We start from the raw sequence: 72,089 nt of genomic DNA, 5'->3' as shown, positions 1-72,089 counted from the left end.
TTTGTATATGATTATTGATCATCTGTGTATTTTATTTAAGATTTCACCATTCATGTTCTTTTCACATTTTTTATTTGGATGTCATTCCTCTTTTCCTAGTTGATCCATAAGGATTTTTAAAAATATCTAGAGTATTCATTATCTATGATTCATATAAGTTGGAAATGTTTTTAATATGTCCTTTGTGTTTTAACTTGATAATGTAGGAAGTTTTGTTATAAGTTCCACAATTTTGTTTGTATTCACACTTGTTTCTTTTATGATTTTCGGTGTTGGTTGGTAAAAAGAATTTCCCTAACCCTAAAGAGCTGAAAACATGTACCTATATTTTCTTCTAGTATTTTTATGATTTAGATATTTACATTTAAGCTTCTAATTTATCTGGAGTGTATAATTTATGTAAGGTGAGAAGTAAGGCTCTAACTTAATTTTTTTCCAAATATTCCAAATTGACACCATTTGTGAAAAATGGAAATGTCACCTTTATTACATATTAATTTTCATGCATAGTTGGATCTGGTTTTAGATAATCTGTTCTATTCCGATGATCTGCCAGCCTAACCCTCTGCCAGTCACAATGTCAAGCATTTTAATCGAGTAGGGCAATTCTCTGCACATAACCTTCCTTTTTCCAAATTTTCTTGGCTATTCTTAAGCATTTATTCTTCCAAAAGCTCTTTGGAATCATTTGTTAATTTCCCTCCAAATCTCATTGATATCTTTTTTATGTAATTGCCTTAAATTAATAGATTAAACTGTGGGATACTGACATCATTATAATACTTTCAGAAGCATAATATATCTTTCCATTTATTCAAGTCCTCTTTCATGCTGCTCACTGAAGTTTTGTCATTTTCTCCATAGAGGTTCTGTACATTTCTTGTTAAAGTTATTTCTGTATTACATACTCAGTTACTATTGTGATCGAGATCTTTTTTCTATTATATTTTATAGCAAGTTCATGCTGGCATATAGCAAGCCATTGATATGTGTGTGTATAATATATATACATACATATTTATATATTTATGCTATTGGATCTGTCTGGTGGGGCAGGAGCCATGGAAGTAACAAACCTCAACCAGGAATAGCCCCCAAGAAAGACAGAGAATAAGATGTCCTAACTTCTCCTATTTCTCTCCCTGCTGCCATGCCCTCTACTGACCAAACCCAGCTGGAAGCAAAGGAGATGGCAAGGGAGCCTGGGAACTATAGCCTGGAGGATGGGGCATCAGCCCCCAGCCTTATAAAACAGCACAGGGGAAGCCATGGAAGGATCTGAGACAGACCAGGAGTAGATACCTTCTTAGGACTATCAATTCTAAAAATCACATCTGCTCTCAGATAATGAGTGTTTGACTCCGCCATGTTGGAGGCAAGAATGTGCATTGGTTTGAGAACAATATTGAAAGAGGAGGAAAAAGTAGTTTTAATTGGATTACTGAAACAAGTTTATTGCCTGCTGAGGATACTACTCTGAAGGAGAAAACCTACGTGTGGATGTACTGCTATTTTTTTGAAGGAAGCACATTAATGTAGATTTATTTACTATGTAAACTGTGTGTGCTATTCCAACAAGCTCCCAAGGAGTGGAGACGGAAGATGGCTCACTCTCTACAACAACCCAGTCAAATCTTATTTTTCTCCCCTCTGCCTTAGAGCACTGTGCTCGCCTTCCTCGGAGAGAAAAGTGAGGACACGTCTCAGCAGGTGCACCCCTCCTGCCTCCAGGACCAGCCAAATAGGCTAAATAGAATCCCGATAGGAGCAATACTCTAAAAATAAACAAAGACTTGCTAAACACCCACGTGAACTGGTGAACCTGCCATAAGATGTAATTTCAGCTCTGTAACATTAGACTGTCTTAAAATCATCCAGATGTTACCTTGTAAAAAATTCCAAAACTTTTCGAGAAGCTTCTTTAGGGATTTCATGTTCATTTCAGCTTTCCTTAGCATCTAGCAGATGCTAAAAGAATGAAATGAAATTGAACCTACTTTTTTTTTTCTTTTTTGGACTGGCAGTGTGATTTTTGTATTGACACTTAGTTCTTATAATAACATCCAAAACGTGTTCTGTTCTTTTTTTTTTTTTTTAAGATTTTATTTATTTATCAGAGAGAGAGTGCACAAGCAGGGGGAGCAGAGGGAGAGGAAGAGGGAGAAACAGGCTTCCCGCTGAGCAAGGAGCCCAATGTGGGACTTGATCCCAGGACCGTGAGATCGTGACCTGAGCTGAAGGCAGACACTTAACCAACGGAGCCACCCAGGTGTCCCACGTGTTCTGTTCTTATTGCACTGCCACTGGGACTGCATCAGGTCAGGGTCGATGATGTCGGAGTCTCCCTTGAGAAGTGTGGGGAAGCTGGTGGTGAGAGAGACACAGTGGTTTCTCTTTGGGACCTCTGTGCAGCCAGGTGGAGAGCTGCAGCAGGTGCCCTGGCTCTGACAGGGGGTGGGGAGGCAATCCCAGACCGCCTGCAAATACATGGGCACAGTCCCTTGTCCCCAGCCCCAAGGAACACATGAACCTATTTAAATACAAACAACTGGCAGGCTAACTCTTGAAGCCCTTCCACACTTTACCAACCCACCCTGGTGACAAGTCCCCGTCCCACAGCTTATTTCCTTTGCTTAGTCAATAGCATCGTGGAGGACAGAGTCTGTGCTCTTTCCATGTTTGTGTTCCCCACACGATCGAACATAGCCTGGCACCAAGCTCAGCCAACATTCATGAAATCAACAAAGAAGCAGATGGATTGGACCTCAACATCCCCATCTATAAAATGGGAGCCTTGAACATCTGCCTTTTAAACAGTCTGTGTGATGGAGCAGTTCCTCTCGGGCTCTCTGCTCGTGGGAGGTGAGAGTGGGGGTTTTCCTTCCTTTTGTGCCACCCACACGTGTCTGTTCCCCTCCCGATGAGTCATCTGGGAGCCAGACACCATCGCTTTTGGACAGAACATGTCAGGTACTTGCTCAGGAACAGCAGGGCCATAAATCTGTGCTGCGTCCCCTGTGGTTACCTAGGGAACACTGGGGCACAGCCAGGAAGAGGGATGCTGCAGACAGAGAGGGCTCTGGCCACTGTCCCAGCCCTCTCGGCGACAGCCCAGCGGGCACTTCCCAGTCTCTAGTCTGGAACCAATGTCCTGTCCCCAGCAGAGAGTAGAGCTGGCCCCAGCCAAGAGGCCCGGAACAGCACCGAGATCCCCCTACCCAATGGTCAAAGAAGCAGAAGGGATCAGTCAGCAAAACGACTGTGACAGGAATCAGAGCAGCTGGAATCCGGTCCCACATCTCAGTCCTTCACTGTTACCCAAGCAATCACACACAGCAGATCCCCCCTTCCATTCTCTGTGGGTGTGAAGATTAAATGAAACAATATATTAAACTGCTTGGCATAAGTCCTGACCACAGCAAACAATTAACAGAGGCAGCTGTAAATTTAATCATCATTATTGCTACTGGTAGTATTAGTGGTAGTATTTTATCCTCACTGTAGTCTCCCAAGTATTATCCCATTTTACAGAGGCAGAAACTGGGTGCAGAAAGATCAAGTGACTCATTCAAAAGTCCTACTAAGAATTGGATCCACTGATAATAGCCAACTAGCTGCTCGAATGCATGGGAATTATTCTTGCGACTCCCGTGGGAATGTGTGAGGACAGATGACATCACTGAGTTCCATTCATGTCCACACCCAGACGGGCACCCTCCCTGTGGTCACATGATGGATGGAGCACCCCCACACCTTACTTCAAAACCGTATCCCCTCATCTCCAAATCCCTTGCCAGAAGGGTCCTTGAGCTCTCTCTGGCTCTGATGGGGTCAGGATCTCCACCCCTACAGCCACAGGGGATGAGCAGCCTGGATCTGGGAGGTGGGGAACTTGGGGGACAACTGTAGGTATAAGGGGAAGTTGAACAGAGGCCAGGGGCCCAAACAAGATACACTAATATATGTGTGCGGGCGTGCATGGGGGGGGGAGCGTGTGCATGTGTGCATACTTGCACGTGTGTGTGAGTATGTGTGAGTATGAATGTAAAGTCTAGAAAACATTTGCCAAAACATTTACATTGATGTTCTCTCTGGATAATGGAATAAAGGGTTATTTCCTTTTTGTTCTCTGTACCTTTCCATAGCTTTACCAGAGGAACAATTTACTTTGATAATTTTTTTAAAAGCTATTTCCTTCTGTTTAGTGATTAATGCAAATAATATATAGGTATATTAAGTATGTTTCTTTTTAAGAGTCTTGGGCTAGACATGAGAGGACTCAGGCCTGGTTCTGGCTCTGAGTGAGACCATGGTCACATCATTTGTTTGGCCTTGGTTTCCCCATCTGTGAAATGAGGGAAGGGCCACACGACCTCTCCAAGCCCTCAGCTTTGATTCTGAATGCCTCGCTTCTTCTGAATAAGCCCAGCGAGGGAATCAGCTGGGTTCAAGGGGACCAGCTTGAACACAAAGAAAATAATTGTTTCTAAATAGATACCCATTCTGAAAGCAAATGGGTACATTTAGGGAGTTGAAAAAATGTCTTCACAAGTTGAATACACTCCCCAGAGCCCCAAAGAGTGCACCCCTCTTCAGCAGAAACCAGCTAACCTACTCAGCCATGGAAAAGGCTTCCTTCCCCTAGAAGGAAGAATTGACATTACTGAGTGGACCTACTATGTGTCAGACTCAATACAAAGTGCAATGCACACACAGTCTAATTTAAACTCGTAACACTCACTGTTGGTGGGAGTGCAAGTTGGTGCAGCCACTTTGGAGAGCAGTGTGGCAGTTCCTCAGAAAGTTAAAAATAGAGCTACCCTATGACCCAGCAATTGAGCTATTGGGTATTTACTCCAAAATACAGACGTAGGGAAGAAAAGGGCCATATGCATCCCAATGTTCATAGCAGCATTGTCCACAATAGCCAAACTGTGGAAGGAGCCAAGATACCCATCAGCAGACGAATGGATAAAGAAGATGTGGTCCATATATACAATGGAATATTACTCAGCCATCGGAAAGGATAAATACCCAACATTTGCATCAACATGGACGGGACTGGAGGGGATTATGCTAAGTGAAATAAGTCAAGCAGAGAAAGACAATTATCATATGGTCTCACTTATTTGTGAAACAAAAACAATAGCAGGGAGATCGTTAGGAGAAGGAAGGGAAAAATGAAGGGGGGTTGGGGGGGGGAACAGAGGGCGAGATGAACCACAAAAGACTATGAACTCCGGGAAACAAACTGAGGGTTTTAGAAATAAAAAATAAAATAAAATAAAAATAACTCATAACACTTGTGGTTACCATCGTTTGCATGACAAATAACTACATACTGAAGATTCTTAAAGTGTTATTTATTGCCACACTGTTCTTAAAGGCTAGTTTATGACCCACCTCCCTATAAAGATCCTTGAGCGGAAGAAATGCTCTTTATTCATCCTGGACCTCACTTCAGACCTACTGGATCAAAATCTCTGTGGCTGGGACCCAGGAATCTGCCTTGTCTAAGCAAAACTTTGCCTGCTCAGTGGCTCCATACTTCTTCCTTCCTAAATCCCTAGGCTTCCCACAGAGCAGCACCAGGAAGGGGTAAAGTGGGCAGTCCCCTAGACCTAGCAAAAGAACATTCTAAAGTTTTCAGGTGACAATAAACGACTGAACTTTTATACCTGGAGCTGGTCCGGCTGTTTTAAGGATAAGTTCTCCAGCTTAACTTGAGAGAAAACAGCTCTAGACGGAATACCGTTTTTTTTTTTTCTTTTCACTGCTTCATTCAATTGCTGGAATTTAATTGAAAATACGTATTCACTGGAGTTTCTTCCCTGCCCTTTTCCCCACCTTCTCTTCTTCCCCTTCTCATGGATCTGGTCCTTTCCGCAGCATCGGGAGCAGGGGCAGATTCAGATGGGTCCCCCTTCCTGCCCAGCCTTTCTAGGGCACAAATGGTCAGCCCCCGATGTGAGATGTGATGGTTTATAGTCTGTGAGCCTCCTCAGCCCGATACACGAGCAAAATTCCTGTTGAAACTAATTGTACCAGTGGCCAAGAATTACAGGCCAAGAGCCTGTCTCCCTGCCTGCTGGACCAAGCTGGTTCCCTTTCCTTCTGCACAGCAAGCTCATGGTGCCAATGGCCTTCCACACCCCATGCCCTGAGCTTACCAGTACCCACTCCGTCTCTGGCTCCAACATTGCTAAGGGTTCTCTAAGGGTTCTCTGCATGAAGAAATACTTCCAGCAAGCCGTGGGCTCATCACTTTCAGAAGTTGCATCTCAAAGACCAGATAGATATCTCCTCCTACCTGATAGGATTCTTGTGTTAAAATGAGATGGGGCATGTAAAGCCCATAACACAAGCCTAGCACACAGCAATTTCTCAACAAGTGATAGCGACTGTGGTTTATATGATTGTTATTTTTCCAGCCACTGTTTTTTCAGGGCTATTTGTATCAGAAAAAAACCAAAAAGGAGTCAGTTACATCAATTGGCAAGTGAAGAGTTGAAAGTATCACTGAGAGATCAGGTAGGAAAATCTGTGCCGAAATACTCCAGATACTGAGGAATCTGGTGTGTGTTTTTAAGACAATACAAAATATTGACAATAACTAATATTTACTGGGAGCTTTCTAGGTGCCAAAGCCTCACTGAATCCTTATAACGACTTGTTGGGATAAATACTAAATAAAATCCCCATTGTACAGATAAACAGTTGGGAGCTTAAATAAATGAAATAACTTTGCCCAAGGCCACAAAGCTAGGAAGTGGCAGGAACTGGAATTTGATCTGATGTTTAATAAGCTACTTCCTGAGGTCCAGCTGGCATCTCTCATGCTTTTTGGAGGCTATATATATGATTGTGCTCTCTCTCTCTCTCTCTTTCACACACAGTTGGTTGTCATCATGGGATCAGTAACATAACCTCTGCAGTCCTTAAAGACAATTATTGGATCAGGTCTCCCACCCTTCCACTTGGGAGAATTGAGACTCAAGCCTGAGCTCACTTGAGGCTCCAAGGACGAGATAGCATTAGAGATGTAGTGCTTGGATCCAATTCCAGAGAGGGACTCATGTTCGTATTCTGTGTAACACACAGCCCAAAATGACTTCTGCCTCTCTACATCTCTGTCCCCAGCCCACTGAGGTTTGCCCAGAAATTCCTGTAGCTTTGTTGAGTGGTGAGGTCAGCTTGCAGCCAAATTTGGGTCATCTGGGGGATGAAAAGCATCAACTTTGAGTCAAACTGCTTTTGTTCTAATCCCATCTCTGGGCAAACCTAAGCAAGTTTATTGACGTCTCTTATCCTCAGTTTTCTCATCGGTAAATTGGAGCCAACAATGTCTGCCCCAAAAGTTCTGTTTGGAGAATTAAATAAGCTGATGCCTGTGACTTAGCTTGGCACATCTTGGTGCAGAATTGTACTCATAGTTAATTAAAATAGGGCCATCGGAAGAAGCCAATGCTTACCTTTAAACGGAGAGCACTCCAAAGGGCTGGGAGATATTTGGAAACCCCTCTAGAAACTTGCAATTCATACCATGTGGTTAATAGCCATTATAACAGGTGCTCCTGTCTAGAAGTCTCCACAAAATCTTCCCTGTATCCCCTACCCACATGCACTTACCAGAGAAGTCCCACAAAAGTCAAGGAAAAAAACAAAAACAAAAACAAAAACAAACAAGACTCCTCCTCCTTCTCCCTTCATCTTTTCAGGACTCCTGAGGCAACCTTCCAAATTTGTCGGGTTGGCGTCCAATAAATAGCTGAGAAACCCTGGGCATTTCCTGTCCCGGCATCCTTCAGGGCATGGCAGAGATAGGCAAAGAAAACTGCCTCTTTCTCACACTCCTCCCTCCTTTGCCATGCCCACCGGACCCACAGGGATGCCACATTCTTTCCCAAGCATGCCCACCCTCACCCCAGGGCCCTACGCTGTCATCTCTGTCAGAGAATGGAAATGAAAAGGCAGAAATCGTCCTCTGACATCACTTCCTCGCCTTGCTCCCCAGGGGCCCAGTCTGTCCTCTCCAAAGCTGGGCTCTGATACCAGATACAATTTTTAGATGCCCCCAAGGAAAAAGGTTCCCACCACTTCCTTTAGACCTTTCTGAACTTGGCGGCCATCGCAAGTGAAAAGCCCCCCAAAAAGGTTGGATGGTTTGGTTCAGAGAGCACAGAAAAGGAAGAAGAGGAAGGATGGAGAAATTTGAGACCTATGTCATGTATTTATTTGTTTCCTTATTTAAGTCACATTCATGTTCAATGTCAGACACATTTCTCTATGCATCCTCAGATACACATTCCCGTTATTCATCCCAGACCACGAGCTCCGGGAAGACAGGATAAGGCCAGCATCCACTCACTTTACTCAGTTCAAGTGTTGCCCCATGATGAAAGGGAAAACACTGGATTCCATCTGCTGTCCAAGAGTGAAAGAGGTTACACCGAGACAGGGTTAGTGGGAGAGAGGCTCAGCAAACAAAAATAAGAAGTAACAGGCTGGAGATCAATTGGTCAAGGGGCCCTGCCAGGAACTTGGCACTGAGGAAACTCCTGTAAGGAATTCGGAAAAAGCATGGAGTACAGCAATGTGTCCACAGCGTTCAGTAGATCCTCAGCAAGGTCCAGGACCCAAAAAGTTAAAGAACCAGTGGTAAGGGGCAGCCCTTTTCTTTATGAAATGGGGGGGGGGGGGGTAAGATTAATACATGTAAAATCACAGAGGACGTCAATAATAATAACACATGGTTTTGATTGTGTTTTTTATGAGCCAGGTCCCATCCTAAAGGTTACAAACTGTAGGTCCTTTAATTCTCACAACCACCTAGTATGGGCCTTATCTCAAGAAATAGGATGCATGATCCACAGGTCTCAGCTGAAAAAAATGGAGGCTGAAAGAGGTTATGGAGCTCGCCCAAGGTCGCACATCTCATCAGCTATCTCTGGGATTCAAACTCAGAGCTTGCCCAGGCTGCACAAACAGAGGCAAAAAACAAAACAAAAAACAGTGGCAAAAAATAGTCACGGGGATGGGGTCAAATCTCTGGGCCTCTAACCCTGGCTCTGTCTTAAGCAAACTCCTTCTCCATTCTGGGCCTTTGTGTTCCCACATGTAAAATAAGAAGGTTGAACTACATCAAGGGTCAACAGACATTTTCTATAAAGTGTCGGAGAGTAAATATTTTAGGTTTTGCAGGGCAGACCGTCCTATTGCCACTCCTCTGTCATTGTAGTGTGACAGTACCCACAGACCAAACATAAGCGAATGAGCGTGGCTGTGTTCCAATAAAACTTTATTTACAAAAATAGGCACAGGCCGGGTTTGTGTCACCGGCTATAGTTTGCTGACCCCTGAACTAGATGATCTCTAGGGTCCTTCTGACTCTGACATCTCAGAAGTGGGTGATCCTGACTATAACAGAAGAGCCCAGAAGGGCCAGTGACTTGAAAGGCAGCTGTAAGGAGCCAATGGCCATAAATTTTGTTTTGTGATGTTGGGCGTGAACCTTTGATGGTGTCAACAAATGTGGCTGGAAAGTGGCAATACACAGGCACCTTGGGAGAGCTTCAGCCCCAGTAAAACCTGCAACAGCTCCCTGCCCTCGGTCTTTGTTATGGACAATGACATCGGTCTTGGGGAGAGCACGGGGCAAACACAGCCACCCACCTCCAAACCAGTTCACGACTTAAAGGCTCTTTCTAGAGAAATCTTGGGACCACCATGGATTCCTGGGCAAAATGATGGGCAAACCCCACAGCCACAAAGGGACAGGCAGAATCATTTGAGAAAACAGCACACACTCCCCATGGCCCTCGGGTCTGCAACACTGCGAGTTGGTGTTGGCAACCTGTTTACCTTGTCCCACCAGAGCTGCTGCTTGGGGCATAGGAAGAAGAGACCAGTTCCTGGGTTCCAGAGTCAGCAGGTTTTCTCACAGTCCATGCTCTGACACCCTGTGCCCTCCCACCCCAGCCCCCAATTCAGGGTTCCCAGGCTCTCCCTGAGCACACGCTATGAATTCAGCCCCTGGATGACTTGGCAGTTCGTCTTTACCAGTCTGCTGCAAAAAGGAGCGCTACGGAGCTCTCTCTACCTTACCGGGAAATGCTGTGTTACTAGAAGTTCCGGGCCGGGGAACCCGCACCAAAGATTGACAAATTGTAAGTACCAGAGAGGACAAGTGTGCCCAGAGGGAGCTGAACTCTCTCAGTCCTGGGATCCTCTGACCTGCTGCCTTTGGAGGCAGGGGAATTGCCTCTGCTGTAGCCAGCGTCCCCTGCCCGGGAGAAAGGGTGCTTCTCATCTCTCCCATCTGGGCTGCCTCAAGGGCAAAAATTCTCCTTCAAGTCCCCAAGACCTCAGTCTGCCTCATGAAGAAGGTGCCTCGCACGTCCAATTCTTTTTTATTTTTAACCCCATTCCCTACGTGCGTTGTATTCCAGCTCCGCCACCCTGCCGCCTTGGGCAACCACTCTGAGACTCAGTTTCCTCATCTGTAAAATGTCAATCATAGTGGCATCCACCTCACAATATTAATACCAGGATTAAATCAGATAATGTATATAAGGCCTTTTGGGCACGATGCCTAGCACCTAGTAAGCCCTTGATAACTCTTGGCTAATACTATTACTATTACTCTGCACTAGGCACTGGACACACATTATCACATTTAATCATCACTTCAGCCCGATCTGAGTTAAGGACTATCATGAACTTCATTTCACAGATGAGGAAACTGGGGCTGAGTGGTTAAGTGACTTGCTCAAGGACACACAGCCAATAAATTAGTTCAACTGGCACATAACCCGGGTCTGTTTGATGCTAGAGTTCACTTTATTATCTTGCCCAAGGTCACATTAATAGCTATTAAGTGAAGGAAGCAGGGGTGTCTGGGGGGCTCAGTCGGGTAAGCATCTGCCTTTGGCTCAGGTCATGATCCTGGGGTCCTGGGATCGAGCCCCTGCATCACTGGGAGCAGGAAGCCTGCTTCTCCCTCTCCCCATGTTGCTCCCCCTTGCTTGTGCTCTCTCGCACTCTCTCTGTCAAATAAATAAATAAAATCTTTTTTAAAAAAATGAGGGAAGCAGAATTAGAATCCAAGTCGGCTCTCAAACCCCCAGCAGACCGAGTGCTGGCCTGGAAGGCAAGGAAGCCTGGCCTAAGGAGTCCCTCTGCAGAACTCTCTCTCCGGGACAGCTTTGCCTTGCCGTCCCCTCCCTGACCTCTGCTTTGCTCAGGACCCTGATCACATTCTGTTTTCTGCTGTAATTTCCTTCAGGACTAACACTGAACCTTCTGCCACCTTTTTTTTTTTTTTTTTTAATCTCAGTCTGGTACAGAGAGAAGGATGCGAGCTTTGGAGCCAGACAACAATGTTTCGAATACCAATGCTGCTTACTCAGTGAATGAACCTCTCTGGACTTCAGTTTCCTCATTTGTAAAATGAGGAACCTTGCACTGTTGTGAAGATTTGAGTAAGTGCATGGAGTACACAGCACAGGGCGTGGCCCATAGCAGGGATGCTCTGAAGGGCGCTTTACCATCGTCACCCTCTCCCACAGTACCTCGCTCAGCACTAGCTCAGCGCTTGCCTAATTTAACTCATCTTTGACTCACCCACAGCACCTAGCATGGTGCCTTACACAGAGCAGATGTTCCTGTACGTGGCTGGTTGAGAGAGCTAGAGAGGGAATACCGTGCAAAACTGCCTGGTCACAGGTGAGAGCCCTCCTCCCATCAAGTCTCTAAACTGATCTCGGAACCTCTCAGAGCCTTGGTCTCCCCACAGGTCAAACTCAGTGACAGCTTCTCCTAGATGGCTCATGGAAATGGGAGTTTGCAACATCAGAGGTTTCTAATGTAATCAGATGGATAATGAAAAGGTTCTTCATCCCCAAGCCTGTAGTGAGTCAGAGCTCTATGCTTGGCTTTGCCCCAGGGAGTGCCGAGAAAATGAAATATCTTCTGTATCCTCATGACACCTAAACAAATGGTCAATTCCATGGGTCAAATATCAGCCAGAGGGGTTAAGAGGCATCTCCAGCGAAGGGAGGGGAGGAGCAGGAAGGAAAGGACCATTAGCAAAGGTTGCTTAGTGGGTCCTGGTACCTGACTGCTATTAAGGCTAATACCTGTTTGCCTTATGGTGGGATGTTTGTTTTGCCTTTATGAAAGACACCAGTAAATGACAATATGTCTGAAATCTACATGGGTTTTGAACCTTTTGATCCAGCTCAATAATCTCTTCCACATTCTGATACCTGAACCAAGCTATGAGTGGCTATCATGGTGGCTTCCTTCTGGGGCAGAGGAAGAAGCACCGCTCTGTGGTCTGGAGAAACGGAGTTTGATAACCAAATCCACACATGACTATCTATGGGAGTTTACCACTTCCCTCTGCCTCCTAGACCACCTCCAAAATGGGAAGATGGGCAAGTGAAGGTTCTGAAAGCTCTGGAAGAGCTAAATCACTATAAACCAGTGAATCTCTTATTTTTGAATTTTCAGATACAACTTAAGCAAATTTAATTGAAATAGGAAAAAAATCTGTTTTCAGGGCTGTCTCTACCACATGTTTCTTAATCTCAGGGAACCCCTTGAAATTATATATATTTTGGGAATCTCTGCATTTTGGTGGAAGAAGATTAAAGCCTTAGATTAAAACCTTAGATAGGTGTGTGATAACCACCTGCCCCCCAAATACATACATAAATGTATTTATATTTTGTATTGTATGTTTATATAATAAAAAAGAGGTCAAGAACCTACCTCTAGGTTGAGGAGTTTAAATGTCAATCATCCTGAATGACTTCCTGGTTCCCCACCCCTGCATATCAGGTTATAGTGATTATCAAGGGCAGACAGTGGGAAGCCTTAGACACGGGCTTCTGGACGAGAGAAAAAAAGGCGTCAAGCTTTACCTGTCAATCTACAGCTGTCACTAGGTTGCTCTGCCACATATCTACTAGCCACATGACCTCAGGAATGTACTAACTCTCTTGGAACTATGGCTTTCTCATCTGTCAATGGACAATGGCTATGCCCCTCTCAAAGCATTGTTGTGAAGAATAAAAGAAAATCAGTAAAAGCTTGCCTCTCAGTAGGAGCTCAGTAAATGTGAGTTCCCTCCTAGCACTAGTCACTCAGGTCCCAAAATTTACTACTTGGAAGACAGCTCCCTCTTCAACAATCAATCCACTCACTTCCTCAAATGTAAATTGGTAGAGTCACTTTGGAAAACAGTGTGGAGCCTCCCCCAAAAATTAAAAATAGAATTACCATATGATCCAACAATTCCACTTTTGGTTATACAGCCAGAGCCAATGAAAATACGATCTCAAAAAGATACCCGCACATCCATGTTCACTGCAGCATTATTCACAAGAGCCAAGATATGGAAACACGTAAGTGTCCATCAGCTGGTGGACGGATAAAAAAGATATAGTATACATATACAATGGAATATTATTCAGTCAAGAGAAAGAAGGAAATCCGGCCACTTGCTACAACATGGATGAAACTTGAGGGCATTATGCTAAGTGAAGTAAGATAGACAGAGAGAAAGAAATACTATATATTATCGCTTATATGTGGAATCTAAAAGCCAAACTCATAGAAACAGAGTTGAGTGGTGGTTGCCAGGGACTGGGAGCAGTGGAATGGGAAGATGTTTGATCAAAGGGTACAAACTTCCAGTTATAAGATGAGTAAGTTCTGGGGGTCTAATGTACAGCATGGTAATTATAGTTAATAATACTGTGTTATATACTTGAAAGTTGCTAAGAGGATAGATCTTAAATGTTCTCACCACAGAAAAGAAATGATATTTATGTGCCATGACGAAGATGTTTGCTAACACTACGATGGTAATCATTTTGCAATATATATCAGATCAGCACTTCGTATACCTTCAACTCACACACTATTATATGTCAGTTAAATCTCAATAAATCTGGGGGAAAAAATCTACCCCCTCCAGTGCTTCCAGGGGAAAAGTGTGACACAGCTGCTCCATGCTCAACTCTGGATAGACCTGCAGTTGGAGTAAGTTCCTAGCTTCTCTCCATGATGGCTGTGTGGACTTGGGCAAAGAGTTAAATTTCACTGTACCTTGTCCCATTCACAAAATGGAAATAATGATGAGAATAGTCCTTCTTTCTTAGGATTATGAGAAAATGCAAAATGTACTTAGTGCGCTGTTTGGGACATAACAAGTGTTGAATAAATGTCAACTAACATAAGGCTCTCTCTCTGCAGCCCTTATCTTCTCTCCTAAGTACCATATGCCCACCTTTGGGAGTGCGTCCCTGTAACTCAATGTCTGACATGAGTATCAGACAGAAAAGGAAAAAAAACAATAAATAATCCAGATTTCACTAGTCCCTTCCCCAGATGCCTGGGGGTCTCTTCCACGGCCACCACCACTGCCGCCCTCAACCCCAGAGAGCCCAGTAGCTTCTTCCTCATTTCTTTCAGGTCTTGACTCAAACATCACTTCGGTGACCTCGGGAGAACCCATTTAAAATTTCAAATACCCCTCCCCACAACACACACACACACACACACACACACACCATTCCATTTCCCCCCTTGCTTTATCTTCTGTTACACCTGCCAGCATAGGACACACTTCATAATTTGCCTGCTTATTTGTTTGTTGTCTGTCTCCTCCCAGTAGAATGTAAGCCCCTGGAAGGCAGGGGTCTTTGTCTCCTTGGTTCAGTTGCTATGCCCCCAGCGCAGGCAGTGGGGACGTTAACAATTTGGTGAATGAATGAGTGAGTGAGTAAACGAATGAATGAAGAGAAGCCTCTGGACTTTGTTAGAGACCAGAGAGGTTTCATAAAGGCGGGAGGCCGGGGGGAATGTCTCAGATCTGACTCCAATCCCTCTCACCTGCCTAACCTTGAGATCCTACTTTTAGGCGCCACACAAGTTGCATATCCCCCTAAATCTGGGTGCTGACTCAGACGCCCCCCATTAGCGGCAAGCAGCCCACGCCACTTTTGAGACCGAAGGGAGACTAGAAGGCGCAAGAATCCCAGCGAGCCACCTCAGGGTGGGGGACCGGGGTCCCCACGCTCAGGTCGCTCCTCCCCCACCCCAGCCCGAGGCTCGAGTTGGTGGGGGGGGGGGGGGGACGGAGTTGGGGGGGGGCGCGTCCGGCCCCGGGGCTGCCCAGGGTGGCGACGTCGGGGCTGCGGGAGCCTTCGCTGGACCCGCATTGCCCCCTAGTGCCGCGCGGAGTCAGGGCGCCGGGCTCCCCGCCTGATGTCACCGCCGTGCAGTCAGCCCAGAGGCGGCTGGTTGCAAGCAGACCCTCTTCGGCGCTGGCTGGGCTGGGCGCCGCTGCGCGCACCCCAGCAGCGGACCGGCCCGAGCCCGGCGCCCCCCGCCCGCCGCCCCTCCCCCGCCGCTCCCCGCCCGCCCGGCCCGGCGCGCCTGACGTGGACCATTAAACTTGGAGCCGCCGCCTCGGCCCCTCGCTCCGCCGCCTCCCTCTGACAGCCGGCGAGCGGGCGGCTCGGTGCAGGCAGGCAGGAGACGCGCGGCCGGGCCGGGCTGCCCGGGGGAGATGAGTCCGCGCCGGGAGGGCGCCTCTAGGAAGAAGACCGCGGGCGAGGCAAAGTTGCAGGGCAGCTGAGGCGCTCGGCCGCAGCCCTTCCAGCCCGCTCAGCCCAGGCTATGGAGGGCCGACTCTAAAATGAATCCCGACCTGGACGCCGGCCACAACACATCAGCACCTGCCCACTGGGGAGAGTTGAAAAATGCCAACTTCACCGGCCCCAACCAGACCTCGAGCAACTCCACACTGCCCCAGCTGGACATCACCAGGGCCATCTCCGTGGGCCTGGTGCTGGGCGCCTTCATCCTCTTTGCCATCGTGGGCAACATCGTCGTCATCTTGTCGGTGGCCTGCAACCGTCACCTGCGGACGCCCACCAACTACTTCATCGTCAACCTGGCCATTGCCGACCTGCTGCTGAGCTTCACCGTGCTGCCCTTCTCGGCCGCCCTGGAGGTGCTCGGCTACTGGGTGCTGGGACGCATCTTCTGTGACATCTGGGCCGCCGTGGACGTCCTGTGCTGCACGGCCTCCATTCTGAGCCTGTGCGCCATCTCCATCGATCGCTACATTGGGGTGCGCTACTCTCTGCAGTACCCCACGCTGGTCACCCGGAGGAAGGCCATCTTGGCGCTCCTCAGTGTCTGGGTCTTGTCCACGGTCATCTCCATCGGGCCTCTCCTCGGGTGGAAGGAGCCGGCGCCCAACGATGACAAGGAATGTGGGGTCACTGAAGAACCCTTCTATGCCCTCTTCTCTTCGCTGGGCTCCTTCTACATCCCTCTGGCGGTCATTCTGGTCATGTACTGTCGTGTCTACATCGTTGCCAAGAGGACCACCAAGAACCTGGAGGCCGGAGTCATGAAAGAGATGTCCAACTCCAAGGAGCTGACTCTGAGGATCCACTCCAAGAACTTTCATGAGGACACCCTCAGCAGTACCAAGGCCAAGGGCCACAACCCCAGGAGTTCCATAGCTGTCAAACTTTTTAAGTTCTCCAGGGAAAAGAAAGCAGCCAAGACCTTGGGCATTGTGGTCGGTATGTTCATCCTGTGCTGGCTACCGTTCTTCATCGCTCTGCCGCTTGGTAAGTTGGGGACTGGCGGAGGGGAACTGCGTGTTTTCAGATCTCGGGTTTGCTGATGACCCTACTGTAAAGTTTGCTGTGGGTTTTGTGTTTTATGCGGTCTGTGTGTGTTTGGAGACTGGAGAATGTTCTGCAAAGGCTTTGCAGACCGGCTAGCTGGCTAAGAACCCACTCAGGTGTTAGTGGAACACACGAAGTAAGGTGCTAGGCACTTGAAATAGAACCACAGGAGGAAAACCTGGTATGTGGAATGACTCATTCAGCAGCGTCAGTTTAATAATTAAAAAGGACCCTGGACGGGACCATCCCAGCAGCGCTATCTCGGTAGTAACGGTGTGCCGGCTGAGGCAGCGTCACTAATGCAGCATACAAAGTGGTTTGTAGTTACCGCAGACGCGGCATTTGGGAGCAGGCAGGCAGCTCGTACGCAGAAAGGCGGTTTTCATTCAGCATTTCCAGGGCTCTTGCAGAGACCCACGCTCCCCATGAGCTTTGCAGAGGCTGCGTTCTCCCCTCCTCCCTTCACCGCTTGCTCTCACCTCAATGCACTCCCTTCGTTAGGAGTTAATAAGAACATTTTAACAGCCGCACCGCCCCGATCAGCCTTTGAGTTATCTAAAGCTTGAGATTTGAAAGAGAACGAAGACAGAGGGTCACATGTTTTCAATTCTTACCCGAAAATGTTCCTAACTCTGGTGATTCATGGAATACCCAGATTTAAATGACAGTGGTCCCTCACCTGAAGGCTGCCAGACACCAAAGCCTGCGGGATGAAATTGAGTTCTTCCTCTCCTACAAATATGTCCATCTTCTTTTGTTTCGTGGTCTTACTAAGTTGTTCAAAAAGCTTCCTGATTTTTCCTAAGAAGACGAGGTCTGGTTAGGAGGTAAAGCTAGAGGAGGGTACCGTGACATGCTGTCCACATGGCTTGGGAAACACTGGTCCCTTCTCTAAGGCACTGATCTGCTGTGGTTTCCTCTCCCATCCCAGGGGACACTCCAGAAAATGAATGGAGGGAGGTGATCATTGCAAAGTCATGTGCCATGATATCAGAAGAGGTAGCAGCTGCTACATGCCATGGACCATATAAGCCTGCAGTCATACCCGGGGCTCTGGTGGAACCGAACACAACCGGATCCCTCAAATAACTAAAATTCTGTAGACACACTGCTTTCACCAGAAAAGGGTAAATGGAAAGAAAGCAAATTGACATCAGGAATGTCCATTTTAAAAAGATAAAGAAAAAAGGTGTTTAACCTACTGTCCATGTTGTCATTTCGGAGGCAGGCTTGCAAGTTAATGCCTTTTGGAAATATTTTTAGTGTGTTATGTGGGAAGCGTTTGAAGCTATACACCCCCCCCCCCCCACCGCCAAGAGTGGTCACATCTCACTGCAGAGAAGCTTTCTTTTTTTTCCCAAGGTCTTAGGGTCCTTTTGCAGGCTTGTTGGGTTAAAGTGGGTAACAGTTCACACTGCTTTGGGCTATATAAAGATCATGGTTGTATGTCAAAGTGATTTGGTCTTGGTCATGCATTAGCTATGGACCTTGGGCAAATGACCACTGTCTGTGAACCTCAGTTTCTCCATCTGCAAAATAAGGCCAATTACTGTTTGCTCCATTGGGTTTGCACAAATGCGTGGAAAGGACTTAATGCCATGTCTGGTGCAGAGCAAAAGCTCAATGAAAGTTAGCTTCGTACTACAAACCAAATCCCAACCTCCCCTCAGCCATAACTGGGTTTCTCCTTCTCTACTCACTGGCCAATCCCACACCTGTTATTAAAGCTCAGAACTGAGTCTTTCTCCTTTCTTCCTTCTGCCTCTGCCCCTCAGCCTGCAGAGGCTATGACCAGAGCATCCTCAGGAAGCAGGTTGCAGGGAATGGATCAAAGGTGCAAGCTTTCATTTCAGGGGGCAATGGAAACAGGTCCATATAGGTGAAGAGGCACCTACATGCTGAAATGGAAAGAGCACTGCCCTGGGGGGTCAAATGCAATAGAGTTCTCATGTGAGCTTTGCCATCAATGAGCTCTGTTACCCCAGGTGCGTTGCTTTACCTCTCTGGACTTCAGAGCTCACTCCAGGGAACAAGGGGGTTGGACTAAATCAAGGGCTCTCAAACTTTAATAAAGATCAGAATCATCTGTGAAACTTGGTAAACATTCAGCTTCTTAGACATAATCCACAGATTCGGTAAATCGGATGGGTCCCAGGAATCCTCATGTTTAACCAGCCCACCAGGTATTCTGAAGAGGTGGTCCACAGACCAGGCTTCGAGAATCACTGGCCAGAGGATCTCTCGGCTCCCTTCGGGCTCCAGCCTTCTGGACACCAACGTTTTAAATGCCGCAGAGCTTAGCCCTTCCCTAGGCACGTGGGGGTGCAGGATGATGTGGCTCCTCTGTGGGTCCCGCTCTTCAGACTCACCCTCGGTTTCTTCTCCCTCACCCTAGCTCCGCTTTTCCTCCCTTTCTGTTCATGACTTTCTGAGACCGTAACCCCCTAACATCTCAGGTCCTTGGTTTCCATGGCCTGCTCTCAGAGCTTGTTTCTCCTCTGCTTGCCATGAAACCTTTCTCAACACCCCTGCCACTGTCTCCTGGAGATCTCCCGAGGTGCTGTCCCTAAGCTACTCTGCCTGCATCCTCTCCCTTGGCTGCGCAAGCCTTGGCAGGTAAGAAATATGGACTCCAGGCCTTGGGTTTGGGATGGACTTGGTACTCAAGAGTTTCAGACAGAGAAGGTGCTCAATTAGCATGTTCTTGATAACTTAGGAAGACCATCCCAGCAAAATGGGGATGTGGGTTTCTACTTCCCCTGAGTTCGAATAACACCCAAACAGCAGGAGTATGATGTAGAACAGTAAGTCTTTTGGAATCTGAACAAGGTTCCAAATTCGAAATTTTCCATGAAATGCTTTTCGCTCGCAAGGAGAGAAAGCAGATCTAGGGGGAGACAGTCATTGGCAAACAGGGAAGTGCAGGTAGGAGGAACTTGCAATTAGCCACAGACTTGCAGTGCCTAGATGGCATGAGATTTCTGTAGCTGTGTTTGTCTTCTCTGTGGGAGAGGAGGGTTGGGATCCCTCCTGGGAAGGAGGGAAATAGCCAGGCCCTCTGCAGGGTCCTGGTCAGAGGCCCCATTTGTTTTCCTTCCTCCCTTATTTTTATTTTTGGGGAGCAGGGTTGGGCTGCCTGCGGGGCAGGGCCCCTCATCTCCTGTGGAGCTCTCCCCACCTGTAACACCCTCCCTACCTCCTCCCCACCCTTCCCCTGTGGCCTCAGACCAAGTTGGGCCAGGGACCAGCTCTCACTTACTCAGGAGCAGGGATGGACTCCACCAAACAAGGACCTCTTTATTCAGCCCCTGGAATTGGGCCATGGAGGGACAGGAAATAATTGGAATATAATACAGCAGCATTTCTACTCAACGGGCCATATGCAGGATGTCCAAGGAATCCTCAGCTGCCAGGCATTAGAGTGAAGGCTAGCTCCCACCCACCTGGGGAAGACCTGGTCAGGGTCTCGAGGAGTGGCTGGGCTGCTGAGGGATGTGCATTGTATTGCAGGGATAGATTGGGGGGTGGGGGGTAGCAGGAAGTGATGGGCAGCCAACTGGTAGCTGGGTTTAGTGCGTTGTTTAGAAAACACTGGAACCTTGCCTCGCTCCAGATCTTTCTTCCGTCTTTTAAAATGCTGAAAGGCACCAGGAAGCCATTATTGAACTAACTGCTTTCCCCTCCAAATAAATGAAGGTCAATTTCAAAGAAACAGTTGTGTTCTCATAGTACTGGGACCAAACAGGAATCCCTTTCTCCGTTGATTTGTTTCTCTAGTCCTCTCATTGGGGCTGATGAATTCCTGCACAGGGGAGGGCGAGGGTCTCAGAAATGACTCAGGACAGAGCCACCCCCACAAATATACACACTAACCCTTCAGCTCTGAGGTTTTGAAACATGGGGATTTGAGGTGCTCACAAAGAAAACAATTGGTTTGAGTGAAGGAGAAATTTTTATACACAGGAAGTCCTTCCTGGAAAAGGAAAGTCCTTCTGAAGGAAAGAAAAGAACCTTTTATGAAATCATTAATAAAGACTTCCTGACACACCTACTACGTGCTACATGGCCTCTGCCTGCAGGATATTTACAGCCTCGTGAGATCGTATTTTTATGAAGCAGGTACTATGTGCCAGACATTCTTCTAGGCTCTTCAGACATTATCTCATTAATCCTCACAGCTACCCTGACAGGGGAGAGTAATTGCTCCCCCTCTAAAGATGGATATGCAGGAGCTCAGAGAGGTTAGTCTTCTTGCCCCAGGTCACACAGCAAGTCAATGATAGAGCCAAGGGCTGAATCCCAGTCTGTCAGGACAGGCACATACCTGTTCCACTGACTGCGGCTAGATGTCTGGCCTTCTTGCTCCCCGGTCCCAGTCTGCTCTCATAGCAAATGTGCTCCAAAACTCCAGAGCCCCCTTGTCAAAAGCTGGGTATTGTGCTTCTGTTACAAAGCCCTGTCTTTCTTCCACTTCCCGCTTCCCCCTGCAAAAAGACTCACCCAGAAAACATCAGGGAAGGTCATCCACATTCTGGCTCAGGGCTAGATTTGCTCCACGCCTCCGGCACTGTGTAGGATGTGGGTCTCCCGACGCTGGGCCTTCTATCGCCCCAGCCAGAGGAAAAAGTGGAACCTTGTCCTCCATCTGAGAATCTAGCTCTACGTCTCGAATCATGCATTCACTCATTCATTCATTGAATAAGTACGTATTTACTGGATGCCTACTCTGTCCAGGTACTGTGCTGGCGATACAGTGGTGAGCAAAACAGCTGTGTTCCATGTCTTCGTAAGATTTAGTTCTAGTGGGAAACAGATCGTTTGAAAGACACATGCACACGAATAAACACGACCACAAACTGTAAATGTGACCTGAAAGTAAAGGGGTGAGATGCTATTAGAAGTAAATATAACAAGAGGCAGCATGTCACAGGGGTCCCTGAGTGACATGCCGTGGAGGAGTTAACCCAGGGAAGGCGGTCGGTAGAAGGAGACGGTCCGGGCAGAAGGAAGGGCCTGCCCGAGAGTCCTGAGGCAGGAGCTGGTGGGGAAGGAGCAAGGCTGGAGGGTAGGGGAGGCCAGGTGCAGGTCAGGGCTGCAGGTGTGGGCAGAGGCCAGGCCATGCAAGGATTTTAGGCCACGTCAGGGACTTAAGATTTTATCTTAAGCTACACTGGCCCCTACTGAGGCATCTGAAGCAGACAAGAGATACCATCTGAGTTATGTCTTGAAACGATGAATTAGGCCTCTGTGTGGAGCACGAGTCCGAGACATGGCAGTTAGGAAGCCACATGCCCAGGGAGAGCTGATGGTAATTTAGACTCGGCTGGGGCGCTGAAGGCAGAGAGAAACGGACAGATTCAAGGATTTGCGGATGGGTTGGTTATATGATTTAGGAGCGTTGGTGAGAACAAGAAATGTGTCTGGAATAACTCTGAAGTTTCTGGGCAATGCAGGTATCATTCGTTGAGATACCAGCAAAACACAGCCAAGAGGATTCCTCCCAGGACCTTCCTCAGACCGCATTCATCAGGGTTCATAGGACAGCATGCTAGCAGTGGTCTGCCAGACACTCTGATGAGTAGACAGGATGTCCCAACCCAAATGCTGGGCACCGTGACCAACAACTGCCCAGCTATTCATCAGAACTTTCTGGCAGAGGGCTCTTCCCAAAAGCATAGATGCTTGGGCTCCACCACAGACCTGTTGTATCAGAATTTCTCATGAGGGGGTGGAGAACCCTGATTTTTAACAAGTTCCCAGGTGATTCTTATGCTGCCAGCCTAGCCCCAGCCCTCCCCATGCCTGGGAACCCCTGGAATGAACACCCCGTGGAGAGCCAAGAAAACTTGCTTATGCTTCCCCCAGTGTGGCCAGAAGCATCTCCAATCTTTCCCAGTCCCTTGGGCTGGTCCACGTGGAGGAAGGCAGAAAACCCTGGCAGGAAGGAAGGTGAATTCTTTCAACTAGAGCTTCCCCGGAGAAGAGGAAGAGAATGAGCGCTGTAGAAGCCGCTCTTCAATGTACGGGGTCCACTGCTCACCACTGAATGCCACGTATTGCACATAATCCTCACAAACCCCTCTGCAGAGCAAGTGTCATCATCCCTGTGTTTATAGGTGCGGGAGCAAGAGTTCAGAGAGGTTTGGTAACTGGCCCAAGGTCACACAGCTAGTAAATGGTAGAGTCCATCAGACTCCACATTCTGCATTCAGTAAGCATTTGTTATGTCATTCCTGTTGTTACTGCAGGGCTTTCTGAACATTTGTCTGGGGTCTGGTGCCCATGGGCCTAACATTTTTACTGGCTCGTGACCAAATGAGGAAAAAATGAGAAAAAGTCTGTTTTTCCAAATGTATTTTATATAAATGACTGTCCTTTTAATCTAAAGACTATGTCCTTTCTATTTTGGGACACTGAAATAGCATTTCTTTGATGGAATGATGGTAATACGTAGTGATAATAGTCCTGTGTGTACGTGTGTGTTTAATGTCCTACTTGGCAGAATAACAAGTTGTAACCCTATGTGTATCCCCACCAAAAATGTTCTTGAAATTTTGCCGTGAGTCCTGGCATCATAGAAGATCCCACGGTGGTGAGACGCAATAAATATTTGGGAGAGAAAGCAAGAAGTAAAGGAGGGCACAAGGGAGGGAGGGGATAAATAATGAGTTAGCCTCCGCTTTGCAGTGACGTTCAAAGGACTGGGGCAGAAGGGCAGGAGGGAGAGGGATGATGTGTGAAGGGTACGACAGGGTGGGGGGGGCATTTGTGGAGGCACTGAATCCTGCTGGGGCAAAACAGGCCACAGAAATGCCGACGGGTGTGGGTGTAGCTGCAGTGCCGTCACAGATGGGCCCGTTCCGATGTGTAATGCAGGAAATGCCTTTACCTGAGTGTGTGTGTGCGGCTCATAAAAATAACTGATGGCCGCTGGGCCACACTGGGAAATTGCTTTCTCCGGTATCTGCAGGATGTTTCCGCAATCACTGTGCTCCCAGACCATGTCTGATAGTAATAATACTAATAGATCCCATTTATGAGGTCTTGCCGTGAGCCAGGCTCACTGTGCTACCCAGGGCTGGGAGATGCGTCTGTACGTTCTCTCATTGACTCCTCTCCAAAGGCTTACGAAGTACGCACTGTTATTGTCCCCATTTTACAGAAAAGGAGACCAGAAGCTCAGAGAGGTTGAGTGATTTGCCTCAGGCCACCCAGCTGATGAGGGATAAAACCTGGATTCGCCATCTGGGCAATCAAATCGTGCTAAAGGGTTATCACTGGCAGTACCCTAAGTGTGGAGCTCTGAGCTGCGATTTATGGAACGCTGAGAAGGAGTTGGGGGAACCCAGAGTCTAGTCAGAGAAGGAGGAAAGGAAGGGCAAGTGGCAGCCTATCATTCAGTGACCGAGAGGCATCATGTCCTGGCGAGAACATAAAGAAATACAAAAATAATTGGGTCTTTCCCCTAGCAAGGTAACTCAAAATTTCTCTTTTATTATGGATACTTCTGACGTTCTGCAGCCTCTCAACTTATGATTGATGATTTTGCATACTTTTTTAAGACTTTTATAGAATTTGGGGGCACCTGGGTGGCTCCGTGGTTAAGCCTCCGACTCTTGATTTCAGCTCAGGTCATGATCTTGGGGTCAGGAGATTGAGGCCTACGTCAGGCTCCACGCTCAACACGGAGTCTGCTTATCCCTCTCCCTGTGCTCCCCCTAGTGTTCTCCCTCTCTCAAATAAGTAAATTTTTTTAAAAAAAGATTTTTTTTAATCAAATTTGGGAAAAACATAAAACTTGGAAGACTTTTTCGCAGTTTAGTTGGGTTTCTGGCTGGATCTATTTCAGACCGTGATTCACCTGTGCCACCCAGATACATGTGGTCCCCGCACCACAGGACTTACCATATCACGACTCAGCCTCTGGCCCTACCTCTCGATGTCACAAGTCTAGGTGAGTCAGCATCAGGAACAAGAGAGTATTTCTAGAAGTTATTTTCCCACCTTGCAGTAACTGGCTAGTGACGACCAAGCTATAAGGGAAGAAAATTCTGCAAACTGCGCATATATATTGAATAGAACCCAAATGAACTATATCTCAACTCTTAGTAGCTTCCAAAAATGCTCGCGGCCCCTTTACTAACACCCATGTGAGGGGAAGTGTGATAGAGGGAAGTTGACAGTGACCTAATCAATTGCATTTAATAGATCCTGCTTTTGAAAACGTTACAAAATCATACAACTATGAGGAAAATTCCTGGGGTCCCTCCCAGGGCCTTAGAGTTCCCATAACGAGAGGACGCCTAGGTGGCTCCGTTGGCTAAGCAACCAACATTTGATTTCAGCTCAGGTCATGATCTTGGGGTCCTGGGATGGAGCCCCATATGGGGCTCTGTTCTCAGTAGGGAGTCTGCTTCTCTTTCTCTCTCTTTCTCTCTCTCTGTCCCCCCAAAATAAATAAGTAAATTTTAAAAAGAGAGAGAGAGAGAAGGAACGCTGAGACTAGGCAGGTGCCCTTCATCTATGCCCAAGCACGGCAGGGATGGCTCTCCCTAGCAGCCTGGTGACTGATCGACTTACCTCTCTCCTCCACAAACTGTGAATGTCTTATAAGGAGTGACCACATCTTTCCTCTCTGCCTAACACGGGTGTTCACAGAAGCTAACTGAACGAGTACATCAGCAACACTGCGAGTTTAGCAGGAAAATTAGGAGCATACTATCAGTCGGATAGAATTAGTTGTCGTTTCCCAAATACACTTTGCATCTCCCTTCCCCTGTGCATTTGCTCAGACTGTTTCTCTACTGGATATGCTCCTTCTGTACCCTCTGAATATCCCAATCCTGCCTACCTGTAAAACCCCGGTTCTGTGGACGCCTCTCTCACAGAAGCTTTCTTGGTTCCCATGCCTTTCCTGGCAGCGATCCCTCCCTCTATCCTGTGTCTATGATGCCCACGCCGTCTGTCCACAGGCATCAGGATGATGTGCAGCTCGTGGGCAGCACTGTCAGGCTGTGGACCTCTGGAGGACAGGGTCCAGGTTTGACTCATCTCATCCTCCACGCCTAAAGACGTGTACCTAATAGACTCTCAGTGAAAATACCAATTGCAGCTATGATTCAGACAGTGCATTCCAGGCCTTATCTACCATTTTCCCATCACACAGGTATTAGGGTCTTGCCCATTTTATAAATAAGGAAATGGGCTTAGAGCCGTTAAATGACTTCGTTCATTTCCAGAAACGATCACAGGCACATTGAGAGGAGACTGTCATGACTGCTTCTTGTAAAACCAAATACCAAGAGGGGCGGGTCATGGGGCCAATGAAGAGAGATGGGATAAGTGAAAACCAGAGTGGACACAGGCAGAAGCTTGAAAATTGGACAGCATCTTCATTCTTTATTAAAAGTTACCATTCCACCCACTCCAGGGGGAGACCTTGTTCAATCAACCCCATTTTCCCTCACCTTAGCGGCCCTTGTCAAGTTCCTCTCACCTCTTGGGAGGATATGGCCAGACTCGGTCCCCGTGGAAGAAGTGGAGGAGGAAACAATTCTGGGGACTTTATAGCAGGGCCAGATTAAGACCTTTAGAGAGGCCCAAGGTAATGAGTAGTGAACGCTTCTCCCACCTCTAACTGAAATTCTAAATTAAAATACATACATGTACACACACGCACACACATATGAAGCCTTAAAATAAATGTTAGACCCACAACATTCTAGTTTATTCCATGAAGACTAGTTTGATTTCTTTAATATCAAAGTACTTCCCAAAAAAGTGGAGATGTCGCAGGTTTGCTGAAGCTCTAAAGACTCACTGGGTCTGCTTCTCTGGTAATACCACATTGCTTTACGATGAAGTGACCAGACATCCTCGCCTCCATTATGTCTGTTACCAAAACATGATTATAGTTATTATTATTATTATTATTATTATTATTATTATTATTATTATCACAACCTCTGGGGGGCCTGGGGGGCTCAGTCGTTAAGCGTCTGCCTTCGGCTCAGGTCATGATCTCAGGGTCCTGGGATCGAGCCCCACATCGGGCTCCCTGCTTGGTGAGCCTGCTTCTCCCTCTGCCTCTGCCTGCTCCCCCTGCTTGTGCTCTCTCTCTGTCAAATAAATAAAAATAAAATCTTAAAAAATTAATAACCCCTCTTACTCTCAAAATAAATGTATCACTCAAACTTTGCGTGCTACAAGTAGCTCCCCGTTCGAAACCCCAGAGTAAGAGTGTTTGCAGAGAAGTGTGCAACTGTGCCTCCGGATCCCTGGGGAGCCCACGGTGCGGGAGAAGAGAGAACCTGGCGCCCATAGCCTCGCCCGTCTGGAGAGAGATGAAGAATGAGAATGAAGTGAACAATGAGTTCAGGAGGAAAGATGCAACTTCACGTGTCTATTCTTTGCGGGCAAGAGGAGTCACTGTAAATGTTGATTGGAAATGTGTAGATCTTCATTCAGCTAACTTACCCTGGTTACACAAGTGTTGGAGGCAGGGTCTGAAACCGTGGCTGCCTGACCTTAAATACTTAGTAAATGAAGGAATGGATCCATCTCACCCAAGAGAAGTGGTGTGATCTGAAGGGCGTGTGTTCTGGAATGCAGAGACAAGACAAAGGGTAGGCTGAAATAATAAGATTCGGGGAACAGAGGACAGAGTAAGCTGTGTCCGAAGGACTCCTAAGGCTGGAATATCTGTAGGGGGAGCGGCATCTTCACTCCATCCATCACCCCCACTCCTGGCATGACAGAGCGTGAGTCAACCCGGGTAGAGTGCTCATTGGCAGGCCTGTGTTCCCAGGACTCTTGTCAAGAATACATCTGACCACACCCACCAGCAGCACATCTGAGTCCCCCGGGAGCCCTCAAGCACCCCTCTGGTAGGAGCACACAAATTGTGCTATAAGTTTGCATCATGGAACAGTTCCGGCCAAAAGGTTCAGAAACAGAATATTCTAGCACACACACGGGAACCATTCCTCGCAGAGCCCCATTTAACTTTTTTCAGGGGTATCTGCTCACAGCGTCTTGCTCCCCTGAAGCCGGGATGCATTTGGGGCTTGGCTTTACATGAGTTTTGAAATTCTTCTTTAAGATAGTTTCTTGCCAGGCTGACGTGCATTGCTCAGAGGCTGAGCTCAGCACCCTGGCTATGCCCCAAAAGGAGGTTAAAATGGGACCAAGGGCAAGCCGGGCTTACTGTCATTCGCAGGCATGGGCCCCAGGGCTCACACCACCAGCACAGCCGGGCAGAGATCCAGGGAGGCAGCTGGTGGGGGGAAGGAAGTTCCACCAACTGGAACAACAACAACAAAATTACATCTCCAATTTATATATTCAGGCCATAAATCACCCCCTGGCATCAAAAGAAAGTGGTAGGGCCCCTCTCCCTGCTTCCAAGTACACCCTCCTCGCCTCCATTTGTTACTTCTTGTCCCCAGCCCTTCAGAAATTACCTGAACACAAGGGTTCTTGGGCTTTCTTGCTGCCTGGGCCCCTTTGACAACCTGGGGAAGCCCCTTCTACTATGGACACATAAAATAAGAGACAAGATTGCGAAGAAAACCAGTTGTGTTGAAATGGTCATTCCAATGTTGAAAAAAACAAATTTATGATAGAATAAAAAATGTTCTTTATTAACGTATTAAATAAACAAGATCTAGCAGCAAGTCAAATAACCACTATAATTTTGAAGTAGTGACAAGTGCAAATATTTCAAGATATCTGCAACAAATGTAATGTGATATCATAAATCTGATTTCTATTGGTGACAAATCCTGCTAATTCTACTATGGTTTGCTGCCCACATTCCTACTAAAGGAAATGCTAACTTTCAGCCAAAGGTTAGTTTAAAAATAAAAGAAGTGATTTTTCCCATCCAAGTTCACAGACCCCAGCCCGCAGCCCCAGAATAAGAACCCTGACACATGACATTATAAAGATGTACTTCAGGATGTGAAGTTCTCTGTACATTTTTCTTCCAAACAATGTGGTCTTAAGACCACAGGGAACTTGGAATGTGCCATCATGCTTTGTAACTATTTTACATAACTACTCGTAACCACTCTTTATCAGCTAACTTCTTTATTAAAAAATAACACAGAGACCCCAGGGTGCCTCAGTCAGTTAAACGTCTGCCTTCGGCTCAGGTCATGATCCCAGGATCCTGGGATCGAGTCCTGCATTGGGCTCCTTGCTCAGCAGGGAGCCTGCTTCTCCCTCTGCCTGCCACTCCCCCTGCTTGTGCTCTCTCTCTCTCTCTCTGACAAACGAAAAATTAAACCTTTTAAAAAATAAGGCATAAACTTTTAAATCAGAAAGAAGAAAAAAAAAAGCAGTGAACAAAATTCGTCTGCCCTCACCAGACCCAGGTCTGCCCGTATCCTGGACCCTCAGTCTTTTTCCCAGGAGCAAACACTATTACTCCAGGATGTGTATGCTTCCAGAAATATTCTACTTATTTGTAAGCATACATAGGTATATGTGTATATGTCCATATATTTGAATGTGTATGTGTATATGTGCATTTCTACCCTGCTTACCTTTTTTTTTTTTTTTAAGATTTTATTTACTTATTTGTCAGAGGGAGAGCACACAAGCAAGGGGAGTGGCAAGCAGAGGGGGGAGCAGACTCCTTGGTGAACAAGGAGCCCAATGCGGGACTCCATCCCAGAACCTGGAATCATGACCTGAGCCAAAAGCAGACGCTTCACCGACTGAACCACCCAGGCGTGCCCTGTTTACCTTTACAAATGGTATCATTTTGTAAAAATTATCAGATAGTGAAGGTTCTGTTTTACACTCAACAGGGCGTCTCGGACATAGTTCTATGTCAATGTATAGAGTTACTGCTTTCCTTCTCATGGCTGTATCATAATCCATTTTATGGAGTATCCCATTGTACTTACCAGTTTCCCCATTGACATTTAGGTTATGTTTGGCCTTTTACTACTACAAACACTGTTGCAATGAATATTTTCTTATATATGTCTATACCCACGTGTTCAGGATAAATTTCTAGAAATGGAATTGCCGGGGCTAGGAATGTTTGGTGTTTTAGGTTTAGCCTGATTATGTTCAATTTTACATAAATAAGAAATTTAAAATGCAGTGAAACGTGAAGTGTCATTAAAACAAATAGTTTACGGGCGCCTGAGTGTCTCAGTTGGTCAAGTGTTTACTCTCGTCATTTCAGCGGAGGTCATGATCTCAGATTGGTGAGATCAAGCCCCTCCTCGGGCTCCGCCCTCAGCAGGGACTCTGCTTCTCTCCTTTTCCCTCTCCCTGTTCCCCTCCCCCCCACTCGTGTGTGTATGTGTGTGTGTATGTGTGTGTGTGTGTGTGTACACATACTATTATGTGATCATCAGCTCTAGAACACTTAAAAATTACTTTGTCCCCTTTCTCTGTGGAATACAGCCCTGCCCACTGCCCCAGTTCAAAAATATGTTGTCAAGTTGTTTGTTGATTTTTGGTTTTACATGTTTTTTCAAAATGAGAAGAATTTTGTCACTCTTGGTAGTGAAAAATAATTTAGACACAACAGCAAGATATAAAAAAGAAAGCAAAGGTCATCCATAATCCTTCTCTATATAATCATGTTTTAATATTTTTTGTATGGAACTTTCCAGAATTTTCCATATGAGTGTGTGTGTGTGTGTGTGTGTATACACAAATTGGATCACCTAGTGCTTTTTTCACTAAGCTTCAAGGGTTGACTTCTTGCCATTTCAATAAATCTGAATCTTTTCATTTTTTCATTTATTTTTCATGTGTTTTAATGCTGCATTGCATTCCATAATGGAAAGTACCATAATGTATTTAACCAATCCACTTATGACAATCCATTTATGTAAGGAGGTGAGACACATGCAAAGTATCACATTCACAAAGTATAGAGTGAGAAGTATGTATGTCCCTCTCACTTCACTGGCCCACAGCCATCTGCTTCCCCTTGCTGGAGGCAGCTGTTGTCAATTTCCTGCATAGCCATTCAGAGATAGTCTATGAAATATATTTGTATGTTCTTTTTAATGGAAATCACATACTAAAAACACTATTTGGCACTTTGGGTTTTTTCACTAAATAACATATCTTGGAGATCTTCCGACTTCAATATAAGTACAGCAACCTTATCCTTTTTTAAAGCTGCGTAGTACTCCATTGTGCTTTTTTTTTTGCCCTAGTAGGCCTCTATGGAAGGACATTTAGGTTGTTTCATAATTTTTGTTATCACAAACAACACTATAGTAAATATTCTTGTACACTCTTCATTATTTTCTACATCATCTATGAGACAAAATCCTAGAAGTGGATTATTCTGAGGAAATTTTTACATTTTTATAGATATTGCCAAATCATCCTCCGTAGAGATTGTACCAATTTGCATTTCCATAACTGATATTGGAGAGTGCCCACACATTCGCCAACAGTGTGTCATCAAGCTTTCTGATCTCTGCCACCTTGATAGGGGAAATTTGGGGGAAATGAGGCTACGCATTTTTTGTGTGTTTACAATAATCCATCTTCTCTTAATGTACCTTTATTTTGAGATTGCAGCTGTGACAAATATTCTTCTATATCCGTTTTTCCTTTAGGATCTTTTTGCACCTGCGCTAAGGGTTTTCTTAGGATAAAGTCCACTTTGAATGGCTAGAACAAAAAGGTACATTCAGGTAAACGCATCAAACATACATCACCAAATTACCCCCTGGGAAGGGTATAGCAATTTCCACTCCCACTAAGTGTGTTTCAGCACAGCTAAAGAGACCACTTTTTACACTGATAGCTTCTCACCGCCAGTGAAGAAGTTTCAGGCATCCGCGTGACAAGTCAGCTTCCCCTCAGAGGTGATAAGATAGCTTGAAAGCTTCAAATCCTTCCAGCTAATTTGGTGTCAGCTTCCCAAGTTCAGGGCTAGCAAGCTGCCCTCTTGGAATGCAACACCCCATCCATCCGGGGAGCCAGAGCAGGCAGCGGCCTTGGAATGTGTGTTATTTTACCCAGGATGTGAGAACAAAAAGCAGTCCACCCACGGTGTGTAAACGGATTTGATCTTTCGCAAGACTGCCAGGCCCACCACTGTCCACATCAGTGGTTCGAGGCTCCAGGGCTCCTGATTTAAAGCTATAACAATATAAAAGAAAACTCTGCCCTCCACCCTCCAGGAAAACAGTTGAGTTTGAGGCATTTGGAGGATGAGTTCATAAGGAAGGATTCCTCTGGGCACCCGAACTTGCCCCACCCCACCATGGGGGCCCGTGCAGAGCCAGGGAATGCAGTGGACAGTCTATATTTAGACCAGAGCGTGGCAAATGCACCACATTTTAGTAGCAAAATTCAAGTTGGCTCTGGAAGATGCCAGCCTCATGAACTGAAAATTGAATTGAGCACTGTTCAAGAAGCGAGGAGATGGCCTGTTGAGCAGATTCGGCTGGGATAGGAGGCTTTTCGAGAGGCAGTCAACGGGCCCTGGTCAGCCAGGGGTGAAATTTAATACTGACCTTGAACTGCTGATCTGGAAGGAGACACAGGGTTATTTTCAGACTGTACTAAATCTAGAGGTGTTGGAACCAGCATCTAGGACAGGGCAGGGACGGGACGAACTTTGACCCACTGCCACAGGGCCAGAGATCAAGGAGAAGCTAAGCCAGGTGCCTGGGACCAGCCAGGGATCCTCAGAAGCTGACCAGGAAAACCTTTCCTGCCACCTGTCTTCTGCTGCTGCCATCTCACCCCCTCATCCAGTGGAGAGGGCTGGCACCTTCCCTTCTCCGGGACAGCCTCCTGGTCCTTTGTGACTTCCTGTTTGAGTGGCAGCTTATCGTACTAGAAAGAACAGGGACATTGAAATCAGACAAATCCAGGTCTGGAGTCCCAGCTCTGCGGCTCATCTCTCTAAGCCTGAATTAATTCATCTGTAAAAAGTGACCAAAGTCATCCGCCCATAGGATTGTAAGTGAGGAATTAATAAGGAAAGATAAAAAGGACTCAGCTGGGTGCCAAACACTAGTAAATATTGCATAAACATCAGCTTTTAACGTATGTGAAGGCTCTAACACTATCCACTTTGAAGGAGATATTTAATAAGGTCCTGTCAATATTGCCATGATTATGACGAATTCTGCAAAGGAGCTAGGCCTTTTGGGGAAACAAAATTACAGTTGATTCCTTCACATTAGAAGGCTGGGGGATCCCTCTGTTAAGAAAGAGGAAAAGAACAAAAAACTGAGTAAATAGAGTGCCAAGTGTGATGGTCACATGCTCAGAAAATATCAGAAGATATTTACATTTCTACTCGTGTTTCGCTCTTTTTAAAATTATTTTGATATTTAATTATGAGATATCTCAGTCATTCCAGAAAGTACAAAAAATAATTTAAGAGAGACACCCATGACTCCTCCACCCAGATTTAACAAATGTTAACATGTTGCTGAATTGGCTATGTATCTTTTTTCTTCTTTTAAGAAATAAAATGTTACAAATACATCTAAAAGCCCCAACTCATCTCCTGGTTCACCTCTCTCCTCAGAAGCAACCACCAGAATGCGCGTATATAATTAAGTAGACTCCCCTCCCTACACTTCCTTAAGTGTGCGCTCTAAGAAACAGGAAGAGTCTTCAAGACTGAGGCTTTGGATTATGTCAGTCCTGAGTTCAAATTCTGTTCCTGCCCCTTTACTAGCTGTGTGGGCTTTGGCAAATTGCTTGACCTCTCTGTTCCTCCTTTCCACTCTAAAATGGGACAAATGACACATCCTCCACTGGGTCCTTGCGAGGACGAAATAAGATTACTCATGTAAAGCAATGGTTCTTTACCAACGACGATTCTCCGCTCCCTCCCGCCCCTACCCGCCCCCCCCCTGCCCCACGAGGCATTTGGTGATGTCAGGAGACATTTTTGATGGTCACAACTAGAGTGTGTTACTGGCATCTAGTGGGAGAGGCCAGGGGTACAGCTAAGCACCCTACACTGCCCAGGACAACAAACTGTCTGGCCCCGGATGTCAGTAGTGCTGAAGTAGAGAAACTGTCATGTAAAAGCATGCTGTCATTTTATAAGGGCTCAAAAAACATTTGTTTAATGAACATAATGAACATAGCAAATCAGATTTTTTTATTTATAAAACATTATGCTGGATGCTTTCACAGATATTATCTCACTGGTATCCAGTGAGATGACCCTTGTTGGTAAAAGAATGATGGAAGGCAAGCACCCTTGCTTCTGCATGTCTGAGAATATCTGTCCTGTTAAACCAGTGATAAGCTTTTTTTTAAATGTAAATTTTGAGGCTAATAGATGAATTCAAAGTTGTTACTTAGAGCCTCACCCCTCCTTGCTCTCTGTGAAGAACAAATTGTATCAGCACATTCCGCCACAAAATCGGTTCATTTAAACCACAAATATCCCTTCAACCTAAGCAGGCTCAGAGACTGGCATGGTAAAAAATAAATAAGGCACCGTCATTAAGTGCACATTTCTGGCCCTTGTTTGCAAGGACTGGCTCTCAATGGCAAACACACACACACACACACACACACACACACACACACACACACAGAAGCAAGGTAAAAACAAGGGGAAGAGCTCTGCTTCTCTGCTTCATCCCAGACTCTGGAGGACTCAGAATATTATGCTTGTGGCCATCCCAGGGATTGGAGCGACCATCTGTATTGGTCAGAGAGCACCCACTATGATCGACCTTATCCAGTGAGTTTCCAAGTGTGGTCCCCAGTCCAGCAGCACCAGCAGTGCCCAGGAATTTGTTAAAGATGACAGTTCTTGGCCCCCACCCCAGACCTACTGAATGAGAGACTGGGGTTGCAGGTGACGGGATGGGGGGGGTGGTTTTCTGAGCCAACAGGTGTTTCTGGTGTGCACTCAAGTTTAAGAACCACGAACCTAATAACGCTGGATCCCCCCCCCCTTCCCTGGAGGTCCGTTTCCTGTTCCCCATGGCCCTCCCACCATAGCCACACAGCTCATCAGTTTAGAAGTGGAGGAGTGGCTACTTACTGGCACTTTCCTTGGGCTGGACGCCTGACACGCAGCCTGTAACTTTCACAACGGGAATATGAGGAAGACACCAGTATCCCTTTTTCTAGATGAGAAAATAGTGGCTGAGAGAGCTTAAACAGCTTGCCCAGGTTCCTACCTACAGAAGCTGGCAGTGGTCTCTGTGTCTGTGTCAGCCTGAGGCCAGTCCCATGCTCTTAATGATGCCAGCACACTGCCAATGATGACAAAGGCAGACGGAACCCAGGCACGTCAGCCCCACCAGGGTCCAATGGTGAGCCCCGCCAGGTTTGTTTTCAGTGCCGCTCTATCACTTGTCCTGGGGTTTACCTGCACACAGATAATACTCCTCCACCCCCCAAGTGCTTAATGTAACCCCCACTGTGCTGATACTGCCCCCTAGAGGCTAAGGCTCCCCACACTGCCACCCTCTCCAAGCCTTTGCCTGCTGTCCTGGGATTTCAAATCCCCATTCTCCCCCTTACTAGCTGTGCAACGTTGACACTGACTCAACCTCTCTGTGCTCCTCTTTCTTGTCTATAGATCAGTTATAATAATGCATTCATATCAAGGTCTTAAGAGGATTAAATAGGGGATAATAAATGTGGAAGTACCTAGCCCAGTGCCTGGTGCATAGTAGAAACTAACTCTTGGTTTCCCCATCCTGTTCTACACACCAACTATCAAAACTACTCACTCCCAGGACTGATTTTCTTGAGTCTCATTTATTGGTCAATTAGCTAATATTATAAGCTAATCTTCGGTAAGATGTTAATTAATCCATAATAATGGCTTTCTGTGTTTCCACAATACCATTGGCAATTTCAAGGAGGGGCCCTTAGTCCTCAAAATTATCCCACCTGGGAGTGATTAACAGTGGAAATATTAGGAAATATGGAAGGTCAATGGGGACCTCCTTCATATCACTCCAATGTAACTCCAGTGTGCAGGGAATCCCAGAGAAATGGGAAATTGGGTAAAAAAGGGAAATATGCCTTCAAGGTTGCATCTGGCTTTGAAGAAAACACAAATCAACCAGAAGCATCTGAATATCAGGATAGGTGGGAACCATGCAAAAAAGAACCGAAATCAAAGACTAATGGGTCATTTGCCAACATTTAATACAATTGCTCGGGATCTGCGTAGTTGAATGTAATAAAGCTTCATTAAAAAGTAGTTATAACAACTAATAAGACCTTAATTAAATTAGCTTTAACTGGGCAAGCTGCTTGTGAGGTCCTAATTAGGTTATTTGCTTCCATTGGCCTAGTCTGCAAACAAAAGAAGATTCTGTTATATCTTCAGTGATGCCTAGAAAGCCAGATCTCTGGCCTCGTGCAGGAAACACTAAGAGGCTCTAAAATCCAGGGGTAGCCAGTCTCTAAGTCTCTCAGTTCTCCCAAAATCATGGTGTGTAGCCACAGCGAAATCCCTTAATAGGGCCCACTACTTTTAGGAGCCAGTTTTTAAAGATGGAAAGGGCATTGAAACACAGAAATTCCAACAATTTCATTTATCAGAAGAGGAAACTGGGAAGCGATTTGTTCCAGGTGCCCTGGCAAGGAGCTAGGTCCCGTGCCCCCCACCATGGTCTAGAAGAGACACCGATCTCAAGCTGCTGCTACAGACTTTTATTGGGGAAAGGAGACAGAGACAAAATGTGCTGGATTCTCAGAGGCTCCTATCACAGGAGCCGCGTGTGTGTGTGTGTGTGTGTGTGTGTGTGTGTGCGTGTGTGTGTGTGTGTGTGTGTGTGTGTGTGTGTGTGTTGAGAGGAATTCAGTCCCAGGTAAATTGCCGACCTGCTTACAGCGTGGGTGGAGCTCTCTCCAAAGGAGCCACAATGACCTCCCTTAAACACAGATCCAGTCATGCCAGGACCCTGCTGAGCTTTTGCCCCAGAGGTAACTTCTCAGTTCCTGCATGTGGCAGCAAGGTCTCTCCCCCGCCGGGCTCCAGCCTCCCCCCGTGTCAAGACTGAGCTTTGTGCTCCACAAACACAATCCCAGCTCTGCCCCTCCCAAGCTGTGCAACCTTGGGCAAATTACTTAGTCTCGCTCAGCTTTCACTCTCTGCCTATAAAAAACAGGAATGACATTTTACTTCTCTCTTCAGGTGAATAGGAGAATTCGATGACACTAAAGCCGATAAGCCACACATGACCCATGCGATTACCCTTCCACCCAAACAGGAGCAGTCCCCCCTCCCTGAACACGCCCAGCTTACCCCTATTGTATGCCTTTGCATATGCTCTTCCCTCTGCCTGCAACACCCCTCCCCTTCTCCTATGTGTCATACCTTCTTTCAATTCCAATGTCCGGCTCAAATGTCACTTCCCCTTCGCAGACTTCCACAACTCCCCAGGCAGAGGCTCCCCCTCTCCAGGGCTTTCTCTGCTCTTGATACCGCCCCCCCCACCCCGCCCCCGTCAGCACCTGGTCCCCCTGGGCTGGAATGGGTTTTTTATCCAGCTTCCCCAGGAGACCTGGCGCGCAGTGAGAACGCAGTAAGAGAAGGAAATCTTCTCACAGGAACTGTGAGGAGGAAGACTGGTTCCAATGGCACTTCTATTCCCTGTCCCCAAAGCTGAAATAAAAACAAATTCTGTGTCGAGACAAACACACACACACATACACACACACACACACACGCAAGATATTAACAGTAGTTGCCTGTGGTCATTTTTATTTTCTTCTCATGTTTCTCTACAGTGAGTATGTATTCCTCTTGTACTAAGAAACAAAACAATAAAGCCAGTGCTTTAAACTGAGTGAGCTGAAAGCATAAAGGAGCTACACAAAGTGTCAATTTCCCAAACACGTCCCTGAAAAAGTTGGGAGTTACCTGAATTTCAATGTGGTGCAGTTCTAATTGAAGGCATCATAGCCTCCGAATTTATCCTCTGTAATGTCTGTGGCAGGAGCTAGTTTGGGGCCATGAGATGCAGACCAGCAGGCACGTCACTTTCCCGGTAAATCAAGGCAACTATTTTGGGAACTGTGAGTTTTTAGGGACAGGAGAGATTAAGTTCTCTGCTGACCAACACAGCAGCCCCTGGCCACGTGGGGCAAATCAAATTTAAATTTATTAAAATTAATAAAATTACAAATTCAGGTCCCCCGTCGGAGTAGTCACATCTCAAGGGTTCAGTAGCCGCCCGGGTCTGGTGGCTCCCACGTGGGACAGCTCAGATTCGGAACATCTTCATCCCTACGGCAAGTCCTGAGTTAGTATGGTTCTCGGCTTGCTCCACACATGGTCGATGATTTCTCAAGTTAATCAGCACATCCATTTGCCCCAGGAATATGTTCCTTCTTGTTTAAAAAATATATATTCGTGGCAATGTAAAATGATGCAGCGACTTTGGGAAACAGTTTGCAGTTCCTCAACAAGTTAAACTCAGAGCTGCCCTATGACCTGGCAATCCCACTCCTGATATAGCCCCAAGAGAACTGAAAACATATGCTCACCCAAAAACTTGTACCCAACTGTTGACAGAAGCATCGTTCATAATAGCCCCAAGGTGGAAATAAACCAAATGTCCATTAGCTGAGAAATGGGTAAACAAATTCCATGTATACATACAATGGAATATTATTTGGCGCCCCCCAAAAAAGTGCTGACTCATGCTACCACATGGAGGAAGCTTGAAAAGGATATGAGAAGGAAAGAAGCCAAACCAAAGGGTCCTATATTGAATGATTCCACCAAATGAAATGTCCAGAACAGGCAAATCCACAGAAAGAAAAAAGTAAATTAGTGGTTGCTAGAAGCTGAGGCGAGGAGGGATGGTAGTGATTGCTAATGGGTACTGGGTTTCTTTCGAGAGTGATGAAAATGTTCTGGAATTAGATAGTGGTGATGCTTGTACAACTCCCCGAACACACTAAAAACCACTAATTGTACACTATAAGACAGTGAATTTTATGATATGTGATATGTCTCAGTTAAACTGTTATTTAAAAATGGGTTGCCTGGGTGGTGGAGTCGGTTAAGCCTCTGACTCTTGATTTTGGCTCAGGTCATGATCTCAGGGTCGTGAGATTGAGCCCCGGGTGGGTCTCCACACTGTGTAAGGAGCCTGCTCAAGATTCCCTCTCTCCTTCTCCCTGTGCCCCTCCCCTGCTCACACTCACTCTCTCTCTCTAAAAAAAGAGAGAGAGGAAAAAAAGAGTTATTTAGAAAAATATATCCTTATTGGGAAACAACCTAAACGGCTATGTAAAGGCAAGTGAAAAAATTAACCCTGACATATCTGTGCAGTAGACTTCGATGCAAGAGTTAGAAAGAATAAATTAAATGTGTATACTAATTAAGAAATATCTTCCAAACAAATTGTTCAGGGAAGAGGGAAGAAAGTTTCATAATGTTGCATATAGTATGAAATGTTGCATATAATATAAAATGTAAAAATACAAAAATTCCAAACATTCTATTTTCTATGAGTATATATGTATGAAAATGCATAGAAAAAAAAAACTGGAAGGTTATGCACCAAAGAGATAAGAAGAACTTCCTCTGAAGGAGGAGCTCAGAATTAGAGGTAATGGTCAAAAGGTATATTCTTAATTTTTACAAAGAAAAAGCATTCAGTATTATGTGTGTAACTAATAATTTTAAAGCCCACTTTATTGAAATAAAAGCATAAATTATATCATTTCTGTGGGGGAGAACGAGGCATAAAATAAAGAGCAAATTTCAAAGAAAAGCACTATCGAAGTATAATGAAATACTTTGTTAATTGAGCTCATCTTTTCCCCCTGCCGGGGAGAACAAACAGCTTTTAAACTTGGCCTCGCCCTGAAAATACCTACACAGGGCTACTCCCTCTGGTTTCCCTGACCAAAGAGTCCCAGACCTAAAGGTCCCTGACTCCCTAGCTCCAACTTGATTAAAAGTTGTTAGTTGGATGCCTTCCTCTCTGGGTCACCTGTCATCATCTCTCAGGAACCAGATCTAGCTAGGTAATGCCTTGAAATTCTTTCCTGCTTCCTGTAGCCTGGGCCCCCACAGAGATGATTGAGGATGCTGCAGGTGACCTAGTTAGGGGATTTTTTTTCCCAGGGGTTGGGGAAAAGAAGAGATTTGCTTTTCATTTGATTTTCCCCCCATTCTTTTCAATCCTTTCTTCCCTAGATCATAAGAAGAAAAAAAAAAAGATAAAATGAAAACATAATGGAACACTTTCTCATTCTGCAGTCAAAATTCTGTGATGATTTTCTTCTAATCACTATATTATTACCTGGGTGGCTGACTTCCTACCACAATTGCCTCTCATTTTCATTCTTTCTCTCTCTCTCTGACTCTTGCTCCCCGATTTTATTTTTCTGGGTTCTCTCTTCCTTGCAAATCGGTAGCTTTTATCATTCAGCGCGGTTCTTCACGCAAGATCTGCCCATTTATTCACATCAGCATCTTAAGGAGACCACTTTTACCTTTGTGAACTTCTTAAAGCACAGAGGTCCTGTTCCCTCTGAACCTTTTGAACAGGTTTTGGGTGGTTTTTTGTTTGTTTTTTGTTTGTTTGTTTGTTTTTACAAAACACTTCCAAAGATGCCAGTTTCCTTGGGATGCCCCATTTGTCCCCTTGGAGAGCTCTGGCAATCTGCTTTCTCACCAGCCACCGTCTCCTGGCCTGAGTGTCGTGCTCCTGTGTTTTCATTTCTCACGTAACTGACCATAGGCAGGGTCCTGCATGCTGCTCATTCTTCTAGATACAAATTCCACCTGCCCTGTCTTTCGAAGGATGATCAAAGTAACACAAGGTCTCTATTACTCAGCCAATGATCGCACAGCACACAGAGAATCACTAACAGCCAAAGAAACATCAGAACAATGTTGGGAGAGCTGGTCTATCAACATGCCTTATTACAATTTCACCCAAGTGCCCCTCACAAAGGATGATTTTTTTGCTCAGGATAACTAATTCAGACGCCTCCAGGGGCTGTAAGATTGACAAAGCCTTGCAATTAGCACCCAGGGGGCACAACCACCATTTGTACAACGTGCCAGGCACTGAGCTAAATGCTTCACATACTTTCTCTCCTATCACCTTTACAACAACCCGAGGAGTGGGAGGAGAGGCTTATTAGTAGCCTAATTTTACAGATGTGAAATCGAAGGTCAGAGATCGAGAGGCTTATCACAATCACACAGCCAGATTCTATTAAGTACCTACTCGGTGTCAGGCACTTGTAAGCAGTGTAGATACAAAAGTGAACAAGACAACAAAGTCCCCACCTTCCTGAGCCTCCCAGCTTTGGGGGTACACACGGACACATAGCACATATACAAAGGAACCATAGGGTATCAAGTCATTGCAAGGACCATGGAGGGAATAAAATGAGGTGGTGTGTGCTAGAGAGGGACAGGCGGTGAAGATCAGGAGAAAGTCCAAGAACACTGGGAGGGAGGGCGGGCTGGTGAAGGCCCTGGATGGAAAGCTGAGTGAGACCGGAAGGAGCCAGGCCTGCAGGGATCTGGGGGGAAGCACTGCAGGGAGCAGGGATAAGAAATGCAGAGGCCCTGATGTAAAAATGTGTTTGGTGTGTTGAGCAGGAACAATGGCAGCCAGAATGCTGGGGTGAAGAGAGAGAGCAGGAGAAAGGTGATAGGGGATGCCTGATAGAAGGATAGCATGGACATTTGGTAAGATCTTGTAGGTCATGATAAAGAGCTCAGAGGGGTGCCTGGGTGGCTCAGTCATTTAAGCGTCTGCCTTCGAATCAGGTCATGACCCTAGGATCCTGGGATAGAGCCCTGCATCGGGCTTCTTGCTCAGTGGGGAGCCTGCATCTCCCTCTCCCTCTGCCCCTCCCCCCTACTGGTGCTCTCTCACTCCCTTGCTCTCAAATAAATAAAATCTAAAAAAAAAAAAAAAAAAAAAAAAAGAAGAGCTCAGAGTTTTCAATAGATGCAATAGAAAGCCACTGAAGGGTTTTGGAAAGGGAAGTAACATAATTAGGTTTGTGTTTTTTGAAGACTTGGGTGGATAAACAGAGTGGATTGTAGAGGCTCAGGAGTGGAGGCACGGATGCCATTGGGAAGGCTGTAGCAGTGGTCCAGGAGAGAGGTGAAGGCAGCTTGAGACTGTGCTCTGTTCTTACACATGAAAATCTAGACCAGGAGCATGGGGGTGGCTCAGTCAGCTAAGCAGCTGACTCTTGATTCTGGCTCAGGTTGTGATATCAGGGTCCTGGGATCAAGCCCCACATCAGGCTCCACACTCAGCAAGGAGTCTGCTTTAGGATTCTCTGTCTCTCTCTCCTTCTGCCTCTCCCCTGGAGTGCTCTCTCTCTCTCTCAAATAAATAAATCTAGAAAGAAAGAAAGAAAGAAAGAAAGAAAGAAAGAAAGAAAGAAAGAAAGAAAGAAAGAAAGAGAGAGAGAGAGAGAGAGAGAGAGAGAAAGAAAGAAAGAAAGAAAGAAAGAAAGAAAGAAAGAAAGAAAGAAAGAAAGAAAGAAAGCCTAGACCATCTAAGAACACGTGTCATCTAGGATTTACAGTGGGTTTCCCACCTTCCTCAATAGGTTGACTTGAGACATCTTGAGGCCTTGTCCCATCTCATACTGAACGTGTGCCAAGGGTGCATCGCTTACTTTTCTTTACACGTTGTAGCGACGTGTGATACTCACACAGAAAACTCACCGGTCATAAGGGTAATATCCTCTCTGCTGTTACAAGGTGACCACATCCGTGTAAGCAGCACCCAGAACAAGAAAGAAAAGATTACCCACACCCTCACCCAGGGGCTCCCCACGTGCTCCCTTCCAGTCACGGGCTGGCATTCCACGTGTGTTTTGCCAGAATGACAATTTTCACAGTCTGGCTTAACCCGTGACCCCCTTTATCTAAACCGAAAGTCGCATGCCCTCTGCAATTAGAGATTCATATACCACCAGCCAAGATTCCCACTTCATATTTTGTGTTGTGTATTATGAACACAACCCTGTGAACAGGGTTTCACATAAAATATTAGAGTATAATATTGAATATGCTTTTTTCAAACTTAACATAAATTCCCAGTCCCACATTCTGTTAAGCCCCCTCTTAAGAATCACATGGTTCAAATTCTGGAAAGACCGCCAGTTGCCTTGTCAAAAAGAACAGTCTGGAAGTCCAGGAGCACAGCAGGCCTAGCATACAGGAGTTTGTCCTACAGAACGAAGACGTGATTTCAGGGCTTCGTTCAGGCGACAGGACACTGACCAAGAACTAGTATCTACTGAGCACTCATTACGTCCCGGCCACCGAGCCCAGGCTTCAATATGTTATCTTATTTAACCTGCCCAACCCTATGAAGATGGCAGCATTGTCTCCACTGTATAACAAAGAGAACCAAAGCTTGGGAAAGTGAAATGATTGCCCCACGTTCTCAGGGCTGAAAAGTGACAAGAGCTGAGCTTTTCTGTCTGCTCCTGTATTCCACACTCATTTCATTCCGCCACAGCAGCCTCTTTCTTGTTTTCCTTCCTTTGATCTGTACTAAATAAATTGAAAATGCTGGTCTCAACACTAGGTTGCTGCAATAAGCCTCATTTCTTCTAATGGTTTCCTTTTTACATTCCTTCTTAATACATTGACTTTCAAATTAACAGTGAAGCTATTCGTAAGTGAAATGGGAACCCTGGCTATTACTTTGCTTCTTTCCAGAAAGCAAGGGCTCTTTAAGCCTGATCAAGTTTAATGCTTGCTGTAAATCCAGGAAAGAAATGAATGAGCGCAATTTACATCTCCCAACCCAGAGCCTGGCCACGCGTGGGACATGGGAGCCACATTGCGTCACCATATCATCCATTATTGAAAGGGAGCCGACAATTAACAAAGCAATCTAGATTAACCATGTTAACATCTCTGGGAAGCGATTCACGTTCTCTGGCTTTCTGGAAGCTCTTCCAAGATCAAGCTGTCCCTGGGTTCTTCGGCTTTGCGTCATGAAGGGAATTGATTTGATCAATTTACATTGCGGTTGCCTAATTAGTAAGCATGGCCACACCTGCCCGTCGGTTTCACAGAGATTGAACTTGGGATCCTCACTGCAGACTAATTTTCGTAGCTGAAAGTCGCTGTACCTTTCATCCTCAATCCATACCAAGTTCTCCAGAGTTAATCATAACAGGACTTTAGCCCAGAGCCAGACGCAGGTTTTCCAAGTCCAGAGAGCTGGGCCTAGGGGTCCTGCATGACAAGGCAGACTGTTCTGGGAGAACGACTCTGGTTCAGTGGGCCAAGTGTCACCCTTCACAAAGCACGCTCACGCTCGCCCTGTCCTTTGAGTTGCCCCTCTCTCAAGAAAGAAAGAAGGTACAACTTTCATTTCAGACCTGAAGAAAGGAACCCTCACAGGAATGACTACTCAAGGTCACAGTTTCTCAACTCAGTTTAGTCATCCTTTTTTTAAAAAAAGTTACTTTCAGGGGCGCCTGGGTGGCTCAGTCAGTTAAGCGTCTGCCTTAGCTCAGGTCATGATCCCAGGGCCCTGGGATTGAACCCATGTTGGACTTCCTGCCCAGCAGGGAGTCTGCTTCTCTCTCTCCATCTGCCCCAACCCACCGCTCATTCTCTCTCTCAAATAAAATCTTTTTTTTGAACGTTATTTTTATTGAGGTTAGTTTTGTCTTTATCACAAGAAGTCATAATGCTAGTCGTAGAAAATTTAGAAGACATAAAAAACTAAAAAGAAGACAATAAAAAGCCACCCTTCCAACATAATCATTGAAATATTTAATGCGTACTTTTTCAGCCACTTTTCTATGGGTATAATACATACTATTTTGCAAACTGCTTTGTCTTCTGATATATTATGAACATTTTTCCGATGACACCCACTAATTTAATCTTTACTAGTTGAGTTGTATGGATCATGAAACCAGTCACTTATGTTGGATATTTGGGGTTGTTTCTAATTTCCATTTACGGTATATAATGTGACAATAAAATCCTTGTCTCTAAATAATAATCACTGATATTTATTGTGTCTTGGGCATTGTACTAGTATTTTACGTGTATTACTATCTAGATGGATAAATAACATTACCTTCATTTTACAGATGAGTAAACTGAGGTCCAGAGAGCTTAAGTCACTTGCCCACAGTGGCATACACAATGACTCCAGAGCCAGTGCCGTTAACCATTAAGATCAATTTCTAGAACTGTAATTTCAAGGTAACTAAAGACATAAAATTGTAAGATCTCTGCATCCTATCACCCAAGTGCCCTCCGGCAGGCATACCGCAGTTAATCCTCCCACCATCAGAGTCTAAATGCCCATCTGCTTGCCTGGTCGCCAACACAGGGCACTATTAACTTTTACTGTTCATTAGAGAAATGGAGCCCACACTCCTTACAGTTGATCTGTGCTCTTTAGAGCATGCATGCAACCCAGCTCCTGACGGAAACATCGATTTGCTTTAAATCAATGGTTCTTATCCTTTTCTTGATACATGGAACCCTTTGAGAATCTGACCGAATTTATGAAGCAGCTACACAGAAAATGCACATGTGCCCGTCAAATAACCACTTATTTTACAGGGCTGCATGGACACCATTAAGAACTGCTGTGCTTCCTAGAGGACTGATACAACTGCAACATTGAAACTACAACTAACCACGGGACGAGCAGACCCAGTCAAATGCTGGTTGACCAGGCTGTTCTTTTTAACCATCCAGCAGCCTACAGAGCCGGATCAGAAGAGGCGGCAGCAAGATGCCCAGGCACGACACTTTGCCACGCTGGGGGTGGAGGCAGGGACCCCGGTCAAGACTCTTTCCCGAGGTCACGCTGTCCTCCAGCAAAGCAGGGAGAGCACAGAGCAGATGCGTGGGCCAGCCCCAGCCAGCCTCCACCATGCACTTCACAGCCTCCAAGGATCGAGCACGGGCGCCTGCTGCAAAACGGGCTTCTTCACAGGCTGCCATGTTTCCTGATCTCCCCCCCTGCACCTTTATGGTTTGGAAAGCTTCGTCCCAGATCAGTCAAACCACCAACCCTACCCGACGGCTCCTGTCACAAGCAGCAGATGAGGACAAGAGGGGAGGAGACCTGAAGGCCAGGGCCTTGCCCGTGCATCTGCTGGGAATGCCGCTTTGCCAGGCAGGCTTTTCCGGGAGCCCTCCTTGGCCTGAGCACATGCTTCTAGAAGTAACGGGACCATTTTTCATAATGATCCATTGAGTTCAGTGACATCTTCCTAATTGGTCCCAGCCTAGAAGGAAGGAGGTGGGCAGAGGAATTAGCACCCTTAAGTGAATTGCCCCATTGGGGTGACCCCGTGGAAAATTTAGCTCCATCTGAATGGACAGGTCGAGGTGTCAAACCATGTGAGATACACACGGAGAACGCAGGCTGCTTCTCAACCTAGCACCTGAGCTGGCCTGGCCTTGCCGCCAGCCGTGGCCAGCTTTGGGGTCTCACTTTGCACAAGACCACCACATCTTTGTCAGAAATATTGGTCGGAGTCCTGATGGAAAAAGGGGCTGTTCTGCCTTTTACAGCTTCCTTCCATCTTTTGAATTCTGTTTATTTTTCTCCAACCTATGAAAACTTTGCCCTAGTCTCTCACTTTTGCTCCTGGCATTGCCCCCCTGCAGATGACAGAAGAATCTGTTTAAACATCCCTTCTTCCCCACCTTCTTGGGCCCCTGGGACTGACTGACTTCTTATAAGGCCAGGAGATGGCAGAAGGATGACTTTTCAATTCTAAATAATTACAGTTCCTCCTGGATTTGGCAGAGAAGATGAGTCATATGAAAACTAGTCTATTCACACCCAAACATGGCTCTTCTGTTTCCCCCTGCACCCCACACGCCCCTGCGGAATCTGCTCCACTTTTTAAAATGTTCTTCTCGTCCTTGGTTTCTTGGTGGCCTGCCTCACAAAGTCAAAACAGCAGATGAGCGGAGAGCAAGTGCTTGTGGGTTGCAATAAAACTCTACTATCTCGTGGTTCTGAGACTCTGAGCAAATTACTTCAGCCTCAGTTTCAACACCTGGAAGATAGGGACAGTAGCTGTACCTCCCACATTGAGTTGTTTTGGCTACTGAATGAACTAACGCACATCAGGGGTTAGACGCAGCGCTTGCCTTGGTAGGTGGAAACTGCTGTGGTCATTGTTGTCGTTAAATTCGGATCACCACCATCTTCTGTCTTTTCTTTGGAACCATCATAAAGATTGAGTCCATTTCTAACTATCATGAGAGTCAGCAGGCATTCTCCACCTTCCCTGTGACCAGGACACTGGGTAGGAAGTCGGGCCTCTTCTCAAGGACTAAACACCCTTAAGTTACAAGCTCTCTAAAACACACGTGTTACTAACATAACATAATAAAAAATTATTATTAAAAATAAAAAAATAAAATAAAATAAAACACACGTGCTTCACGGCCATTGCAACCTCACTGCACTTCTCCTTGCCTTTCCAGTTCCTGGCTCCTCCAAACGTGTGAGGAGGGAATTGTTTTTTGCAGGAAAGTTCTCTGAAAGTAGCAAAGTCAAATAACACCTCCTTCCCGAACCATCACCCACACACATCTCTCCGTGCCTCCACATACCCAGCGCCTCCCAGTTTTCTTCCAGGCACCCTCACACCGAATGTTCCAGGGAAATAACGAGTCTCCGGTCTGTGGGAATCATCACTGATGTAGCAGAAAGATCAGTCGCTCTGGTGTCAGGCCTACAAGTGAATCCCGTCTCCTCCAGTCTGTAATCTTGAGCAATTTCCTAAGTCACTCTAAGCCATAGTTTTTCATCCATAAAATGGGCACCTCGTGGCTTGGGGGGACTGAATAAAATCATCGTTGAAATCTCCTTGCTTCTCCAGTCAATGTTAATCTCCTGGATTAAGTTCTCAGCCAGCTCCAGGTACCTGGGAAGTGCTCAGTAGACTTGCTATGAAATGGAGCAAAGCAGGGGCCGTAATCTACAAACCTACATCAGATGGAACGGAGTGCTGATTCACATGGGAAGAGATGGAGAAAATTGTATTTTCTGAAAATCTAGATTTTCTGGGAGGAAAGGAACTGTCTTTGGGAAATATCTTAATTAGAGCTGAGGGTGGAAAGTGAAACCCATCTCCCTCTATCACCGTCCCTAAATGTCCCCTCCCCGCTGCCCTCCACAAAGCTCATATCAAACCAACTGCAAGACAGAAAAGAAAAGCTCACTTTAAGAACGAAAGAAAAGAAAAAGCAAAGAATTTAGAACTCTTGGAGCAATCTGGGAGGAGAGGAGCTGTCATGGGAGGGGCGAGGAGGGGAGCAGGGAGCCAGCATGAAGTATTGCTTCAAAGGGTTGATGCAAGTGATTTTCCTCTTGTGGGATGATTGCCTCGAGGTAGGATAAGCAGAGCAGGCTCTCAAGGGCTCTGGAGCCCAAGAAGCAGGAGAGGCTGGAATGAAGTTAGTCCTCCTGCCCTGTGCTAGGAATCCAGAGACTTTGAGTGAGGATTCTGGACTTGACTAGGTTAAGGAAAAGCAACACTCAAGATAATCCCACCTCGCTTTCAAGGAGCAGGAAGTCTCCCAGCTGACATCTGGGCTACACATATATAAACAGCACAAGCTGTAAATTTTTTTTAATGATTTTTTATTATATAGTGTTAGTCACCATACAGTACATCCCTGGATTCTGATGTAAAGTTCGATGCTTCATTAGATGTGTATAACACCCAGTGCACCATACAAGTCGTAAATATTGAACCCATCCAGTCCTGTCTTCATGGAAATTCCCAGAAAACCTTCTCATGTGGCCTCAGCAAACCCAGCCAGCTCTCTGTCCTTTAGGCACTTCTACCTGGAAATTTTCCTAGCAGCGAGGGGCCTTTCAGCTCTGAGAAAGGGCTGGAATTTCAGGGTCATTTTGCGGCATGCCTGTGAACCTAGATTCAGAAGCAAGATAAAATCCCCTTTCGCAAAAATCTGGAGAGTGGCATGCATTCGGCAGCAAAGACTAATAATTTTATTATACAATATTCACGAGGCTAGCAATGTGCCTAGCTCTCGAGATGCGCAAAGGCAGGAGAGGGGCTCTGGCTCTGGCGAAAAGACAGGACAGCCTAGAGACAGCGGAGAAGCATCACCACTCACTCTGTGGTTGAGAAGCTCTGAAGGCGGCAGGCCCCTGCAGGGAAGACCATGCAAGTGGAAAAGAGACACAGTGCTGTCCATGGGTCCCAGGCCCAACGTGAGTTTGGAAATAGGGAACAGTTTTGATTACCACCAGTCAAAGGACAGAACAGAGGGATGAGTCACAGAGAGGAAGGCAGGGAAGTCGGCAGACAGCTGCTGAGGGAAGGGATGAAAGGCCTCATAAGGATACTAATGGCCTAAGTGGCCCAATCTCGCCATTTCACCGTCTGATTCCCCAAGGCCAGTAATTGTCCCTGTTCTCTCATGGAGCCTTTCATCCAAACACACCAAGCCTCTCCGCCAAGCGGCAGGCTCACATGTGCCTCGGAAGGAAGGAGCAAGTGTGCACGGGCTGTTTGTTCTGGGCTCAGAGACCCTCTGTCTGCAGGCTTCTGTCCCTACCTTCTCCCCTCATTTTCATTCCAACTCTAAAACCAAGTGAACCCAAAGCTTGGAATCTGAGAAGGAGGGGGCCTGGTAGCCCCCTCACTGCATGTGTGAAGAACTGGGAGCCCAGAAAGGTGATGATCTGACAGCTACTCCCCATACTTTGGCCCTTTCCTTCCCCTATATGCTCAACCTTTCTCTCTCCCTCCCGCTCCCTCCGCCTCCCCCTCCCCCCCATCTCTCCGGCTCTCTCTCTTTCATGACAAAAGCAATGTTTGTTCATTGCAAAAATAATTCTGAATACAAAGCGAAAGTCTTCCTGTAAACCTATCCTCTAGAAATAACCTCTAAGAACAATTTGGTGTATGTTCACCCAGGTTGTTTTTTCTGTGAACACGCTAATGCACACTCACCATACACACACACACATACACTCACACTCACACACACTGTTTCTTTATAAAAATCAGATCACAGAAGGCATTGTTTTCCGAAACTTGCTTCTTTCTAGTTAATTCTGTCATGGATATCATCCCTTGTAGACTTAGCTCACCATTTTAATAATGTGTCATTTTCCATCGTGTGATGATACATGGCTCATTTCACAGTCCACTGTTGTTAAAAAGTTAGGTAATTTCCTATTTGGGGGTGACATTACTGCAGTTCCTTGTACTCTTATCTCTCCTCTCTTTTAAGAGTTCTTCTGTAAGATAAATTCCTGGACATAGAATACTTAGATCAAAAGCTATTCTCATTTTAGCTTTTTTAGACAATGCCAATTTTCCACCCAAAATCTACACTCCCACCCAGAATGTACGAAGATGTCTGTTTTCCCACACTTTTGCCAAATTGAGCATAAGCAATATTTTAATATATTCCAAACTAATAGTCCTGAAATATTTTGCAGCTGTTTAGTTTACATTATTTATTTTGTAAAGGAATTTTACTATGTTTTCACTAATTCGCTGGCTGTCTGTAGTACTAATTTTTTGTTATTTGCTTATCCATAATGATTTGCTTTGTTTTCCACTGAGTTATTTTTTCTGAGATTGATTTGAAAGAGAGTTTGTGTCTTGGAAATATTACTCCTTTTACTACTGCTTGAATTACAAATATTTCTCTCAATTCTTCCTTTAACTTTGTTTTCAAAGTTTGTAACCTTATCAAAATGTCTAGGCGAACTCATCAATGCTTTTCTTTACAGATCCTGAACTTCTGTCATGCTTAAAAAGTCCTTTCTTATTTCAGAATTTCCAAAATATTCACTTACATCTTCTAATATTTTAATAATTCTTATACTTAAAATCTTGGGTGCATCTGGGTTTATTTTGATTAAGGAATAAAGTAGGAATCCGGTTTTATTTGTTTCTAACTAGCCAGCCTGGTGTCCCAACACTGCCTACAGAATCATCTCTTCTTTCCCATAAAAATTGAAATGGCATATAAAATTCTCATGGATATTTGGCTCTCTTTCTAAACTATATAATTTCATTGATCTATCTGCCTTTTCTTGCACTTTCTGGTCTGGTAACCTTTCCAAAGATTTTATTTGAGATAGAGAGAGAGCATGAGCAGGGGGAGGGGCAGAGGGTGAGAGAGAAGCAGACTCCCTGCTGAGCAGGGAGCCTGATGTGGGGCTCAGTCCCAGGACCCTGGGAGCATGACCTTAGCCAAAGGCAGACGCTTAACCGACTGAGCCACCCAGGCACCCCTGGTATTTTTTTACTTACTGTGATTTTATGATAGGTTTTAATATCTGTAGGAATACGTTTACCAATACCATCTTCCCAATACCACCATTCTTTATTTATTTCAATCGACCTGGTGATTTTTTTCATGGTTATTCTTCCACATTCCATATTCTTCTATATATTTGGATCATTTAGTGCCCCCCCAAAAAAACAAACAAAAGCCCTCCTGTTGGCATTTTAATGAGGTTGTCTCGAATTTACAGATTAACCTGGGGAGAGCTGAAGTTCTCTTGAATAGAGACTTTCGGCACTAAAACAAGCTATGTCTCTCCATTTATACCTGTCTCCTTTTTATGCCCCTTTATAAAGCTTTATAACTTCCTTCACATAGGTCCCACTAATACTCAGTTTCTAAAAGCATTCTTCAGGGAACTTGCTATTTCCAGTGAGGTCAAAGCATGGAACACACTCAGTTCGGCATCAAAGATGGGCTCTTAAGTGCTGTGGAAACCACCGCATCCCATCTGCTCTCAACTCTGGGCCTACACCAGGAGGTAGCTTCCCTCCTGGAAGATGTAATGTGCCAATCAGTTGATCAGTGGGTAATCGATGGCACTGACCGCATGCCCAGTGCTGTGCTAGAGGTATAGGACCGAGACCCCATCTTCAAGCAGCTTTGACGCTGCCTAAGGAGACAAGGGGCACATTCCTTAAGAATGGCATCCCATATTAATCTATGTGCTGCAGACTCAGTTCTGATGGGAAATAAAGAAGAGGCCAGGAGCAGTCGGAGAAGGTTCCAGGAAGAAGATGGGAACTGAATTGGGTGTTGGCATGTGGTTACCACTTAAAGAAAGAAAGAAAAGGAAGGAAGCAAGGTATAAGCAAGGGAATCACTCCTAAACCATTTATTCAGCACCTCCTGTGAACCTGAAACTGGCCTAGGCACATGAAGAGGAGGTTATATGCTCAACAAATGTTTTACACATTCGCTGTAAGGCAAGTGCAGTGTTAGGTGATAGAGAAACCAAGACGAGTAATAGACTTGAGGATCTTGTAAATAAGGGAGACAGACTCTCAGCTAAGTCCAGCAATTGTTATGATAGAAATCTGTGCAGCGAACAGCAAAGACTCTTAATCTGGTGATGGTATACCTCCTGGGTACCCATGGATGGGATTCAGTGGGCCTGTGAGCCTTTCAAATGACGGTACTAAGTTATCTGCATAACCAGCATTGGCAGGTTAAGAACCACTAGTGTAAAGTGACATAAAACTCTTGGTTTCTAGATCCTGGCATCTTAATGGCCAGATAAAACAGATGTAAAGACACCATGACAAATAACAAGTAAACAGTTTAGACTTCCCCCACCCAAGAGGTGTTCTAAGAGTTCAGAGGCAATACCCAGCTTAGGACCAGACAGATTTGGGTCTGAACCCCAGCTCTGCCATTTACTGGCTGTGTGACCTTGGGTGAGTTCCATTCCCTTGGAGGCTCGGTTTCCACATCTGTCTTTGAGAATTGAGAATTAGAGAACTCCCCTCTCCTCCTGCCTGTTGCGAGGGTGAAATTAGGCAAGGTGTGCGGGTCACCTGGGTCTTAGCAGGTCTTCGTGGACTGTTCATTCCCTCCTCTTGCTTTTACACTTCCGAGGAAGCCACGCAGCGTGGAGCTATGCGTAGGAAGATTCTCAGCCAGGCCTGGAAAGGATGGAGAGGAGGAGGGGAGCGTGAAAGGCATCTCAGACCAGCGGACAGTGTGAATAAAGGGAAAGGAACCGGAAAAGGCAACTCATGTTGTGAAGATTCGGTCCATTGCAGCCAAGTTGAGAAGGTCTTAAATTCCAGCCTCAGCAGTTTGAACTTTATCCTATAAACTATAGGAGCCGCTGGAGGGTTTGGGGCAAGAGTGTCAACCTCATGGTGAGGTGGCTCTCAGCCCAGCTGCTGCTCATCCATAAATCCCAAGATACCCAGGAAAACAATTTTAAAAATAAAATTGTAACATGAGCTAAGACAATGCTTTTCACCTCGGGACCTGGTTAAAAAAGCAGATCCTGATTCACTGGATCACTGCGGGTCTGCATTTGTAACATGCGCCCGTGAACCTGACTTTGAGTAGCCAGGGGCTAACATATTTCAGTTTTATGATTTGTATTACTGTTATCATTCCTGTAACACATGCTGGCTGAGTGCCTGTCATGTGTCAGGCACTGTGCTAGGCCCTAGGGAAAGAGAAAAATCAGACATGAGCTCTCTTTTTTAGAAGCTCACAGTCTAATCAGAGGAGATGAGGCATAGCCCTCAGCCACTGTAATTCAAGGTAGAAAGGGATAAATGCCGTATTTTGGGTTCAGATAAAGTGCTTTGACAACTCAGCAAAGAGAGAGATTGTTCCCAGTTGAGGGAGAAATTGCCTGGTGCTTAAGGAAATGAATAGAAGCTTCTTTTTCTTATTATTAAACAATGAGTAAGAACCCAGACTTCAAAGTTGGATTTTAATCCTCACTAGACATGTGACTTTGTTAATCTCTTAAACCTCAGCTGCTTCACCTGTAAATGAGATACAGTAACAGCAAGGCTGCCGGAAGGATTGCATGAGCAAATGTGTGTAAACCTAGTACCTGATACCTGGTTCCTAGGTCATTGTAAATGGTGGCTCTGGTGACTATTATTAGTCTCATCGTTTGCTTTAAAACTTAGCATGGGTCTGTTGGCCCCAAAGATATTGTATTTGTTGGACAACTTTATGATCTCTTTCCAGGGTTAAGTGGCAAATGAAAATGGAAAACCTCAAAGGGAATTTCCAAATCCAAGGAAACCTCCTTTGTAAAACTGGTGCTGAAAGAATTAGCAACTATTTCAAATTTTTTGAGTTTTTGTTGCGCCAAACTGTTTCAGCTGGGGAGGCTTGGCTTGGCTGTAGGTATAGCTAAATGCTCCTAACAAGAGCCATGTTGAAAAGGAGTTCCACTCGATTTACAAGCTGATCAAAATGGTTTTACCACCCACTGGCTTCCCTGAGGTCATCAGCATGTCTGAAGCTGTGAAATAAGTCAAATCAAATCTGTAATCATAGAGTCCTGGAATCTCAGTGCCCAGGGGACATTACAAGCCACCCAGCCCCTGGTGGACCTGATACATGCTGCATTAGGTCCCCATGCCTTGGGGCACCTCCAAGGCCACCTGTTGGTCATTCCTCCAACCAATGTTTAATGAAGGCCTATGGATGTAGGAATACGTAAAAATAAAAAGGACTCCCCTTTTCTACCCTGCAGGAAGGAGATAAGGGCAGGGTGCCCTCGGGCACCCCAGAAACTAACAAAGGAGGCTACTGGGCTTAACAACAAAAGTTCTCGTTTCACACCTCTTTCTTCCTATTACCTGTGGGGGACCTTGGGCAAGTGTCACCTCCACCTGGACCTCCAGTTCTTTTTTTTTTTTTTTTTTTAGATTTTATTTATTTATTCATTCGAGAGAGATAGAGACAGCCAGCAAGAGAGGGAACACAAGCAGGGGGAGTGGGAGAGGAAGAAGCAGGCTCATAGCGGAAGAGCCTGATGTGGGGCTCGATCCCAGATCGCCGGGATCACGCCCTGAGCCGAAGGCAGACGCTTAACCGCTGTGCCACCCAGGTGCTCCGGGACCTCCAGTTCTTTATCTAAAAGTAGGGTAATCTCACTTTGCTCATAGCCTATTGTGGGAATTAAATGAAATAGAGTCTAGGAAAGTTGGCTGACACATAACAAGGACCCAATAAGCACAGTATTTTTTGGTTTACTTCTTATTTTTTAAATAATATTCACTGGATTTTTCCCAATTACAAAAGTAATTCATGTTTATGGAGAAAATTTTGGAAAACACTGAAAAGCACACAGAGGGGAAATTCACCCATGATTCTACCAACCAAGGGTAAACACGGTTGACGTCTCCTTCCATGTGTACCCTACAGTCCTCTATCCACATCCACATGCATATTGTGTCTCCCCATGTACTATATTGGTGGCGATTGACGGCTTCTGTCAAAGGCGGCCTGGATTCAAATTCTAACTCTGTCACCCACTGGCTCTGTGACATCCAGCAACTCACCTTCCATTCCCAAGTGTAACGGTCATGGTCTCCAGGGGGCGCGTGCAGGTTGGCCACAGTCACCTAGAAGGGCTGTAGACTACCGTGTGGAATGGCGCCCCCTAGCGCTGCGCCCGGCACAGCCATGCTGGGCTGCTGCGGAACACTGGCAGTTGAAAGAAAACAAAGCTTAAGCATTTATTTACCCGGTGATTGGCACAGAGTAAGAGCTTGTCAAATGGTAGCTACTATTCCACAAAGACACCCTGTGGTTTTGAAGACGAGGCTCACAGAGGGTTGAGACCTTGTGTTCACTGCTCTGATTTGTTGAATGGCATTTTAAGGATGACCCACTGGGACCACATCCAGCCAAGAAATACTTCTCCCTGAGCTGATCCTGCTCAGCCTTGGTTTTTGAGCCTTACACTTCCCAATCCCTCTAAATCGCCCTTGCGCTCAGGCAGGCAAAACCCAAATGGCGTGGGCGGGCTCACTGCCCATCTGCTACCCTGTCTGTCCCCTCCTCCAGCTCCACTTCCTACACTCCCCACCCAGGTAGAAGTGTCCCGACGACGTGTTGTCCCATTGGATCAGCTTAAAAGCCTTCAGCAGGAGGCCACCAGGAGGCATCAGAGTAGAGCCACCGAGTTTCCCGGGGCTGCTCCTAGACAGCTCCTCAAACTCACTATGGATTTGAGTTGGTGTGCAGGATAGCTTGAAATGACAGCGAGAGATGGCACAAGAAACTGGATCACACACTCAGTCGATCAGTTGGTCGTTGAGCAAATATTTATTCAGCAGCTACCACATGCCTCGGGCTGGGTTCTCCCGTGAGAAAATTTTTCCCTGTTCACTTTTCTTCCAGTCCCTTGAGTTCCTCAAAGTGGAATTCCTCTTAGTTTAGCAAGGAGTTAATACCCTGCAATCCCAGCTAATCTCCCTTTGGAAAAAATCAGGCCCACCACTATCTAGAGCAATCCAGAGATACTAATATCATTTTTCATCATATTTTTCTCTACTATGACACTCTATTTATAACAAGTGGTGCCGATTTAAAAATAATGACAGAAAGCTTCCGAAAAATTTTTCAGTTTAGACATCAAAAGCGAGTTGATCTACAGAAAAACATTAGGCAACCAGCGCTGAGGGAGCCCCAGACTTGAGACAGATTCTTCCCCAGAGAAGCGAGTGAGCATTGCATGCAATTTCGGCATGTTGGAGAGCCATTTGTGCCCATCCTCGGGCCTGTGTTGGGCGGAGCAGTAGGGTGGGAGTCCCCACACTCGGTCAGCACAGGGGACCTTTGCAGCAGTTAATACAGCGTTATATTATATTTATATATAATATATATAAATAATAATATATAATTATATATATATTATATAAATTATATATATAATATATATATAACACATCCATGTTATATATATAATATATATATAATATATTCCTCACCTAATATATATATATATAATCCTCGCCTATATAATATATATATAACACATCCATGTTATATATATAATTATATATATAATATATATATAACACATCCATGTTACATATATAATTATATATATAATATATATATAATACATCCATGTTATATATATAATTATATATATAATATATATAATACATCCATGTTATATATATAATTATATATATAATATATATATATAATACATCCATGTTATATATATAATTATATATATAATATATATATAACACATCCATGTTATATATATAATATATATATAATATATTCCTCACCTAATATATATATATATATAATCCTCGCCTATATAATATATATATAACACATCCATGTTATATATATAATTATATATATAATATATATATAACACATCCATGTTATATATATAATATATATATAATATATTCCTCACCTAATATATATATATATAATCCTCGCCTATATAATATATATATAACACATCCATGTTATATATATAATTATATATATAATTATATATATAACACATCCATGTTATATATATAATTATATATATAATATATATATAATACATCCATGTTATATATATAATTATATATATAATATATATAATACATCCATGTTATATATATAATTGTATATATAATATATATATAATACATCCATGTTATATATATAATTATATATATAATATATATATATAATACATCCATGTTATATATATAATTATATATATAATATATATATAATATATAATATATTCCTCGCCTTTGCAGCAGTTAATGCAGCGTTAACAGCAGCACTGGTAGTAATAGCAGTGGCCGAGTTTGAAGCCATCAGAATAGCTGGACTTATTGGGTGCTTTCCACATGCCCGGCACTTACGAAGCCCAAGTTCATCTCCTCTACACAGAAAAGAATTATCACTGTCCCCATTCTCCAGGAACCTGAGCCTCACCGAGCTCAAGCAGCTTCTCCAAGGCCACACAGCTGGGAAGCCAGAGTTTGCACGTGAACCCAGATCTACCTACTTCCGACATTCGAGCAGGTCCTTAACCACTGACCTGCACTGCCTCAATAAAAGTCTGTTATCGAATGAATGATGCTTGAACATGTTCTGCCAGTGGTTCTGCTAGTCACCAGCTGAGTGACCTTGAGCAAGACCCTCACCCTCACTGAGCTTACATTAAGGAAAGTTTCCCAGCCCTGTCAAGTCAGGATTCTAAGATGCAGGGCAAGGAGCATCGCTGCATTTCATGAGCAGGAGGAGTGGAGCTAGACTCCAGGACGTGCCCCACGACCTGGTGGCCGTGTCAAAAACGCTGACACAGCCCTGACCTAAAGCAGAGACAGTAGGCTTCCAGGAACCCGCACTTCCTTTTGATATTTGCTTCCCTCTCCGCAGGGCTTTTTGGGCCCCCAAAGGTCTGTTTGGGTGCCCAGGAGAAAAGATCCCTGTCACTGACCCTCTTTCACACCAGAGAGGCTCAGCAGCTTCCCTAATGACAGCTTCTTGGCTGCATCCGGACCAGCCGGTGTAGCCAACAGGACCCCTCAGCTCCGGTATCTTCTGTGCGGCCTGGGGGTGGGTGGGTGGAGAGAAGGGGCAGAAATATGCTTTGAATCCCAGAGGCCGCTGGTCCAGCCCTTGACACATACTGCCCCTCTGTGGTGGGTCTAGAGAATAGGGCACGTCTCAGCAAGGACGGGCAGGCCTTTCATCTCTGGCTTCATGGAGACTGAATTTTAAGGCTGGAGAGAACCCAGATCAAACCCATCAACTAAAGGAGGGCAAGTGAGGCCCAGAAAGGCAAAGCAACTTGCTCAGAATGATGCATCGAGTTACCAAACATAGGTCCCACATACAGATTTCCTGTGATTAGATTTCCAGCCCAATCGGTGATGGACAAGAATAAGAATTATTTGGTTGGCGCGCTTGGGTGGCGCAGTCGGTTAAGCATCTGACCCTTGATTTGGGCTCAGGTCGTAATCTCCGGCTTATGAGATCGAGCCCCGAGTCTGGCTCCGCTCTCAGTGCGGAGACTCCATCAGATTCTCTCTCCCTTTCCCTCTGCCCCTCCCACTCGTGCTCTGTCTCTCCCTCTCTAAAATAAAAAAAAATAAATCTTAAAAAAAAAGAATTATTTGGTTAATTAGTATTAATGCAACGTCGTTGTGTGGCAGGCTCCTGGTACCCTGAGTGCTAATAAGGACTTTATGTGTTTTATCTTCTTAATTCTCAAAATAACCCAGAGGCAAGGTACCATTATTAGCCCCATTTTACTGATGAGAAAACTGAGACTCAGGGACACTGTGAAACTGGACCAATGTCACTTGGCTGCTGGTAAGAGAGCCTGGATTCTATACTAAGGAGTCCAATTCTAATGAGGAAAGACACTCCCTATCAGAAGTCACTGAGGGCTTGCTCAGGGCGGGCATGCAATACCAGGGTCTGCAAGAGGCCAAAGTAAAACAGAAGGCAAAGCGAACAAGAGGGCAAAGTCACTATTCAGCTTTCAGACAAGCGAGGATGAAAAACTGACCAAAGCCAGAGTTGCAGAGTTGTAGAGAAAATATCACAATCATACACAGTCAATGGGAAGGAAAATTGGTACAACTGGTTCAGAGGGCAATCTGGCCAGCTGTCAGCCCTTAAATGTGCCACTGACTCAGTGATTCCTCATGTAGGAGTTTATCCTACAGAAACACTCAAACATGCAAAAAGCAAAATGCATAAGGCTTTTCATCACTACAGTTTGTAACAGCCAATATCAGAAATCACTACTTGACTATCATTAGAAAAAAGTTAAGTTTGGAGAAAATCAAACTAGTATATATCCAGACAGATGAATGTCCTGACTTGGGGAAATGTCATATATATATATATGAAGATTTATTTATTTACTTTAGAGAGAGAGAATATGTGAGCACATGGGAGGGAGGGGCAGAAGGAGAGGGAGAGAAAATCCCAAGCAGACTCTACTCTGAACGCAGAGCCTGAGGTGAGGCTTGATCTCATAACCCTGAGATCACTACCTGAGCTGAAACCAAGAGTCAGACACTTAACCGACTGCACCACCCAGGCACCCCTGTCTTATACATATTCTAAGTGAAGAAAGAAATTTGGGGAAAGGTACATGTATGACCCCATTTAAACAAATCTAAAAGAATAAAAATAAAACTGTGAATGGAGAAGAATTTTTACTTTATATTATATAGAATTTTTTGTAATGTGATTTTTTTAAGTCAGTATATCTCGCTTTTTTATTTTAAGTAAGTGAGGTGGTTGCTGTTTTTTTTTTTAAGATTTTATTTTTTTATTTTTTTTTTTAAGATTTTGTTTGTTTATTTGACAGAGAGAGACAGCAAGAGAGGGAACACAAGCAGGGGGAGTGGGAGAGGAAGAAGCAGGCTTCCCACCCAGCAGGGAGCCCAATGCGGGACTCAATCCCAGGACCCTGGGATCATGACCTGAGCCAAAGGCAGATGCTTAATGGCTAAGCCACCCAGGCGCCCCAAGACTGTATTTTTTAAAATAATCTCTCCACCCAATGTGGGGCTCAAACTGACAACTCTAAGATCAAGCATCGCATGCTCTACCGACTGAGCCCGCCAGGTGCCCCAAGTAAGGTTTTTTAGTAGACTATTTTTTAGAGCAGTTTTGTATTCACACCCAAATTGACAGGAAGGTACTGAGATTTCCCATACACCCGCTGCCCCCACACAGGCACAGCCTCCACCATCATCACCAGCCCCTACCAGAGTAGCACATTTGTTACAATGGATGAACCTCATTGACACATTATTGTCCCCCAAAGTCTGGTTTACATTAGGGTTCACTCTTGGTGTTATACGTGCTATGGATTTGGACAAATGTACAATGACATGTATCCACCATTATAACATCATACAGAGTAGTTTCACTGCCCTAAAAATCCTCTGTGATCCCTCTATTCATCACTCCATCTGTTATTTTTATAATAAAAATATGCAAATCTGGAGAGGGAAAGAAAAGAAATGAAGAGGTAGTTCTTGCCCAGAAGGAATTTAAAGTCTGAGCGATGCGCAAGGACTCAGACAGCCCTGGGACGGCTTTACAGCTTGAACAGGCAAACAGTAAAGTAACAGAATAACAGGCGATTGTATACCTTCTGTGGAATACAGAATAAAGAAGTCGGTGTGAGTTGGGAGGGGTTCATCAGAGCAGAGTTCCTGGAGAAGACTCCTGACTGGGCCAGGATATAAAGTATTTTTTGGAAAAATGGCCACTATTTATTATTTATTATCCCCCTGTCAAGTATTTTACATGGATATTTTCATGTGTTCAAAATAACCCAATGGAACAGATACTATCGCAATTTATGGATGAGAAAATGGAGTCTGAGAAGGCCAATTAACTTTTCTTAAGTCATACATCCAGTGCACAAAAAAAGGGATTCAAAACTAGGTCTGAGTGATCCCACACCCTGTGTTGAAGCCACAGGATCACGCTGCCTAAATTGGCAGAAGGGTGACAAAGGCAGGCAAAGAATGGAGAGCAGAGAATGACCTTCTTCTCAGAGGAACAAGTAGCTCAGGGAGCCCAAACTCACAATGTGGCTATAAATAAATGCTATGAAAAAAGTCAGCAGCATCCCCTTACTTTTGGCTGAATACTTCTCAGGGCCATAGTCCTTGAAGAATACTTTGTAAGAAAATAAAGGCAAAGATCCGGCCCATCTTTATCCTTGATAAGGGGCTTCCAGTATGACGGAGGTGAAGAAGAACCAGAAAGAAGTGCCTCGTGGGCCTAGGGGGACAGAGTAACATTTATGCCACTATCATGATGGCATCTGTGTTCTGTTGCAATGACCTATTAACGCATCTGCCTCCCTGCTTGTGTGTGTGCTGCCCTGTGGCAGAGGCCAAACCCCAAGTCATCTCTGTGTCCCCACTGCCTGGCCTCATGCCTGGCACTTAGCAGGAACTCAGTATTTGTGGAATGAATGAATGAGCAAAAGAATGAGTGTATAAAAATGTAAACGGCTATTACTATCGTATGTTGGTGTCCCAATCCCTAAAATGCGATTGTCAATAGTACCTTCATCAAAGGACAGTTAAATGGGCTGATGGTATAAAGGGTTTAGCACAAGACCTGTACAGAGCACACACACAATATAAACAGTGGTTCTGAAGAATATTAGCCATTAGCATTATTGTCGTTTGTGTATCCTTTAAAAGCCAGTACCTAAGGATGTGTTCCCAGGAAGCCATTTATATTTTACTATCATATTCAATGGGATTGGCAAGCAAAGCTACAAGTTTGTTTTCAGCAAGCTCTCCTACTCTTGATCTCCTCACTTTTGCATGGCTGTCTATGCATCCCCAGCCCCGGACCCTAAGTGTCCTCATTAGGGCGGTGTGCCTGGCCGTCCACACACTCCTCAGCATTTACCCTCCAGGGTAATGCACAAGGTTTCCTAGCTTTTCCGCCTTCTCTCCACTTCTCCCAAAATTATTCTCCAGTTTTGCATTTGTCAAGGCCAGTGCCTCTGCCCTTCAGACCCCATGACAGAAACAAGAACATCACCATGGACAGAGACAACTCATCCGGTCATGGGTACTAGGTGCTCATATGCCAAATGTGCACGTCGGCTGGGGCCTCCCATACAGCGTCTTAATCCAAAAGAGTTATCTGGGTGGGTGGGATGAAAACCTAATGGTGCCTTGTCACAAATCAGACCACGAAGTGGCACCCTCATCTGCCTCCCCTAAAGCAAACCAGGAACCTAGCCCACTCCCACGTTTCCCCCTGAGTTGGGCAAAGAATCCATGTAGCTGGATGCCTGGCTGGCTCAGGCCCTACAGCATGCACTTCTTGATCTCAGGGTCGTGAGTTTGAGCCCCACGTGGGGTTTAGAGATTACTCAAATAAACTGAAAGAAAGAAAGAAAGAAAGAAAGAAAGAAAGAAAGAAAGAAAGAAAGAAGAAAGAAAGAGAGAAAGAGAGAAAGAAAGAGAAGAAAAAGAAAGAAAGAAAGAAAGAAAGAAAGAAAGAAAGAAAGAAAGAAAGAAAGAAAGGAAGGAAGGGAAAGAGAGAAAGAAAGAGAAGAAAGAAAGAGTACCTGTATAATTAGCACTTACATACAGGTATGAGTAGTCCTCTTTTTTTTTTTTTTTAAGAGTTTATTTAAAAGGGGCAGGGGTAGAGGGAGAAGGAAAGAGAGACTCTCAAGCAGACTCCACGCTGAGCATGAAGCCCAACATGGGCCTTGATCTCAAGATCCTGAGATCATGACCAGAGCCGAAATCAAGAGTCAGACGCTTAACTGACTGAGCCACCCAGGCGCCCCTGGATAACACTCTTTCTAAGTTTAAACCCTTGCCTGGCTTAGCCCTGCACCAGGAGCCCAGGAACGTGGTTTGAAATAACAAAAAAAGGAAGGACGGAAGGAAGGAAGGAAGGAAGGAAGGAAGGAAGGAAGGAAGGAAGGAAGGAAGGAAGGAAGGAAGGAGGGAGGGGAGGGAGGTCCTGTAAAGTATAAATGCATTTATCAAAACATTTAAAGATGTATATACAACAGAAAAAAAAAATCTGAAGGTATATGCACCAAATGTGATTTCTTTGCATTGGGGAGTTATGTGTGCTTTCAAAATATCTTTTTATTTTTGCTTTTTTATATTTTCTTATTTTTCCACAAAGGGTATTATAAATAGCACTGAAAAAACATATTTTGTATTCAAACAGAATTTAGTTTAAATCCTAGCTATACTACCAACATGCTGTGTATCCTGGGGCAAGTCATTTAGCCTCTCCAAGTCTTAGTTGCCTTGCATTTAAAATGGAAATTGTTTTTAATTTAATATTGCCATAAAATATTTTTGGCTCTGAAATTAGAGGGGTGAGTTAATCATGTTTCTCCATCATAACACCTCATTGTAAAGCCTCTCTCTTATTTTATTGATTTATTTCCTTTCATTCCCATTTCCCTCTGCCTACACCCTTAGGCAGCAATTTTGTGTTTGACATTATTTGAAGTGTTTTTGCAAAATGTGTGTGGTTGTTTGGTGTGTTACTTAAATAATATTATGTCATAAATCTCCATTCTGTTTCCTATTTGTTCATAAAGAATGTTTTTAAAATCATTCCATATTGCTATATGGACATGCCATCCAGGGCTCTAAGTGTGACACAATGGCTGTGCTAGGCATCTACCCCACTCTACTTTTCCATAATTCCCAGTGAGGGACATCTAGGTTCTCTCCAGTTCTCTGTCACCATAAGCAACACTGCTCTGAGTATATTCATTCATATCCCTTATGGACCTGTGTGAAAATTCTTTGAGATCTATGCCCTGGAGCAGAAGTGCTGGGTCAAGAGGTCTGCATACATACTTAATGAGACCAGGTGGTGCCAGTCTTCAGTAGCCCTTCACAGCCTGTGTCCCCACCCCCAGCCGTGCAGAAAACTCCCCCTGTTCCCATAATCCTGCCTACACTTAGCACTCTCCAGCTTCCTGTTTTTGCCCGCTGAGCAGATATGTTGTATCTCTTTGCGGCTTTCATTGTAGTTTATTTGACCCCCTAATATTTTGAGCATCTTGGCTTATGTTCATTAGCCCTGAGGTTTCCTGCTCTGTAAATTGCCTGTTCATTTTCTTTGCCCACATTTCTACTGGGAATGCTCTTTTTCTTGTTGATTTGCAGGAGTTCCTTATACATTCTAAATATCGATCCCTTGACTGCCTTAAACATTGAAATATCTTCTCCCATCCTTGCCTCAGAGTTCATCTTTCTGAAGTGTTAAGTCGTTTTTCTTTCACCCTTGGATCAAAAAGATTGTCCTTTACATTGTCTTCTTTTACCTTTAAAGTTTTACCCTTCCCATTTAGGTCCTTAATACCTTTCATATTTATTATGGAAATAAATTGGCGTCAGGTTCAAGACCTTTCTGTAGGACAAAATAATAGAGCTAAGCGCCTAGCCCAATGCTTCCGACCTAAGAGCTGTGCCAACGCAGGTGACGATTATTATCTCTGGGTTAGAAAGCGGGAAGCGCTGCCCTGGGAAATCGAGAGAAATGGGAGCTTAGGGGCTAGTTAGCTAGACCAGGAAAGGTTTTAGGGGTGAAGCGGAAGTTATCAAGGTTGGCCCTAAGAAGCAATGCCGGATTCGCTCACTTTGAGCTGGAAAGGCGAGCCCTCCAGGCAGAGAAGGCGGCCGGGGCAAAGACTTGGCGGCGGCGTTTAGGCGGAGCGCGCGGAGGAGAGGGCCTGATACTCACGAACCGCTGTCTGTCTTTCCGCCCCTGTGCCCTCCCCACCCCTCCCCCTGCAGGCTCCCTGTTCTCCACCCTGAAGCCCCCCGACGCCGTGTTCAAGGTGGTGTTCTGGCTGGGCTACTTCAACAGCTGCCTCAACCCCATCATCTACCCGTGCTCCAGCAAGGAGTTCAAGCGCGCCTTCGTGCGCATCCTCGGGTGCCAGTGCCGCGGCCGCCGCCGCCGCCGCCGTCGCCGTCGCCTGGGCGGCTGCGCCTACACCTACCGGCCGTGGACGCGCGGCGGCTCGCTGGAGCGCTCGCAGTCGCGCAAGGACTCGCTGGACGACAGCGGCAGCTGCCTCAGCGGCAGCCAGCGGACCCTGCCCTCGGCCTCGCCGAGCCCGGGCTACCTGGGCCGCGGCGCGCCGCCGCCCGTCGAGCTGTGCGCCTTCCCCGAGTGGAAGGCGCCCGGCGCGCTCCTGAGCCTGCCCGCGCCCGAGCACCCCGGTCGCCGCGGCCGCCACGACTCGGGCCCGCTCTTCACCTTCAAGCTCCTGACCGAGCCCGAGAGCCCCGGGGACGACGGCGGCGCCAGCAACGGCGGCTGCGAGGCCGCGACCGACGTGGCCAACGGGCAGCCGGGCTTCAAAACCAACATGCCCCTGGCGCCCGGGCAGTTTTAGGGCCCCCGGGGGAGGAAACCATCGTGGGGGGAGGGCGGGCGGCGGGGGGGGAGGGGGCGTCGGCGCCCGGAGACGCGGGCCCGGGTTGGGGAACCGGGGGGGGAGGGGGGCGGGGAGAGGGGCAGCTGCTTTTCTGGCAGGGGCATGGGTGCCAGGTACAGCGCGGAGAGCTGGGCCGAGCATGCTGAGAGCCTGGGGGACCCGACGCCGGCCGGGATTTCCGTCTCTCTCTCTGTACATATCCAAAAGTGTCCCTCTGTACATGTATTTAACCGTGGGTACACGTGCGTGTGTCTGTGCGGTGTCCGTGTGGTCTGCATGTGTGCGTGTGTGGCGCCGCCCGCGCGGGGGCAGAGCGAGTGTGCGCCCGGGAGGCAGCGGGGGCGCTGTTTGTCTCGTGACTTCGTACCTCTCAAGCCCCTCCTTGTACTTCACTGAATGAGGGCACTGGGGTGGGTTGGAAACCAATCGAACATTAAAGGTCATTTCTCCTGTGCGCCTTTGAGCAGTTTGTGAACGGGGCGGTGGGCAGGATCTGGAGTCTCCTCTTCCTTCCCCTTCAGGTTTGTCCCCGTCAGTCCCATCGGTCCCTTGGGCAATAGTTGTGATGGAGCCCATTGGCCCCATTTCAACCCTTGCCTAACTGCCCTCCAAGGCTAAACATATCTGACCCTGTGGCTCAAAGTGAGCTCTGGTGCCTGCTTTGGACCCTTAGCCCTATCTGATCCTCCTGCTGTGGTCAACACTGGGCAACTCTGGCCTGGTCCTAGCTGGTCCCAATCCTAGCTGGCGCTCTGTGGCCAGGGCGGTAGGTGGGCCTGTCACTTGAGAGGGAATGGGACTCAGGCAGAGAGACGGCTTGGTTCCTCCTTTCACTTCCTCCCTGCATCCCTAGGCCAAACACTCCATTGTTTACCTATGTCCACCAGCCAGATAAAGAAATCCAGACTAAAGAATTTTTTGGATAAGATATGGATCCATGTGACCAAGCAACATACATGAGCACAAAAAGCCTCATAAGCTCTGCTAACTGAGGAACCTACCTGGGAAAGAATCACTGAGGAAAGTCACACAGAGAGGTGGCACATACCTGGGAGAAGGTAACTTCATTGATTCACTGTGTGACCTCAGGAAAGTTGCATTCCCTTTATGGATCTTGGTTTCCCATCTGTATAATGATGGCATTGATTCTAAGTTCTCTTCTGTCTCTAAAAGCCTCCAGTTTGCTAAAATAATAGTAATAATAATAATAAATAATATAGGATGGGGAACAAAATGGAGCATTTTTCTTCCCTGAAATACAAAAAAAGCAAGACAGGAACACACCCACCTACTCCCTTTCTCTTCCCACTTTGCTTTTTCTTTGCTGAGATTCATACTTTTTCAAACGGCAGGAGACTTTTCTAATAATGTTAGTGCATCAATCATTTATTCTATAGGTGATTGAATAGAAAATGTTTAGTGAAAAGGAGCAATAGTTCATGTAGGGGTATCAGGCATGGTTGCATCCAGGAGCTTAAACAAGATTGTCAGCTTGCTCAGAAGGCTCTGACTCTTTCATTTAGCTTTCATCTTTTAGCTCTGCTTATCTTTCCTCATTTCCTTTCTGCAAATAAGCTTTTTCACACCATTCTTACAACTTGAAACCCCCCAAAAGGAGAAATATCTCCCACCAGTTCTGACAAAAAAAGAAAGGAAGGGAAGTCCTGAGAAGCTAGATGTCCTATGTCAGAGACCCCTTTGAGACTCTGATGAAAGCTGTACATTCTCCTTCCAGAAAAAAAAAAATGCACTATATAAATAATATTTTTATACAGTTTCAAATGACTCATCCCTGTTTAAGATCCCATGAACCAAGCATGATACCCCAGGTGCACAGGCTATTTGAGCTAAACTGGATTTTCAGAATTATCTAGGCCAATCCCCTCATCGTTACAGATAGGGAGACTGAGGTAAATAACTTGACTAAGTGACTCTAAACTAGGACTTGGACCCCAGTCTGTTGCCTCCCTGTCCAGTACCTTTTACACTCCCTTGTGCTTCCATGTTGAGGTTGAGTACATCCTCCATCAGAGAGCGGGTGTCTTCCTACCTTGATACAGATCACAGTTCTGGGAAAAGAAGAGCCCGAACCCAATTTCCAGGGAAGAAGGAACAGTTTGGAGCAGCTCTCTGAAAACATTTTGTTAGCAACACAGATCTTTCAAAGAGGCCTTACACAGACTCCTGACATAATCGTGGCTCAGAGTGAAGAAGGAAAAGGACAACAGAGCCTCAATCCCTTGATTGCCCTCCTCCTCAGGCCCTCCCTCTGGCCTGCCCCAAGCACCCAAGGGTTCCACAGAATGAGGTTTGAAAATCACAGATTTAGTGCAAGCACGTGGGACTTGGAGTCAGTAGGACCTGGGTTCAACCCTTGGCTCTGTTCACCTTGAGCAATTCACCCCCTGCCTCTTCCGGTCTGTTTTCCCATCTATTAAACGGACATGATCATCATAGCCTATCAGGAAGCCCAAAGGATTCAACGAGATCGTTGTGGTATAAACACCGAAGTGTGGCTCTCGGCACAGGTGCAAGTTGTCATTTGGACCATAGATCTCTGAAGCCACAGGCACCAAAGGCATTTCCTGAGCCGCTCGGTTCTGATGACCTCACACATCATTGGTGTTTGGAGGCCACTCAGGAGACACAGGAAGGCTGCGGCAGCCTCCTGCCTTTTTCCAGAAGGAAGGTGGGCAAGCAGTGGCGCACATCCACATGGGGTGCTGGGTTCCAGATCCGACCCCAGTCAGAGTCTGCATTATGCTGCCTCTTCAGGTTACCTCACTGTGGTCAGGCTGAGAGAGGGCCCGAAATTCAAGAGCCCTTGGGCAAAACAAGTCCTCTCTACTCTTACCTCCCCACTGGCAGCAAAGCAGTCCTACTGAATCCTCTCCAGCCACCCAAACTCTCCTGGGCCATTGTCACCACTGAGACACGCACAGGAATACATCTGCCAACCAAAGTAAAGAGGCAAGTGGCTTGGCAAGATGGGGTAATAGGTAATCCTCCAGATCTGGGTTCAAAGCCCACCTCTGCCATTTAGTCGCTCTGTGACCTTGAAGAGCTCATGTTACCAGCCTAAACCTCAGTTTCCTTAACTATAAACTAGAGATAATAACAATACCTACCTCAGGAAGATCAAATGAGTTCATGTATAAATCAGCACCACGTCAGTCACTTGGAAACATCTGATGAGCGATAGCTATTAGCAGAGGTATTAACTATTCGACCTTTAATTTGAAGTATGAAGTTTAGAAAACCTGAATACGTGGACAAAGAAAACAAATTCGGTGTCATTCACCAGAGTCCAGGGTTTTAGGACTCAGGGTCCACCGTGAAGAAGAAAGACAAGTTTATAACAGAGGAAAAGAATTTTGTGTCCTACAGCATGAAGAAACACGTTACTCAAAGAGGAGATCAGCCCAAATTTGAAAGGAAAAATGAAATTTAACAGAAGCTGTAGAACATTCCAGGGTGACAAAGGCGGAATGGGTGCACGGAGGAAGGCTGGATGTCTTAGGGCTTGTGCATCCTGTCATGGGGAGAAGGGGGCGGGGAGGGGCTTGTGGAGGACACAGAGCTGCTCTGAGCACGCACCTGGGTTCAAGGCTCAGCTCTACGACCTGATCCAGGTGCCTTGGCCTCCCTGCGGCCAATTCCCTTGCATGTAAATTGAGAATATGGTGAGCACGCACCCCACAAATTGGGGATGAAACAGAACATGAAAGAGCTTGGCCCAGAGTAGGCATTATTTTTAGTACTCGTGGGTGATGTTATATATCCCCCATTCCAGCTGTTCTCACCTTTTCCCTCATCGGCAGCTCCTTGAAGAATCCGATGAAAACTAGAAAGAAGTGAGTGTAACAGCCCAACTTTCACCTACAATTCATGCCCTCCAAATCTTCCAACAGATACATGAAACCCAGGTTATAAACTTCTCAACAGATTTGACTCCCTCAAAAGACAGAAGTAGTCAAACCCAGAGAGAGGTACACACAGAGAGAAGAAGGTCTTCTACCCAGCCTTTCCGGAGCTCAGCCTGGATGAGAGGTGGGCAGGCACCGGGCAATGCCATTGGAGTGTATAACTGGAGTCAGGGACCCAGCACCTTCCTCACGTGGTGAGACCCCATCTTCCGTCTGGAGCTTGGCGGTGACGGTTAAGAGCCCTGGGTTCTTGGAAAGGGGTTGGATAGCACTTGGGCAAAGCACTGAGCATCGCTCCTCCCGATGAAGAATAGGCCTTGTCCTGGCTGCCGTCAGTCAGCCTCTTGGTGACAAGGAGTAGAACAGCAACCACTCCTCACCACAGATTCGGGGTTAACCTCCGCCTGCTCCTGGAAGCAGGCATGGCGGCTTCTAGCTACCCCACCTCCTCTCAGCAGGTCCCTTCAGGACCATCTCCCCTCCACCTCACCAGCCCACGGATCTTTATGAAGCCTGGCTGAGGGTGGGGGAAGGATATGGAGGGAGGCCTGGGTCAGTGTGGAAGAACTCGCATCCTTCTACAGTTCTCCCATCTTATACATGGCCCTGCCCTCTGAAACTTAAAAGCCAACAACTTGACACTGTTTTCATTGGCTTTCCCTAGAAAACCTTCCCCTAGGCAATGGGTGACTTACTCCTGGCTGGCTTGGCTCAAGTCAGAGCCTCGTTTGCATGTTTATTTGCTAAAGTATGGGTGTTGGGAGGTGGGACAGGGCACAGAGGTGTAATCTACCCCCCATCCATCCGCTTCTCCGCTGCATCTCTCCCCTACCCTCCCTCACCTGCAGCCAGGCTGCCTCTGCTGTTCCTCAGGTTGGGGGAGCCCGACTCCCCACTCAGGGCCTTTGCACTTCTGGTCTCTCTGCCTAGAGCCCCTTCCTCCCTCATTTCCTTCAAATCTGTGCTCCAGTGTCACTTCTCAGTGGTCACCTGATTTCTCTGACCTTCCCACTGCCATTGCCTCCCAGGATGCCCTGTGGTCCTTCCACACTTTATTTTTCTCCATAGCACTTGTCACTACCTAGCATGTTATATATTCCACTCGTTGATATGTTTGTCTCCCGGCACATACACTAGAAATGCACACTCTCTGGGGGTGGAGATTTTTGTCTGTTTCGTTCACTATTATAGTCTCAGCCTCGAAAGTGGTGCCTGACACGTGGTAGTTGCTCAATTTTTTTTTCAAATATCTTTGAATGAATGAGTATCTCTGTCCCTAGCATGAGTATGGAGGTGCTATAATAGCAGAACGGGGGGCTATGGGAGCTCACGGCAGGGGCTCCTGCCTCTAACCTGATGATGGAGGAAGGGACAGTTCCGATCAGGGAAGGCCTCGTGTAGGAAGTGACATCTGAAGAATGTCAGCTGGGCCCCCACTGCCTGACACCCCCTGTGTTTCTGTTGTTAGTGCTCTCACATGCCCCCCAGCGGCGATGGCCCTAGGTCCCCACCCCTTTCTAGGCCTCTGTCTACTGACGGACCATCAGACACTGAACCAGAGACAACCACGATGCCCTGCCAATCTGTGACTCCAGCTGTGCTTCTCCTCCTACAAGACACTATCCTCAGGGACAAGCTGTTTGGGGCGACAACTTTATTGGGATAAATAGGACAAACAGCTGTGGTTCCTGCTAATGGCCTCATTCAGAGAAGTGGCGTCTTTATAAAAGGCCTGCTCAGGAGAAGAGGACAGCACTAGAATCTGGTGACCGTCCTCACGTGTGGTGCAGCCCCTGCGGGAAGCACAGTCCGTCTGGGTCAAATGCCCCCGGAGCCAGCAAGCGCTTACACGGCACGCTCCCCAGACTCCCATACACTACACTCGCCCGTGCGTTCTCTCACTTACTCCACAAATGATCGCGAAGCACCTGCAACAAGCTGGGACCCAAGGACACAAAGAAGAAAACCCAGCTTTGCTCTCTTGAAAATTTCAGTCTGGAAGAGGAGATTGGACTCCAAAAACCTTATATACGAAGTAGAAAGAGGTTCCTGTGGCACAAAGGTCAAGCACGAGAACCACAGAGTCGGACGGAACCGGGTGAGAATTCTGATTCAGCCATTTATTAGTTTTGTCCACTTGGACAAATCACCTACTGCCTCAGAGGGGCAGTTTTCACAATCTGTGAAACAGGAATGACCGTACCTGTCTTTGAGGTGTTACAGGACTTCTTCTCCTTTAGTGCCCACAGTTCTTGGTCACGCCGCTTCAGAGAATGAAGAGGTAGACCAGATGAAGAGTGGTGGGCGGCAAAGCAAAGTTTATTGAATGACAGTAAAATAACGGTAGAAAGCTCCCGAAGAGGGAGGGGACCCGAGACGGTTGCCACCAGAATTTCTAAGTGTAAGGGTTTTTAATGGGCTTGTTGGTGGGCTGTTTTAATCTGATTAACCCTCCCTGTGCCTGTCACCCAATGAGGTTTTTGTCATCTATCTATCACATGGGAAAGGGTGAAGGACTCCTTCCAGGGTGGTGTAAAATCCTTTTAAGGGTGGTTTTCTTTTAGGGCGGGAGCCTCTTGTCCCTGCTGCCTTTCTTCCAACTATCCTTCGTCAGAGGTTTGTTGCGAAGATGAGTTTAAGCTGGGCATGTGGTGTGTTTAGTACAGTGCCTGGCACCTGGTAATTGCTCAATAAAAGGCCATTGTGATTACTCAGTG

General features: G+C 45.9%; 1 protein-coding gene across 1 annotated transcript; it reads left to right on the top strand.

Annotated features, from left to right (window-relative positions):
- The first annotated feature begins 15,329 nt into the window (after positions 1–15,329).
- ADRA1B (adrenoceptor alpha 1B) lies at positions 15,330–65,900 on the top strand. Its single transcript, XM_045792019.2, has 2 exons — positions 15,330–16,658; positions 64,797–65,900. Exons 1-2 carry the CDS (start codon positions 15,710–15,712, stop codon positions 65,402–65,404), a joined length of 1,557 nt encoding a protein of 518 aa, XP_045647975.2. The 5' UTR covers positions 15,330–15,709; the 3' UTR covers positions 65,405–65,900.
- Positions 65,901–72,089: the final 6,189 nt, after the last annotated feature.

This window comes from Ursus americanus, chromosome 15, assembly GCF_024610735.1.
Source record: "Ursus americanus isolate L20-20 chromosome 15, mUrsAme1.1.p, whole genome shotgun sequence".
Classification (NCBI taxonomy): domain Eukaryota; kingdom Metazoa; phylum Chordata; class Mammalia; order Carnivora; family Ursidae; genus Ursus; species Ursus americanus.
This window is presented reverse-complemented; position numbering and strand designations above follow the sequence as displayed.

Excerpts from the sequence above, each read along its gene's own strand:
- ADRA1B (XM_045792019.2), top strand. The coding sequence starts at position 15,710 with ATGAATCCCGACCTGGACGCCGGCCACAACACATCAGCACCTGCCCAC. Across the intron at positions 16,659-64,796 it reads CTTCATCGCTCTGCCGCTTG|GCTCCCTGTTCTCCACCCTG; the intron begins GTAAGTTGGGGA and ends CTCCCCCTGCAG.